Genomic DNA, 51,673 nt, shown 5'->3' with positions numbered 1-51,673 from the left:
GCTAAAACAAATGTTGAATAAGTTTGTTTAAGGATTGTGCTATTAATATGTTTCATCAAACTTGGATATCTACTGTTAATAACAGTTCAAGATATAACCTTTGAAGAGACGATAAAAGTTTGTTAGAACCAGGAAAGTATCCTAAATCAATTAGCGAATTAAAGCTTCGGAATGTTTTAGTGAAGTTTAGAGGGGGACTTTTACGGCTGAGAAATAATGAAGGTAGGTGGCAAAAAATCGATATATGCACGAGAAACTGTCCTTTATGTGATCGAGGTAAGGAGGACGAATGTAATTCTCTACTTGTGCTACTACTTTTGATGCTATAAGAAGTAAATATCTACCAAAGACATGTATTACAAATGTAAATATCTATATATTAAAAAAGGAAAATTGACACAAACGATACAGAACAAATAAAATCACCATGCCTGTTTATTGATCATGCGTATGAAAGAAGAAGTATTTATTAAACAATGTTTATAATTATATATGTTGCCTCTACCATACTTGTAAACTGTTATTGGGATATGGGCCTATGGCCTTCATACTGAATATAGTACTGATTGATTGACTGACTGCTCTCTTTAAATTAAATACTCCAATATTCCCCGCTACGTACATATTTATCACATGTGTTAAAGCAATATACAGGCGTTGTTTTATTGTCATTCTGCACATTCATTACCACAGTCTGCACATTAATTACCACACTATTTCAACGGGGCTTTACGTTACCAAAGTATCAGCGCTGCTTGTTTTCACTTTACAGTAGCAATGACTGGCATAGATTCAAAATGATGTCTAAGATCACTGATTCTGTTGTCAACAGCAGGAGCAAATCCAAGGCATACTTTCAACATTTTGGCTTCCTGGTCATGAAAAATTATCAGGAAGACAAAGTTTCTGTACAGTGTGGGAGTTTAAGTAAAAGCAGTGGATCGCAGGGCTCCCCCGAGTCATCTGAATCACAAAGTGTGAGGTATATGGTCGTTGGACGGAAAGGCAACCGTGTCATGAAGAAAGGAAGTCAAAGAGTCGTCCATGTGGTGACGGTTCATTTCTGTGGAAGCCTTGGATTTCTTGGACCTCTCTGTATTCTGGAAGAGCAAATATATTGAAACTGTATTGAAATTTATGAAACCATCAATGCACATTCGTGTGGTACCATTTCTTTTATAATTGAAAATTGTATGGAAACGCCTCGTTGATTCTAGTGGCTAGTTATGGTGAGGATTAATTCAAGGCATACAATAATATATAAATCTCTAACATATAGATTAGTATAAATGAATTTTCTCACATTAATCGATAATTAATTTCAAAACACTTTAAGTGATATTATTGAACAATGTAATCAATAAACAAACACGTCATACGTTCCCACGTTAAGATGATAACGTTTCTATGTTTTTGAGCGCCATACCCGTGTTGATACCAAAGTGGTAAACGACTGAGACCTGCATCATTTCGGGCTTTCCTCCCACATTAAGCCAATACGCTGTGATATAACTGTAATTCTGTTGAAAATGGCGTTAAAACTCACGAAGGTTCCCACATGAGAAAAAGACACTGCAGTAAAACATATCAGGTGCTGCTTGAGATAGTTCCGCATAGATGTACAGTGAAAAATGTTTACCTTGTGAAAACGTAAACGTTGTCTCCATGACTCTGGTAGAAATGGACACAACCGGTCAAATATTGGACAAATCAGTTCTGGTTTTAAATCTTCTGGCTTTGTACATCCTATAATAAGAAAAACACGTTGCTGGGGTGTTATGTTATTTAATTACATATTAAATTGTCTCGCATTGCAATAACAATAATTATCAAATATCGTTATATACAAATAGAGTATACATAAGTTTAATCATCACACACACACACACACACACACACACACACACACACACACAGACACACTTGTGAATTAGCTATAGTGAAGAAGTCAAAAATAGAACAAGGTGTATCAACATGGCGTCGACAAAGCTTGGCTATAAAGTCGTTACTGTTGACGTCGATACTAGTGAAACGTAAAAAACACGTAAGCAACATAAGCTGGTCGCGAGATGCAACTTAATCAATCAGGTGGTCAGGCTTGGTGACCTGGTTGATTACACACACACTAATGTTAAAGTTATACAACACGCTTACAAACAATATAATTATCTCTTATGTACGGGAAATCATTGTTGCATGTGTATTTTTTATATATATTTATCAACCTTCATATCTTTACATTTTCATATTCAGATATGACAAAATGTGTTTACCTGTAAGAACGCTGACAAGGAGACCAACAACAATTTCTATCAAGAGGGCTGTGGGAAGATACCACATGTAGGACATTTTGAAGATTGATATCACAGCACTTTCAGTGCTGAAAATGAATATATTATAGTCTCTGAGTGCATCATATTATGACAATTTATTAACCGGGATCGAAAATATCTGAATGTGAGACAGGGCGACGCGTTAGCGGTAAGAGATTGACTCTATTATACATGTATGTAACGACAACACGTACATTGGGAAATTTTATTGAGATGTATACATGTAAACTCATATAACATATATAGGTTATAGTTGAGTTCATGGACCTTATATGTACTGCACCTGGATCAGCCTGTTATTATTATTATTATTATTATTATTATTATTATATACAGAATAAAATAAAAAATGCAGCAAAGAGGGTTTGGGTGATCCTGGCACAGTCAGGCTCGTTAGGCTCATCATCAGCTCAGGGCCCTTGTTCCCTCTACACGCAGCCCAGACAGTAAATGAGACTTCTCCCAGGAAGCGCTGCCTAGTCAAACCCACCCAGAACTTTTCGGAGAATGTGAAGACTCCCCAACACTGCAGCCTTCTGTATTACCCAGATTGTCAGAAGGGCTGTATTCCTGTTAGCAAATCCGGGTACTCTCCCAATGTCAGTCAACAGATTTGGAGGTACCAAACCTAAGGCACCGAGAACAATGGGGAGTCGGACAACTTGGTACTTGGGATGCAAGCGTGACATTTCGAAAGAGAGGTCTGCGTATTTGTTTTTCCTCAATCCTGTCAATCACATTAGTGTCAAAAGGGACAGAAAATTCAATAATATAAATGATTTCATTGGATTTCAAAAAGGACAAAATCAGGCCTGGATACGTCTGAGGCTGTATACGGGCCTATTCCAAAGAATGTTGTATTTATCATTTTCCATGACGCCCTCAACATATTCCGGGTCGTTCCATGGATGGACCTCTGTGTCAAAACCACAAGCATGGCAAAGACGGTAATAAAATGTCGCTTAAGATATTGTGTTTGTGCCAAAGCTGGGCACCCACTGACGATGTTTTGGACAGTCTCATTAAATTCATTGCATAATCTACATTTCATGTTTACATTTGGATGCAAAATCACACATAGACGGTTTTAACTGGGAAGTGATTGGTCCTGAACAGCAAACAGAAAACCTTCTGTTTCACTTTTCAGGCCAGCCGACCTCGATGCAGTGGTCGCTCAGAAAGCCTCTCCTTGAAAAACTGAGTCTGGGCCGATTTGATATGGCTTTTTGCCTTGTTGACACTCATTTATGTACCGTCCAGCAGTGCAGAACCATCAACATTATCAACACTGACATTGAGATTATGTCCTACATCCTTGGCTCGTTTTCGAAACCTTCAAAGTGCACAAAACAATTCTATCATGAAGAGCCTCCACATTTATCAATCCACGCGATTGAGGGAAGAGCGAGGGTGGTGGGATCTATTGTCAGCCATGATTCTTCGTGTGAGGGTGTCAGTACCCTGAATTTCTCGACTCGGATCGAGAAATATATGTCAATGTTAATCAACTTCCAACTTGAAGATTATTGATATATTGGCAGCGATTATCTCAGCCCTTGATTTCACAGAGTTATGTTAAACAACATTCCATTACTCACTAACTCAGGGGTAACCTACCTTGTATCGTTCATGACATCACGTGTTGCGTTCATTGGGAGTTGTGAAGTTGAGTCAATCGTTGCTGGAGAAGTGTCAAATATTGTTGACTGGGTGACGTTCCAGTTGCATCCGCTGGTGATGAAAGGCGAAGGAGGTACATATGAGGCTCGTGTCAAAAAAGCCCCCATGCCTATCCAACACATCACTCCCAGCGACGTAAGAGATCCCACCAATGCACCCTGAACAAAAAAAAGTATTGTAAAGGAATTTTATTTACAGAACGTATAATATGAATTACTGTCTGAAAGTTGATAGTAACAAAACCACTTACCCATTTATTTGCCCTTGGAAAGAACATCCCAAGTATAAAGAGACCAAACAGGGGTCCACTGGTGATACTCGCAACGGTGTATGTAGCCTTTTATTTATAAAAAAAAAAAATCATGAATATAAGATACAAGTTATTTTTTTTTTTGTATATAATTATAAGAATTATGGAAGGAGCAATGTCATAGAGAAGTATGTACAATCCAGTACGTGAGACATTATACAGTTGAACTTAATTTCATTTGTTCATTTCATATTTGTCCCTCTGTTACAACTATATAAAGCAATGTAAAGAATACCATGATACAGTACCTGTAATATTCCTCCTAATTGTGACACCAAAAATGCAAAAGCAATTGTTGCAATGCCAGAGAGCACCACTGCAAAATTGAGAAAGGGGATATTACATATCAACTAAAGACACAATCTGAATCAAACATCATTTATTATCAAAGATCTAAGAGTCAAATGATGACAATAAAGGTGACCAAGTTGGTTTCGTCATCCCTTTTTGTAGTAATACATTTCACAATTGTTTTCAAGCAGTTTTTAAATAATATCAATTTTCGATGGGTTGTACCGTGACGTCCCACGTTACACTGACACACTGTGATGTAACTGAAATGCTGTTCAAAGAGGCATTAACCCCAACTCAACCACTTACAGAAAAATATCAAAACGACCACATTTCCAACAGATTATGACTATGGCTTTAAATGTTCGGCCGGCAAAAAAATCTAAGGCTTACCAATGACTTTCGATAACACAGTCAACATTTTGTCGCTAATGTTTTTACAACAAAATGGTTGAATGAGATCTCGAGGTACCACAGCGCCAATGGCCGTCAGTGCAGAAGACAGGGTGCTATGAGACAATAATGAATAATAGGAATTAGTACTGACTTGGCAGTAGAAATCAATTCATTGGTCACGAGGCTAACAATGTTTAATTAGACACCAAATTGTATGTTTATCGAGAATTGAAAACTGAAGTCATCATACTTGGCCCCCGTGGTAACATGATGATTTTAAAATGAATTGTCATCTTGAGTACATGTAGTAATTGTGCCTTGTTAGCATCTGAAATATTAATCGAACCTATCTTATATCAAGATGATGATGATGATGATGATTATCACTATTATTATTTCACACATGATGACCATTTATTAACAACTCTCTCCTGTTTACTTAGATTCTGAAGTGACATTGCAGTTAGAGTTTACTTCCACTCCATCATTCGTTCAATGTGATGTTTCTTTTACAGATGCTTGTAGTTTCAGAAAACAAGTGCCGACTTAGTCGCATTGAAAGAATAAAAGAAGCTGAACTCCGTCTCCATTATATGTGAAAATAACACACAATGTAATTACAGATGCAAACGACCCCCTTCACAAACCACATTGTACTGACCTCAGACTGCCGCTAAATAAACACGAGATGAAGATTCCAGGAAGGCCAGGAAGATGTCCAAGGATGTCCATTATATACAAAGGAAGAATCTGCAGGATTGTCGATAGTTAGCCATTGAAATATGAGCACAGAACGTTTCAAACAGGCATTCATACAACCAACTCATGATATCTCATCGATCAAGGGAAATATACACTCAGTTTGTTATCACTCTTTTCAGCAGTACCACCCCCTACCCCACCCGTTATATTCGATGTTGAATATATACTCGTATGAAATTGTTAATGACATTTAAGATGTAATTACAAGCTCGTGAATGGTTTGGATAACCAAATGTTGTGTTATCTGTTTGCCTTTCATGAAAAAATACTAATTAAACGATGATTTGTCAATATTATCAACTAAACTGTCGCATACTCGTTAATACCTGATCACTTCGTGAAATGAGACTGTTGAACTTCAATGGATGACAGTCCTTGTAAAATGCAAACATGGTGACACCAAGAAGACAGCATACTGACATGATGGCGGCCAAGAAAGGAGCACTCATCAGCATTGCCCTAGGGGAAACATCGAAAATATTGAATTTCTACTATCTGAACTTCATTTGTTTTGCTTACCAATATATGCTACAATGTAATTGAAATTATATAGTATTGTATTGATAAAATTATTTTGTTTAAATAGCATTAGATTGTTCTATCGATTTTCTATCGATACTCCAAGTAGTTATGTGTATGTAAAAGTGTGAATTTGATTATGTTTTACATGCACGCGTATTGTAGTATGTAGTAAATAATAACTAAATTGCATTGCTATTGTGTTTGAAACGATCATGGAAAAACTAAAGATTACCATCTATTCTTTTTATACATTGATAATTGTACTGCAAACATTAACATTTTCTGTTAACTTCAATATGCGTCATAGTGCATTAGCAATAAAATTACAATGCAAGAATGACCATCTAAACTCACAGTTTAGCTCTTGTAACACTAGAGCATGATGACGCTCTTTGGATCTGAGCCTGGCCCGTTGACAAGTTCAGCCATAAGATGCTACCACCTAATACCAAGCCCCAGAAAGAGTGTCGGGTGGATGGATCGGGGTGGAAACTATCAAAAAAAAGTCAAACATGATAACCATTAAACAATATCTATTAAAGGAAATACATTTTGGTATAGTCTATATCATCGCATATCCTATATGTTATAGTTTAGCATAGCCCTTTCAAAAGACAAGAAAAGGACCGACACATTCTTACATCTCATTACAGATGACCCTCCATTATCACTGGCCCTTTTTGATCGTATTGTTTGCTCTTTGTGCTGAAAACTTAGTATTCCATCAACACAAACAAACACGAGCATTAGAAGGAGGTTGTGTATTGTTTACCAAATGTGTTTGTATTTGCTGCAAATTACATTGCCTTTCAAACCTAGCTGTTTTTGCCTATTTATATGAATTTTTGTCATTTAATTACGAATAACTCAATGTTGTTCAATGTCATAGTGACTAATAACCGAGCTTCTTATTTGTAGACCCGTGAAGATTCCGGGGTAGAATAGGTCTTCAGCAACCCATGCTTGCCGTAAAAGGCGACTATGCTTGTCGTAAAAGGCGACTAACGGGATCGGGTGGTCAGGCTCGCTGACTTGGTTGATGCATGTCATCTATCCCAATTGCGTGGATCGATGCTCATGATATTAATCACTGGATTGTCTGGTCCAGACTCGATTATTTACAGACCGCCGTCATATAGCTGGAATATTGCTGAGTGCGGCGTTAAACAACAAACCAACCAACCAATCAATCTTATTTGTAAGTAATCGAGTCTCTGCTAAACAAACTGACGGTTTATATTATAACACCTGGTATCATCACTGTTCATATACTTTTTAGCGCTATTTTGCTTTTTACGCCTATCTTACTACAAAATAATGGAGACTGATTACTCCCTGGCGTTGATGTTTAATATTTATAAATGACGTGCCATGTCGAGACTGACCACCAAATCCAATGAGTTGCTTCTTACGACAATCATGCGTTAATGGTGACCTGTCCTAACCCGGAATACCCGTGCTCGTGGGTTTCACCGAAGTGGTAAACGTCTGAAACCTGCATCACTTCGGGCTGTCCTCCCACATTAAGCTGACACGCCTTGATATAACTGGAATACTGTTAAAAGCGGCGTTAAACCCAACTCACTCACTCACTCACTCCTAACCCGGGTCGCCACAGAAACATTTTTGTTATGCTAGTTGGTAATGACAACGTTTCTAGTTAATTTTTTTAGTAAACTTACTCTGTGAAATAGATGCGTGAGCGCTCCTCGGCGACCATCCATGCAGCTTCAAGACCCCCAACGACTCTCAACCCTTGAACAAGAGCAGCAGTCAAGCCTCCCATTATGACAAGTGCCTGGAAGGTGTCAGTCCACAGTACAGCTTTCATGCCGCCCTGGAGACAAAATCAACCAAAAATCGCATGAATAACTGAATGATATTACTGTTTTATATACCTTGAATTGATCTCCGATCTTACTGATTCGGATGTTCATGGAAGTGATTTGGCGCGTTTATGTTTATTTTGATTTAACCATGTTGTTTTGTCTTGTTTGCATGTTTAGATTTGAAAAATGCAAAATACTCACAATTGCTGTGTAAAATGTCACGACTATTCCCACTGATATCACGGATCCCCATAAACTGAAATCTGTTGCTGCAAATAGATTGCAAAGAACTTTGGTTATGTTTATGAGAATAACAAACTACAATGATGTTTGGTTCGATTCAGAATAGTATCTATGCAGAATCGCAAGAAAAAATAAACAAACCCAAATATAGTCGTCAGCTCCAGAAAATAATCATTCTCGATTATCTGCCGAAACAGATTCCATTGGGCGAAAAAGGCAAAATAGTGGAGATAATTATATGAATGGATCACTGAAATTCAGGGATGACAAAAGTAGGTGTTTGTTTGTTTGTTTCCTAACGCCGCACAACAGTACCCCTGCCTTGTGAAGGCAGCCTTTAAATAATCGAGTGTTGATCAAATACAGTGACACAATAGCGCGTTTATGTTGAAACTAAAAACGACGCGGTAATTTTGAATTGCGTCTTCTGCTGTGTGCAAGTAAGAGAAAAACTCAAGGAACATGATTCTCGTAGGGAGGGGGAGAGGGATATTGTCTCGGCCCAAACGTTTCATTTGCAGTTGACTCAGCATGACTGCTAACTGATTCACGATTAAACATGAAGAGTCTAGGGAGGATGGTTAATATTCGCTGATAAAAATCGCTGAACCCATTATTGCCTGAAAAAAAACGAGACTTGCTACAGACTACATCGACTGTACTGACAAAATCACTTACCCTGCAGTATCTCTGACGTCACAAGAGCGACAGAACGAGGCCGCGTTTATGCATATAAGCTTTTGGAGAGATCAGTGAAAATAAATAGGGGTTTTATATACTATTTAAAAAAATTATAATCACAAAGCGTATTTGAGACAAGAGGAGTTCATACAATGTGGATTCTTCAAGTCAAACATCAGCAAAATGTAATCGGAGGTTTACTAAGAAAACAATATGTGAAACGCGAGTCCTCATTGATATAATCTATATAAAACTTGGGATAAGACATTCAGGAAAGAACCAGGCTTCGCCGTGCCCCACGCCCCCCCCCCCCCCCCCCCCCCCCTGTTTCTTTATTGTTTTATCAAGTGAACAATTGATATGCCCTTGCATGTGTTTGGGTGCAAAAGGCAATCGTCAGAAAAAAATCATATGAATGGACCACTGAAAATCAGTGATGACACCATGTGTTCGCGAAAAGGGAAGCATGTCGTGCTCAACCTTTCATATTTACTTACAAACCGTGGTAATTGTTATTTTTTTAACTATTTCCATGTTTAACTGAGTTGCTAATCAAGATTAGTCTTGCTAGTTGTTTTCACATCTTATTTAATGCAAATGGTTGATTTTGTTCTGTTCATTTACAGCCGTGATATAGATATAACATTACACACTGCGGCACATAACATCCTTATAACATAACATTCGTTCTATTACCACTGTGTATCACTGTTGAATCCGCATCACAAGTGCCGCCTCCGTGGTCTTGTGGTAGAGCGTCCGCCCGGAGAGCGGAAGGTCCGGGGTTCGATCCCCGGCCGCGTCATACCAAAAGACGTTAAAAGATCGTACTTGTTGTTACCCTGTCTGACGCTCGGCATTAAGGGGCTAAAACAAGGACTGGTCGGCTCGGAGTCAGTATACTGTGTCTGAGTGGGGTATTCATGTTAAACTGCGGCATGGTATCTCAGTGAACTAGCACTATAAATCGGCATCAGTCCGGACTAGTACAAGCAGCCACACAAACACAAACACGTGCATGCACGTCGCTATGTAAGTGCAATAATCTTGGACGCGACGTTAAACCCAATTTCACCTCACCTCACCGCATCACAAGTTGAATAAACGTTTTAAAATGCAAAGTGAGCCCAAATCACGAGTGTCATAAACCCTTTGAAGTCAATCCACTGCAGCTTCAAATATATATATATAAGCTTAAAACGTTGTTCCTCATTATAAAGAAGTTGACATCTATTACTTCTCTCTCTTATGTGTATCACTTCTTAATGCCATTCGAAGACTTTATATATTACGTATACGATATTAAGGCATAACAAATAACGTCTATCTAGATGACGACAAACATGTCACGTGAACATTGTCACTTTTGAAATTGTTAACCCTTTGGTACAAAAGATCCCCATAATTCAAACTTTTTTAATACACTGCCTCACCAGTTGTCATGTTTAAACGTTTGTTCCCTGAAATACAATACTTTATAAAATGTTGTACAACATCGCCTTTTTTAAATGCAAGACCATGTATGTTGAAAACTGAAAATTAGAATAAGATTAGACAACTTCCATTTTCCCCTTTGTCTAAATCTAGAAAAGAAACACGTGACAGGATTGGGAAAACCGTCAGGCTGATGTAACCTGAATAATAAGGATCTTATGTAAAGTCATAATAGTGGACTACAGTCCCATATACAAATAATTAAAACATGAACAGGGTCTTCTTTTACATATATCCCAGGGTCGAGAAATTCCCTTTGAAGTGAAGTTTTTATTGAGACATTTTTTATTAGGGCCATAATTCTGAAACTTCATTTTAATCTAGATTTTAAGAGGAAATGCAAAATGACTTAACTAATATGGTCGTAATCTTTTGGAAATGGTTATGTAGCTTTTATGTAGATCGTATAATTGTCATTCTCACCTCTGACGGTATTAGCGTTTTTATTGAAGTTATATGACTAAATGTACTTTACATTCAGGCATATCATTGTCACATCAATCGTGTAATCCCCCAGTGATTCCGAGTTTAAATCGGTCCCCGGCAATCTATGCTTGTAACAAACAACTTTTAATGGCTCTCGTGGACTCGCTCGGAGACTTGCTTGAGCGTGTGTTATGGTACCTCGCCGGCGTGGGATGTCGCGAATAATCAATCACTGAACGGTCTTTTCAAGTGCGGCGTTAAACAACATGCAAACAAATAAATTCAGTGGTGCATAAATAGCTGCTGAGTTTAATAGAAAACAACTTAATAGATCGGGTGGACTCGCTCGGAGACTTGCTTCAGCGTGTGTTATGGTACCTCACCGGCGTGGGATGTCGCGAATAATCAATCACTGAACGGTCTTTTCCAGTGCGGCGTTAAACAACATGCAAACAAATCAATTCAGTGGTGCATAAATAGCTGCTGAGTTTAATAGAACGACCTTAGAAGACGGTTTAAACTAACCGTATTTATCTACATACCCCAACACCATTCAGAGAAATTTGATAAAGGTGTATAAGTCTAGTATGTTTGTCTTTACCTGCGTTTAAGGCCAGTGATGGAACGTACAAGACGAATGCCATGTAGGTCAACTAGAAGTAAAAACGGGAAATGAATATACAATGTTGCAGTTTATAACAAATCATCAAGATATCACAACTAATTATTGATTAGATTTATTGTGATTATTTGGATACTTTATGGAGTTCATTACAACGTATACATTATATAAATAGGGAGGGGGTGTTGTATTGGATAAATAGCAAGTTCATACTATGGTTTGCGTATGATAATTTCTTAAGTAAAAGAGAAAACCGGTCCAATTAAACAATTCTCGGCATTGTAAATAAACAATCTCTTACCGCTTTGATGAGGAACAGAATAGACGCCAAGACTCGAAGGCATCGGCCGAATCGCATGCCCAGATACTCAAAACAAAACATATCATAGATATTATGTTGATTTTAATTTACACAATGCAATTGTTTCTCATCAGTTTCACAATACTCTCACAGCATTTGTCCAAAGCATAAGTGTGGGGTAAATACCCTTTTTCGAACGTTTCAATTCAATATTTGCGTCTATGATACGATTTGCTGATGCTTTTATCTCATACTTTCAAAGATAAAGGCCGTGGTACAAAATGAACGTCAATGGTCAATATAAAACGCCAAAGTCTGAGAATAATTAGTCTCGATTTTCTGCCGAAACAGATTCCATTGGCTGTAAAAGGCAACACAGTGGTGAAAATGAAATGAATGAGTCATTGAAAATCAGTGGTGACACCAGGTGTTTACGAAAAGCATGTTCTGGTGTACCGGTAACACCCGCCACAATTTGCATAATATAATAAGTGCAGCGGCCTGCAAACAACAAGGTCTTGACCAGCCAATCGTGGATGGACTTGACAATACATTGTTTAGAATAACACACATGTTTGATACATCGGTCGATAAGAAATTGTTATTTATTTGTTCGAGTTCGTTTTAAAGTGTTTTGACTATAAGCAGGCCTAATATATGACAGGGGTTCTATACAATACATATTCACTTCATGACCTGACGCGTGAAGATCCTGGTTAGAATATGTCTTCAGCAACCAATGCTTCTCGTGAAAGACGACTATGTTTGTCGTAAGAGGCGACAAAGTTGATCGGGTGGTTTGGCTCGCTGACTTGGTTTATACATGTCATTGTATCCCAATTGCGTGGATAGATACTCATGATGTCGATCACTGGATTGTCTGATCCAGGCTTGATTATTTAATGACCGCCGCCACATAGCTTGAGTATTGCTGAGTGAGGCGTTGAACAACAAACAAACAAATACTTCATGACAAACATACTTTACATGGTAACTTTATACAGGACAGTCGCTTACCTCATAGATGCTGGTGACGTTTAGATTATAGAAAAACGGGACGAAGACGGTGGCGGCGATCACAAGGCCAATGGATGCTGATAGACACATCCACCAAATCATTGTGTTGTAGCTGTATACTTCAGCGGGCATCCCTAGCAACGTAGTTGCTGAGAACGACGTCACAAGGATCGACAACGACACGGGGACGATACTCATTTGACGCCCCCCGAGTAAATAGTTTTTAGTGCTTGTGCTCTGGTTATCCTTGATGGCATAATATATACCAATGGCTATAGATACTGCCAGAGTTGCCCCAAAACAACCATAGTCAACAATACTGAAAGTCTTCTTAACACCGGTGTAAATGCTGTAGTCTCCCATAGTGAAGGGATCTTACTGGTGAATGAAATTAATCTAGCTACACTGCGAATAACGTCTATAGCCCTTGTCACGTGGCTGTCTGCCCGGGTCTGTTTACCTGCAGCATTACCATATTACCTTAGCATCAATTATTTTCCTTTGAACGAGCTAATGGTGAATTTGCAACTAATATTATTTCAGTGAATGACTCGATGGTGACATAATATTTAGTATACTGTCTTTTGTTTATTGTAAGAGCATCGTTTATGCTACTTACCTGTACACTCCATGTTCAGTAATATTGGTGATCAGCCTTACTGTTTTATAATGACTTTTAAATCCAACTTATAAATGCCTTTAAAACAACAAGATTGACATTTATTACTAGTTTATCTGCCATATATCATTTAAATATGTTTAAGGCTGCATAAAAAAAATCGTTTCTCGGGCTGATTTTTCTCAATGGTGATATTTTATTTCCCAACAAACACAACTGGCGCCACATTTCACGCGGTTCTTTAACACAATGTCAGTTGTCAAGCATAGGCGGAGTATATTTAAAATGACGTATTATATAAAAGCGAAATAAGAAATTTCCATAATCAAATGAAATTTAAAAAATAAGTCCATTGTACAATTCCGGCAATATCATAAGCATGCCTCACTATCACATTGTAATGAAACAAGGTGTTCGCGAAAAGGTGAGAGTATCGTACCGAAACGGTGCTCCCATCACAAACACATGTAACGACAAGTCAATTGTTCACTTGAAAAAACGCGGGAAACTATGAAATTGCAACGGAAATATTTTTTGTCCCTGATGCGTCTTATGTGGGAATACCCTCCACATATTTTTATTTGCAATAAGGATTAAAAGGGACGCGCCGATGCCCGGGAAACATTTCCACTTATTAGTCAACGTAAAATGAAAAAATAAAAACTTTAGCATAATAGGGAGAGCAACGTTAAACAACAGACAAACAAATCAATAGTAAAGCAGGACTTTGGATCTACTTCATATGCGAACACATGGTTTCATCACAGATTTTCTTCACTGATACATTCATATAATTTTTATATATGGGATCGAACCCCCGACCTTCCGCTCTCCGGGCAGACGTTGTTCCACTAGACCACGGAGGCGGTCTATTTAGAAAGTTTGCTAGCACGGGAGAAGTCTCTTTAGAAAAGATTGAAAGGCAAACAGATGCGAAGAACAGAATGCGAGATATCATAATTATTACCATTCATATTTTATTCATAACGTATCGTATACACCGTGGTTTGTGTCAACAAAAGATTTTCTTTAACTGTTTTGTAATTCCTTTTATGAACCACACTTATGCATTGAGGTGTCTCCATGTGAAGTCTCTGTGTGATGCTAAAAACTTAAACTTCTCATGGTTTTTTTGTTCTAAATGTGTGTGTTTTCAGTTTACATTATAATATAAAATAATGAGTATTAAGAAGGGAGTTGAGGTGAAATGGGGTTTAATGTCGCCTCAGGAATTTTATTACGCACGTGTGTGTGTGTTTACTTGTACTAGTCCAGACTTATAGTCCAGATGTATAGAGCTAGCCCACTGATATACATTCCCCATCTTAACATGGATCCCCCGTTCAGACAGATGACAATTACTCCGAGTCGCTCAGTCTTTGTTTTATCCTTAATGCCTGGCACAACAATAAGCACCATTGTTTAAATTCTTCTGGAATGAATCGAGCTTTAGTTCTCCGGGCAGACACTCTGACCACCTAACCACGGAGGCGGTTGAAATAGCAAGAGAAATGCTGACATTGACGATATATCTGATCACGATACATAATATTTATATATTCCAATTCCAATTACAATGCGACAAAGGACGATATCCGGTGGTAGTTTAAACACGTCGAAATGTTGTTATCTATTCCTACTTCCAACGATACTGTGTCATTGTTTTTTCACGTGTGTTCAAATAATCTCTTGCAGATTTCGCCATTTATACGAGTACTCCTCTGTACCCATATCTGTATCTCTCACACATAAATATAAGCGACAAAACCCTTTCCATATTCATAAGAAATCTGTGCTGTCTGGTAATACCATTAGAATAATTTTTGAACAACAATCAAACCATGAAGATCCGGGTTAGAATAGGTCTTCAGCAAAACATGCTTGCCGTAAGAGGTGACTATGCTTGTCAGAAGAGGTGACTAACGGGATCGGGTGGTCAGGCTTGGTTGATGCATGTAATCGTATCCCAAATTGCTTGGATCGATGCTCATGGTGGCGATCACTGGATTGTCTGGTCCAGACTCGATTATTGACAGACCGCCGTCATATAGCTGGAATATTGCTGTGTGTGGCGTTAAATAACACACAAAACAAGTGTAGGCGCAAAACCCTTTCCATATCCACAAGAAATCTGTCGGTTGCATATAACCAGCTATATCATGAGCAGGTGTTTATGAATCACTATCAAATAGGAAATAGGAATAATTAATACCAGGTGATCTCGAAACGCTGTAAACCTGAATAACAATCATTCATGTGCCCAATTACATTTGAGTCACGTGACAAACCAGTAATAAATGGAATGTAAGCCAACAAATGAACGTTATTTAAACTTCATTTATTGCATACAATATGAGCACATTTATCGGGACAGTATGGGTTAAAACTGTCAAGGGAGATAACAAGTTGATATGTATGCGGAAATAATTATTCTACTGTTATAGGTGAATAAGTTACCCAGATACTGACATTGCCCCAACGTGATAGAAATGCGGGGGCACGGGTGGCACAGTCGTCTAAAGCGCCGCGATTCGCTGTGCAGAGTTGGGTCCCTTGGGCACGCCAGAAACCTATGACTGTGGGTTCGAATCCCGATTATGTTTCCAGGTTTGTCCTCCCACATTAAGCTGACACGCCGCGATGTAACTGTAATACTGTTAAAAGCGGCGTTAAACCCAACTCACTCACTCACTGATAGAAATGCATTACATTACAATATTTACGTAAGAACATATGTAAATATAAGTGACAAAACCCTTTCCACAATCATTATAATTGAAGCGACAACACCACAGCCACAGGAAATCTCCGCCCAAAGCACAGTCGATTGTAGGATTCCGACTATATCACAATCAAATAGTGATGATACGAGGTGTTCGCGAAAAAGTGATCGTATCATTCCTTACTGGTGGTACACGTCTCAAACACATGCAAAGGCTAGTCAATTGTTCATCTAAACGACGGGTACATATGGTCAACATAAGGAGTTTCATCAGACATAATGTTTGTCTATGATGTGTCAGAATTTGAAAAGTCCTCCACCTGTGTACCAAAAACATTTCAAAAGTTTTAATGAAGCCTTGAATGTTGTAACCTTGATCAAATAACTCTTTGAGAACTTGCTCGATGTACCTCAAAAGTTGTGAAATGTAGACATCAAAGGCTAGATCTTCTGGAATATTGCTCGACAAAAAGGGAAAGTTGAAGATATTCATCATGATATACATCCTTGTTGAGATTTTTTGGACAGAGTGATTTTGAATGCATGGATCTAAATCTGAAAGATATGAGGCAGTGTCACTTGTCTCATTATTTCTAGTTAAGGTGGGTTAATCAATGAAAGGAAATTGGCTATTTGATCGTTTTGAGTTAGCTTGTCAGAAGCTCTTATTCGTATGCATAAAGAAACAAATCAGTAAGAACGGAGCATCATTGTGAGTGAGTGAGTTAAAATTTAACGTCGCATCAGCATTATTTCAGCCATATACGAGCCATATAACAAGCTGATATATATACAATTGAGTCATGAATACAAAGTTATATTTAAAACAAATTTGTCAAACATTGTTGGGCATAACAACGACGAATTATTGTGTTATTATAAAAAAAGCATCGGGTTGTCGATAGTGCGTGCACTTTAAAGCTATGTACATTATTAACTTTCAAAATATCTTATTTGTGAAAAGAAGGTACAAGTCCGTTACATAATAGCAGCGTCTCGGGTCAGAATATAGAATTATTAAGGACAAAAATTGGTCTAATAGGTCTAATAAATGCCAACATGTCAAACATATCCGGGAGCGTTTTCCCTATCACGTTATGACAATTCAACAATATATACCCTTGTGATGGCGTGGCCAACTGTCATCCATGAAACGTTTGTTGTTCCTACTGACAAGGCCTCAAATTAGATATGTAAGCACCACTACATTAATTGTTTGATGAAAGAGCCTAGTACAAGTGAGAAAGATGACATATAAGGCCAGTATGTTTACTGAGGTCAAAATCTGACAAAACCATGCCTTGACTCTTAATCTTAAAATCTTAAGACTTGCCCATCCATCCCTCGTATATTCTGGATTCCAAACCTCAAAAGCAATCCGTACAAAGAGATAGAAACAGTTTGGGGTCAAGTACATGTAACACTAAATCCCTGTCTCGAAGACTAACCATTATCACTTATACAATCAAGGCAGGCGTCAGGTAACAAGCACTTGCTCTTTTTATGCACATTGTGTGAGTAGCGGGCGCTGATGATAGGGCAGGACATTTCGCGAACACCTGGTGTCCCCACTGATCGATTCATCTAATTTACACCGCCATTTTCCCCGTCACGCCCATTCAAGACTTGTTACTGTCGGGCGCTAACGTTTTCTTTTTTCTTTATATCTTTATATTCAGAGAAGGTTAGGTATTTCGTCAAGTGGAACGAACACCATGCGGTTTCTTAAAGACTTAGGATTTGCTTGACGTTTTGTAACTATGTACACCAATATCCCATAGGACAAACATGAAGAACGATTTCATGAGTTGATCCTCTGGCCATTTAACATGGTGATCATAGAAAGAGTTACATCTCTATCTTGAAACTTATGCACAATTTGTCAAACATGAAAGCAAATGTTTCGGAATGAAAATGAAAGCGGTAGTTGACTGAGCAAAATAATATGAGAAATGCTGGTGTTCCGCATTGATAACACCTATCTAGAATGTGAGGTAACAGATTTCGGCAAGACGTTGGCATCCAATGGGCACCATGTGCGCTTCTCTCTTTGCTAATCTGTTTCTTTATGCATATAAATCGAAGTGGCAAAATCAAAACAATGGAATTTGGTCAAAGAAGTTCAACGTGGGCTTCAGGTTTATCGTTGATCTGGTATCCTTCAATCATGCTCAAATAGCCAGTTTCTTCCACTGGTTTACCCATCTACCCGTAGGCTACAAATAATACAGACCAGTGAGACCGTCTCATCTGTTTCATATTTAGATCGATGCATAATTATACCTCACCTCCCGTACGAAACACCAAAGCATTATATAATAAATATCTGCTACTTAATCCCCCAAAGTGTTATAAAATCATGAAAATCAAGCACACAATACACTCGCACACGTAGACATTTTCTTACACAGGCTATAGTACAGCACCATGCTATCCGTGACAAATAGCACACGTAATACACACATGTTGATTAGTTTACAGAAATGCTTACATCTTTATAATTTAACCATTCTTGAAAAAATTATTAGGATTTGGTTTTGTTACTTTTTCTTATAAAAGGACCAAATGTCATCATAAATAGGACCAATTCTGGCGTTCTCTGGTAAAACGTGAGCCTCATTTCTAGGACACAATAACGTTTACTCTTTCAACACATACAGAAACCTAAAAATGTCTAATACGTTGAATGTTTTTACGGTGTATAATGTCGAATATCCGACACGCGTATATGAAATTGAGTGAGTGAGTGAGTGTGAGTGAGTGAGTGAGTGTGAGTGAGTGAGTTTGGTTTTACGCCGCTTTTAGCAATATTCCAGCAATATCACGGCGGGGGACACCAGAAATGGGCTTCACACATTGTACCCATGTCGGGATTCGAACCCGGGTCTTCGGCGTGACGAGCTAACGCTTTAACCACGAGGCTACCCGACCGCCCCTATATGAAATTGAGAATGAATGAGGCAAATTATATGGTATGTACAGTTTCTTCTCACGGGAGGGTAAAATATTAAAGCAAATTGGCCCCAATAAATAAAGGTTTATGTACATTGACGATATTTCCAGAAGGTAAAGTCAGTTAGTATTCGTATTTGCATTGTATTATTGGACAAACAATAAACTCAGTTACTTACTTAAATTCGTGTTAGATTGTTGAAATTTAAGTAAGCATATATTGTGTTATGCAAACACATACAAAAGACATCCAAGTATTTTTAACATTTTTACCCTACCAGCAAGTGTGAAGAGGATTGATAAAATTTTCAAACTGGTTCTAACACATGATATTGAACTAGTCATGTATCAAATCTCCCTTGTCCTAGCCCAAGTGGTTATTCTTCCGCATCAAGAATAGACAGTACGTGCGGTTCGACAGTGAAATAATACTTGAGGGGGTAGTTTTCTTCAAGCTGTGTCTTTTGGCTTTTTTATGATGATAAATACCATCCGTTTAAAAGCGCAATATTAAGATTACTAGACATCGATATGTATCAAATAATTTAAAATACTTTCACACTGAACATACATCCACCAGTATGTAAGTATATAATAATTCGTACACGGTCTATTAAAGACATGTCACAGTTACGTTAGAAGAACAACTATGTGTGATAAATATGTTTTCTCCGTACCTGATTGATGAATGCGCCGCTTTTACACATGGCACTTCCTTTATTACTGTTTTTATTACTTTCAGAATTTTTAAAGGTAAGAACAATTAAATGAATTGTGTGTCTAGAGGAAACGGAAAAGTGACAACTATCCCTGAGAATAAACGAGAATGCCACATGACATAAAATAATATGGTAGCCATGGTGCGTTTCAGACACATTTCTTCTATGAATAATTTACTTTTTAATATGTAACAGTTTATATACATACTGACCGGTTCCGTAGAGTGAGAGTAGTAATAGCAAGTATACGATCACGTCATTTGTAATGAACCGCTTATAGAGAGAAAACTTTATTCAAACATGATTACACTTAATACTACATTCACTTGACTATTTTTCGTGTGTGTGTGTTGGGTTAACACTACATGCATATGGTAAAGGTACCTGTCCCTGCTATCCATGCTTCCTAGGTCTGTTATTACGATCTGTATGTATATACATGATCAGAATCTATCACTTGTACATATGTTTAGATTCAATAGATCTAACCAAATGTCAATTTCAAACTTGACAAGATATTTTGTATTTGTGAAAAACGAAACTTTTTGTCCTTGATTAAGGTTCATAAATCAAAACACAATATGTTGTAGACTTAAAGTAGACAGTTTGCATCTTAATGAATACTAATATGGCTTTTGTAGACATTTAAACACGAAAAATGCAAACTACATGTCACGACTGTTACATGTTGTAAGGATTTATTAAAAGGTGTCGAAGGTGTTTAAAAACAAATATATACGGACCAGAGGTGAACATGTCTGTTGAACATCCTGCATCACAGATTTGTTGGGATTCACTGGTGTCAGAGGCGTTTCCAAACTTTCCAGAGGTGAACATATCTCATGAACATCCTGCTCCATGGGTTTGTTGGGATTCACATGTGTCATGGGTGTGTCCAAACTGTTCAGGGGTGAACATGTCTCTTGAACATCCTGCATCATGGATTGAGCGGTCAACACTTGTTTCCTAGGTGTTTCCAAACTGTCGCTTACTCTCTTCTGTCGTGACCGGGCTGTGGTATTTCTGGATACATTAGAGCTGTCATTGTGTTTTTCCTTTCCATTCCCCTGACGCTGTGATCTCCTTTTCTTTGTGTCCACTTTCTTCTGGTTATCCTCTTTCCTCTCTCAGTTTCTGATGCTATGCTAACTCCATTTTTCGTATTTCTAAATTTCACTTTCAACAAATAGTCTCCGTCTTTCAAGGTCTTTTTTGGTTCCGAGGCATTCCTGCCAAAAGAATGATTGAAAACCCTAGTGACTACTGTTACATAACGATGTATAACTTTCTGGAGAAATTATGTTGACGATCAAATCAAGGCCCTTAAAGCCCTAATATTCATATATATGACAAATTGAATAACTTGGGTTTCAAGACACCTGTTCACTAATCTAACAATATTCTTTGTCACTATTAAAAACAAAATTCTATTTAAAACAAGTTTGTCAAAACCCTTATAGTCAGTGAGTGAGTTATAATTTTACAACGCATCGACAATATTGCAGCCATATCGCGATGAGAACAAGTTTATTATAAAATTCCCGTCGACAAAGGACAGTAAAACATTAAGGTAAATATCCCATTGTAGATATAAAACAAACCTGAACAATATTAAAACAAAGAATCTTTCATTCAATTAGTTAATAGAAAGTAAAACCAGGCTATAGACCACTACCAACCAAAGCTAGAGACCACCGAACTTGGGACAATGGGGACTTGCAGTGCTTTTGATTCCTGCATGATTCCCAGCAGGGTGTATGCCATAGCTTTGGTCACGAGTGGTTGTGTGCAGTGTTAACTACTATTTGAAAAATCAAAGCACAATCAAGGAATTAAAACACTAGTTGATATTAAACACTTGAAATCTAGATGGACTCACGTGCCACTGTCAGGGGGACAATAATTTTACACGACTTTAACCCCCTGAGTGGCACTGCCTTGATTGATCTCAATTGGTAATAATATCCCACTCTTCTAGACCAATTCAAAATGTATCAAATAATACTATTTCTTTTAAAAAACCGAGAATTATATGAGCATAGGTATTATAAAAAAGATTCCTTAAAATATGTTGAATGATAATAGTTATCCCTTGTGAGAGAAAAATCAACACAGTCAAGCAAAACATGCTTGACTGTGATTCTCTCATCACAAGGGACACAAAACGGAGGATCCTCACCTTTAAAAAATAGCTACTCATGGATATATTGACTGTGGCCAATACCACATCGTCGCAAAACAACTTCGTCATGTATCGAATGACAATCCATGTAGGTATAACCTAGGGTGGGTTTTATTTGCTTTATATCTTTCATGTAGCCTCTAATTATTGGCTTGTAATAACTGTATGGAAAAAGAACTGGTGTTACTGATTTGTTGAGGGCTGCCTTAGCAGCAGTATCAGCCATAGTGTTACCAGGGATTCCAACATGGCTGGGCAACCAGCAAAAGACGATGTCGTATTGGGCGGTGGCGAGAACATTATTCAATTCTAAACGATCGGAAAAACAATTATCTATTGCCTGAAGGCATGATAAGGAATCAGAAACGATGATGAACTGTTGAGATGATTGGTTTTGAAGGTAGTCCAGTGCTATAAGAATAGCATTGGCCTCAGCTGTAAAGATAGAACTATAACCTGGGATTCTCGAAGACAAAATTTTAGATTCAATGACAGTGGCACTTGAAACTTTGTCAACATCCTTGGAAGCATCGGTAAAAATAGAGCGATGAGAATCATATTTTAAACCTTAATTGGGCATATTCTTGTTGATAGACCAATTGGTTTGTGTCAGCTTTTTTAGGGTAGTTAGTGTTAGGTCTACCTCCGGTTTGACTGGCTGCGACGGAGGTGTAGACAGTAACCGAGATGGTGAGACAGTAGAAAGATCAATATTGACTGGGATAATATGTGGCTTAATTCTGAACCCTAGAGGTGGATTAAGTTTTGCTTTTGATTGAACTACTTTTTCATACATGTGAGTAAACACACAATCATATGCTGGATTCGATGGCTTTGAGTGTAATTTAGTCACATATTGCAATGACAGTTTAATTTGCCGTTGTTTGTGACATGGCTCATAAGCCTTTACATATAAGCTATAAACTCGTGATGTTCTAAAGGCACTAACAGGGCTGTGAATCACGCACAGCCTCACCAAGATAGACGACCCTTCAGTTGCTTTGTCACCAAGGTGTAATATGAATGATGAGTGCCTAATATCAAATTTATATGTACTTTTAAGGTATGTTTCCTGTAGACATAAAGCAGACGGTTTAAAATCCTGTATCAAAAACTGAAAGTCATTAAAATTATGTCAAAGTCCCCTGCAATTCCATTGGGTTAGGTCATTTGGCTCAATAGGGCCTCTGACGTGATCGTGAGGAGGAACTATTTCTACCTCTGTCTTCTGAAGACAGGGTCACCTCCATATCCAGAGGTCCAAACGAGTTAGTAAGAGGTGCCTCATGAGGAGAGGGGCTTCTTTGATTTATTTTTTTGGTTTTGTCTTTTCCTTTCTTTACTAGAGTGCTGAATAAGTGTTTGTTCTGTAGTTGGTTCAGACGGACGTGCAGAACGACTCGCAGGCTACTTTGCAGGCTCGCTCGTAGGCTGAATAATAGTGTCAGATGATGATGTGGATGTACCTTTCTTGTGACTTATGGTTGCCATCTTAAGGGGTTGATCAGAGTGGACCCAAGTAAGGTCTGTCTGACATGTGATAGAATTGGATTGAGTGTAAGGTTTGTAGGAGGCTGGGGAACAACCAGTATTCGTGCATCATGATAAATTTATGTTGTTTGTGTGTTTAATGTTAAGGAGTTTAGATTCTAAGATCCAAACAGGGCAAGATTTTGAAGAAGTCATGTGATTGCCATCACAATTTTGACTTTTATGGTCCTCGTAGCAGTCCGAGCTGTTATGGCACCCACTACATCATTGACAAACTGAGGACCTATTGCAAGATTTTAATCCATGGCCAAACGTTTGGCATTTGAAGCATCGAAGTGGAGTGGGGACATACACCTCCACTCCAATATTCATGTAGCCAGCTTTGATAGATGTAGGAAATGTACTTCGTGAAAAGTCAAACAGATAGGTGTTTGTTTGAACAACATCTCCATGTTGCTTCCTGGTAAACCTTTTTACGACAGTAACACCTTGCTCTCCAAATTCTGCAACAATCTCTTGCTCTGACATGTCAGAAAGACAACGGGCCCAGTCACGCACAATGCCTCGGCAAGAGTTTAGTGTTCTGTGCTCAGACACAGCAACCTCAATATCGGCAAATAATTTGACAGATAGTAGATTGAGAGATTGCTGGCTCTTTGCACATTCAACCAGAAGGGAACCACTACGTTGACGAGTCACATTCTTCACCTCTCCACTAATTCCTGAAATGACTTTTAATATAGCAAATGGATTGAGTTTGATTGGCTGTTTATCAAGGGTCTCTATTACTAGGAATCAAGCCCAGGTATCAATCTGTCGAGGTACATCATCAGATTCTGTATCAACTTCTAATTTTCTCTTTGGACGATTGGAACAAGACAATTGTAGTGACATGGTGAAAGGAAAACAGCTCAGCACCACTGCTCCCCACCCACCATCTAGTGTCAACAAGGACAGTGTTATATTGCATTGGATCTCCAGAATGCAAACATCAGGCATACAGGGGTGTTATACTCCAGCTAATATGACATGAATAGCTACATTTGTCTACAAAATTTATTTCAGTCTGTTTCCGCCCCTAACAATATACTGGAGTCGTATAGAATACAGCGGTCAATCTTTACAGATTGGCAGCAGAGTCAACGCCTTCTGGCATAAGACTCCAGGTAACTTGTTACATAAATAATTTCTGAGTTCAAACATGTTATATAATGGTAAAGATCAAACAATACATTTTTATAAATCACGAGTGTGCATACACAATTTTATGCACAGGGCTTGGCATGACCAGCCGAATGATAGGATCGGATCCATTCCACCAACCGTCTAGGTGAAGAAAGGGTCGAAGTGGGGTGTGGTCGAAGTGGCAAAAGGAACACCGGTTCCTAGCCGGTACCCAAAACCACCAGACTCAAGTCCTCCACCGACACAGGGGCGCAACACACGGCAAACGAGTTGCCCAATTCGACCAGCAATCGGGTGCTGATGACACATTCTCGTCTTCCCCGGGCCACTACTGTTACATTTTAGATCCAGACTGTTACAGAAACATTAAACTCAGAATCTAGGTAAACATACATCCACCAACCTTTCGGTTCAATGCAAATTTTGTAAAACTTAAAGAGATTGTTTCAAGAACCTATTACAATTCAATAACACCGCGTCACAAGATGTTCTTTCAAATTGTTAAAATCCAATCCACTACTGCAACAACTAAAAGTCTCCAGCAAAAATCTGTAATTCAGTGAAATCTTTAGCAGTTTTTGTGAAATAGTTTTTAATGAGAAATGTGAAAGTGAAATAAATTATAAGGAATTAAACACTTAATCTCTAAAACCTTTTCTCACAACATTAAATCAGTTTTCACTACTGCTACATTTTGTGTTACCACTGTTACAAAAAGCAAAAACATTTATGTCATGTAGTTTAAACAATTATGTCAAACAAAACCTTGTTTTTTCAACACAGCTATGAAAATTTATACATTTAATACTCCCTTCTCTGGATAGTGTTGGTCTTGATTTTGTTTTGATAAACAGCAAAATGCAAGGGTCATAAATTGTCGAGATGTATATTTTTAAAATGACATGTTTTAACATGTACAAACATTCGAATATATAACAAAACTAGGTTATGTACTTTTGGATTAAGGGGTTTATTTTCGAAGCATTATTTCTGAAAATGACTAGAGGCTTACTTGCATGATGTAGATTCTCTTATTTTGTCAGTATATTTAATCGATTTCATGGATAATGTTGTTGCAACAGATGATATGCATGCAATGGAGGATGAGAAAAATCGACAGCGTTGAAGACTGAAGCAAGATTTTTAGACACAGCGCTTGACATGCGACATGAACTTGAACTTCACTAACTACATTCCCATATAGTCTCATGAATATCATTCTTCATTATCAAGAGCTCGATTTGTAAGGGAACACAGAAGAACGGCTAATTTTGAATACTTTGCATAGTTTAATAGATTGAATTGACATCCGTAATCATTGTAAATTGGTATTTTCATTAAAACACTGAAGGGGGTAAATTGTCCATAAAATTGAGTAAGTTGGGTGGATTTAAAGAGGAGTAACGCGTGATAGTGAGATCCATGCCGCTGTAAATGTCATAACGCACTGACGTGCCGAATGTTTTGTATAACAACTACTTATAAGTAGACGTTATGCAAATTCTTCATGATGATACAGGACGTTTTAGCAAACTAGAAATACAGGAGACCAGTGAGACCGCCCCATCTGTTTCATATTTAGATCTATGCATAAAAATTTAGAGTGACGGAACACTCTCCACAAGACTGTATGACAAGAGGGGTGACTTCAACTTTCCAATAGTCAACTTTCCCTTCATTTCAAGCAATATGCCAGCAGCTCCAGCCTTTGGTGGTTACATTTCACAACTTTTGAGATACAATCGAGCATGCTCTTTCTACCAAGATTTCAAAGAGCGCCATACAACTCTTGCTCAGAAGTTGTTGATCAAAGTCACAGCATTCAAGGCCACAGAAAAGCTTTAACAAAGTTTTATGGTAGACACGAGGAGGATATTTCCACATTTGACGCATCGGTGACAAAAATGATGTCCGATGCAATCCCCTATTTTGACTTGTACCAGGAGAACAGTTGACTTGCCTTTGCATGTGTTTGCGACGGGTACCACCGGTAGGGCAGGATACGCTCGCCTTTCCGCGAACACCTGGTATCATAAGTATTTGAGTGATTGATAAACACATGCTCATCATAATGTCGGAATCGTACAATCGAATCGAGATTTCTATTGGATATGGAAATGGTTTTGTCGCTTTATTTATTAGTATTATGTACAGATTAAAATACAAATATGCAGCAAAGAGGGTTTGGATGATCCTAGCAGTCAGGTTGGTTAGGCTCCTCATCAGCTCAGGGCCCTTGCCCCCTCTACACGCAGCCCAGAAAGCGAATGGGACTTCTCCCAGGAAGCGCTGCCTACTCAAACCCACCCAGAACATTTCAGAGAATGAGAAGACTCTCCAACACTGCAGCCTTCTGCATTACCCAGATTGTCAGAACGGCTGTATTCCTGGTAGCAAACCCGGGTACTCTCACAATGTCAGTCAACAGATTGGGAGAGTACCAAACCTAAGGCACCGAGAACAATGGGGAGTCGCACAACTTGGTACTTGGGATGCAAGCGTGACATTTCGAAAACGAGGTCTGCATATTTGCCAAGATTTTCCTGAATCTTGTCAATCACATAAGTGTCAAAAGGGACAGAACATTAAATGATATAAATGATTTCATTGGATTTATCAAAAAGAACAAGATCAGGTTTGTTGGCCTGGATACGTCTGAGGCTGTTTACGGGCCTATTTCAAAGAATTTTATGTTTATCATTTTCCATGACGCCCTCTACATATTCCGGGTCGTACCATGGATGGACTTCTGTGTCAAACCTACAAGCATTGCGAAGACGGTAATAAAAGGATCGGGTTTATTATTATTATTATTATTATTATTATTATTATGATGATGATGATGATGATGATGATGATGTAACAGAGACGGTACAACGAAACGGCAAAATTCATCCATATCTGTAAAACACCATTAATATTTCAATGGATTTATCATGAAGAAGTATCCTTTTCTTAAATGACATCAAAGAGATGATGGAAACATAACAGGATTCCATATAGAATATATCAAAGACACTGTGTGGTGGAAACCAAATGGAATTTTTTTAAGAAATTGTGCAGCGGATACCCTTTGAATTCGGAATGTCTTGGTCCTTTCTAGGTGTATTGGGAAATTAAGTTTCAGGTACAAAAAACTGTGCCCTGGAGGAGCCATACCAAAAGAAACTATCAAATTGGGGTGTGTCATCCATTGACACATGTTCCTGGCCGGGTCATATCAACGTTAAAAGATGGTACTGGCAGTTACCTTTCCTGGCGCTCGCCATTGAGTAATTAAGTCGGGTCGGAATCAGTATTATGTGTCTGAGTAGGGTATCGATGTTAAAACAGCGGCATACAAGCAGGCACACACACGTGCATGCACGTCTCTACATTAGTACAATAATCACAAACGCAATGTTCAACCCCATTTCACACCTACCTACCCTTAACATTAGTATCTTGAAACTGGTGGCTTCAGCCGAGGTTTCCACACACTATTTGGTATAAATAAAATTACAAATATGCGTGGTTTCATTCACTGCAGCTAATACTCAATAAAATCCCAGGTCTCTAAATAAGAAATGCTTGTAATGACGAGAAGCATCAACGATTATTGGTAGCACTATTTTAACACTAGTCCTTTAATTGCTCAGGAAAAATAACGTCAAGTTGGAATGCAGCAATGTTATCTTACACAGGACTCATATATTCCCGAACCGCCTAGTTACTGTCGTGCAATAGGGAAGAAGACAATTAAATCAAATTGTGTATATGTTAATGACTACAATTTTCATATCCGTTACCTGAAAGCCGCGTTTTTTAAACTTTCACAGTCTACAATCAGATTTGGTCTAACATTCGTTTTACAATTACTCATGGCTTGTACATGATTAAGCATGACAATTATGATCGCTCGTAAGTCGAGTCCAATACTCCCGTTTTCTACGTCATATGTTGCTGTGACAATGTATATACTAAATCTGTTACATATTAATTCCTTAAGACGTGAACTGTGTCCCAGAAGCAATCTTTTGATTGATGACCTAGTGGGTTGGTGTCGGGTGAGAACAGAGCATAAATCTGAAATCTGCTACACAATCCGCTGACTGTTGGAGCACGTGACTGCCACTGTGCATTTATTTATGATACAGAGTCAGAGTCGGCGGACCATCACACCACTAACGACAATGGATGGGGAATACAGCATATACACGGGCGTTAAGAACACCTTTGGAAACGTTGACTATGTACTTTTCGGTTCGTTGTTAGCTGTTTCGACAGGTATTGGTGTATTTTACGCTTTTAAGGACAAACATAACGTAAACAGCAAGGACTATCTATTAGGTGGGCGCCAAATGAATATTGTGCCCGTGTCGTTGTCAATTCTTGTTACATCTTTCTCGGCAACAACGTTGTTGGGGATGCCTGCTGAAGTATATAATTATAACACTATGATTTGGTGGCTGTGTATCTCCGCCATGATCGGCCTCGTCATTTCATCCGTAGTCTTTGTTCCCTTCTTTTACAACCTCAACATCACAAGCATCTATGAGGTAAGACAAGCGTTCATGTATTATCAATTTTGTTATGCATAGCGATGATACTTTTGAAATTACGAGTACATTATGTCATTCTAACGGAGATAGTTTGGTAGCATGCAGTGGGGAATTGACCACGAAACTCTCAGAAAAAATAGAAAGACACTTGATCCAATTTTGTTTATCGGAGTTGAACAAAATATCTTGTATCAGGCTATCGCAGATAAAAAATGTGTCGCATAATCATTATTTGCTTATTACTTGTGCCAGTCCGTAAAGATCCGGGGTAGAATTGGTCTTCGGCAACCCATGCTTGCCGTAAAAGGTGAATTGATGAAAGTATTTGATGACGTTATATTTCTGTGCCAATCGAGGGGAGCGTCGTAGGGTTTCTCTTCTCAAATGATTAATTAGGTAGGAGAAACTGTAACAGTGTTCTGTACAAGGCCATGTCAAGGCAAAAGGCTCTGACTGCTTCACAATATATCAGGTCAGGTCAGTCGTATGTATTTATGTGAGAGAAATGCCAAACATAACATAGACATTTATCACTTTTCCATGTTTATGTCATTCTTTCAAGAAACACGGAAAGAATCACAATCAACACTTATTAGGAAACATATCACCAAGGAATCCGTATTCACAAAGTATTGTAACCGTAAGATCCGGGTTGGATTTATAGGTCTTCAGCAGCCCATGCTTGTCGTAAAAGGCGACTGTATTTGTCGTAAGAGGCGACTGACGGGATCGAGTGGTCAGGCTCGCTGACTTGGTTGATGCATGTCATCGTATCCCAATTGCGTGGATCGATGCTCATGATGTCAAACACTGGATTGTCTGGTGCAGACTTGATTATTGTTGCTGCGTTTAACAACATACAAACAAACCTGTTGCGCCACTATAGTCTCTCCCTATGACGTAATGAATTGTAACCTCGTTGTATGACGTCATGGCATTGACTTTGTCAAAGCAATACCCGTGCTTTGGGGTTTCACCAAAGTGATAAACGTCTAAGACCTGCATCACTTCGGACTTTCGTGGTATAACTGGAATACTGTTCAATGCGGTGTTTTACCTCGCTAACTCACACTGGCACTGACGCTATCAGTGTAACGTGTTTCAATTGAAGAATCGTCTAAGATACATCAAGATCTAGACATTAGGAAACTTAACATGCTGTGAAGCACCGTAATTGGATTAATACATGTTCCCCCTGAAAGCAAACAAATTGTATTTTTGTTACATAATATGGTCAAAACGTCAACTTTCAAATCTTTAAGAATATTTTTTTCCGAAACTTTATGAAGCTACTTTGGTCTATTACGTGACTTACATGACATAAATGTTTTCAAACGATTAAATTGTTTAAGCACGTCCAGAAACTTAACAACTGTGGTAGGACACATATATTCCTTAAAAATAACTTAAGAATTCTGATCATTTTCCGAGGAGAACTTTTAAGAATATCACAGTTATCGAGCTGAAATTTCGTGTTTATGATAATGATTATACGTCTCCAGAAGGTATTGTTTACCATATGACATCCATCTCATGCAACCAGATAACATGGATGTATTATTAACATGGAGTGCATATGTTCAGGGTGACCTACAGTGCTGTAAACCATTTATAATTCTTTTCACCAAGAAATGTTTTTTTCAGTATCTAGAGATGAGGTTTGGAACGGAAGTGCGGGTTCTTGGATCGATTCTTTTTGTCATCAAAGTGGTAGGTTGTTCTTTGATTAACCTACTCCTGCAGAGCTATTGCAGACAAATGACTTTCGGGATCTCAATGAGTAATAGTATAGAATTGTGGTAGAATGTAACTTTCTGAAACATATGTTTTTTTAATGGTAGACATGTGGAGGACATTTCCCAGTTTGATGCATCAGCGACAAAATGACGCCCCTAATTGTCTTGTAACTTGATTTCCCCTGTTGTGGGTGAACAATTAGCTTGCTATTGCATGTGTTTGTGACGGGTTCCACCAGTGAGGCAGTAAACCTTCACCTAATCGTGAACACCAGGTGTCATCACCATTTGATAGTGATTCATAAACACATGTTTTATGGTATAATCGGAATCGTACAATGAACTCTGCTTTTAATAGATTTTTAAAATAACTTCTCGTTATTATTAATAATATATTAATACAAAATAGTTAGATCATTTTAAAGTTGTTGTTTTGCCCTTCGTATGGTAAATATTGATACAGACTGCAGTTGAATGAAATTGTCGATGTTTTCCAAGTATTCATGCTGTCATCAACATATTCCTTACATAGGCTCGGACAACAGCGTAATGTGCTACTTGATTTACAGAACATTTATGGGACGACATAAAGTAAACCGCACATAAACGCCTGTAACCGTGTCTGTGTCTCTTTCTTTCAGCTGCTGTACATTTCATTTGTCTTGTACGTCCCATCTCTTGCTCTCAGCGCAGGTAATGATGTTACGCATATGTCACACGCAGAAGTTATATTTCAACTTTACTGCATTCGAGTGTATTAACCTTGAAACTTTCAGTATAAATATATCAATAAATGTCCAATATTTGATGACGTTATAATTCTGTGCCAATCGTGGGGAACTTCGTAGGGATTCTCTTCTCAAATGATTTATTAGGTATGGGAAACTGTAACAGTGTTTTGTACAAGGCCATTTCAAGGCAAAGGTCTCGGACCTCTTCACAACACTCTAGTCAGGTCAGGTCAGTCGTATGTATTTATGTGAGAGAAATGCCAAACATTACATAGACATTTGCCACCTTTCCATGTTTATGTCATTTTTTTTAAAAAACACGGAAAGAATCACAATCAACACTTATAAGGAAACATAAAGGGCAAAAAAACCATATTCACATATTATAGTGTAACCGTTAAGATCCGGGTTAGATTTTTGGTCTTCAGCAGCCCATGCTTGCCGTAAAAGACGACTATGCTTGTCGTAAGAGGCGACTAACGGGATCGAGTGGTCAGGCTCGCTGACTGGACTAATGCATGTCATCGTATCCCTATTGCGTGGATCGATGCTCATGATGTCAATCACTAAATTATATGGTCCAGACTCGATTTTACAGACCCCGTCATATAGCTGGAATATTGCTGAGTATGGCGTTAAACAACAAACAAACAAACAAACAAACAAACACAAACTATGCTGGAGAACTGTCAGTATATTATTCTGACAAACGCAATTGTTCAATTGTTAAATGATAATACCAAAATTTTATTTAATAGAGAAGAGAAGCATTTGAACGTTCAGTATATAGATTCATTGAAAGAATTTTAAAACTCGTTAAAACTAAACTGCCGGGAAAAAGAAAGTATATACTTAACACTGGACATGCATTTTTAACGTTATCAAGATGTAACTAGGCTGAAAACAGTCGCCGAAGGTCCAAAACACAACTATGACACTCGTATCTAATGCATCACCTTCGAAAAACCATTTCTTGTTTGTTTCATTTTTAGCCACCATCATACAAGGGTGTATACTTTGTTTTGCAAGGCAGTTTATGTCTCTTCGGATTATTGCTTCATTCGTTGATGTAGGCATAGTTGGGTGCATGCATGGATGGATACATGTATTATTGCATGTCTTTTGAATGAAGGATGGATGCACAGCTGTATGGAACAATGCATGCATGAACCTTGTATCGGTGGATGAACATATCCTTGGGTGGATGGATGATTACATGGATGGACGGGTAACTGCGTAGGTGGAAAAAGACATGGATGGCTGAATAGATATGTGGATAACAGTTGAATGAACATATGAACATACACATTGATGGCTGAATAGATGAATATGTGGATGACAGTTAAATGAACATATGGACAGACACATGGATGGATGAATATATGGATGACAGTTAAATGACCATATGGACAGACACATGGATGGATGAATATATGGATGACAGTTAAATGAACATATGGACAGACACATGGATGGATGAATATATGGATGACAGTTAAATGAACATATGGACAGACACATGTATGGATGAATATATGGATGACAGTTAAATGAACATATGGACAGACACATGGATGGATGAATATATGAATATATGGATGACAGTTAAATGAACATATGGACAGACACATGGATGGATGAATAGATGAATATATGGATGACAGTTAAATGAACATATGGACAGACACATGGATGGATGAATATATGGATGACAGTTAAATGAACATATGGACAGACACATGGATGGATGAATAGATGAATATGTGGATGACAGTTAAATGAACATATGGACAGACACATGGATGGATGAATATATGGATGACAGTTAAATGAACATATGGACAGACACATGGATGGATGAATATATGAATATGTGGATGACAGTTAAATGAACATATGGACAGACACATGGATGGATGAATAGATGAATATATGGATGACAGTTAAATGAACATATGGACAGACACATGGATGGATGAATATATGGATGACAGTTGAATGAACATATGGACAGACACATGGATGGATGAATATATGGATGACAGTTAAATGAACATATGGACAGACACATGGATGGATGAATATATGAATATATGGATGACAGTTAAATGAACATATGGACAGACACATGGATGGATGAATAGATGAATATATGGATGACAGTTAAATGAACATATGGACAGACACATGGATGGATGAATATATGGATGACAGTTAAATGAACATATGGACAGACACATGGATGGATGAATAGATGAATATGTGGATGACAGTTAAATGAACATATGGACAGACACATTGATGGATGAATATATGGATGACAGTTAAATGAACATATGGAAAGACACATGGATGGATGAATAGATGAATATGTGGATGACAGTTAAATGAACATATGGACAGACACATGGATGGATGAATATATAGATAACAGTTATATGAACATATGGACAGACACATGGATGGATGAATATATGGATGACAGTTGAATGAACATATGGACAGACACATGGATGGATGAATATATGAATATATAGATGACAGTTAAATGAACATATGGACAGACACATGGATGGATGAATATATGAATATGTGGATGACAGTTAAATGAACATATGGACAGACACATGGATGGATGAATATATAGATAACAGTTATATGAACATATGGACAGACACATGGATGGATGAATATATGGATGACAGTTAAATGAACATATGGACAGACACATGGATGGATGAATATATGAATATATAGATGACAGTTAAATGAACATATGGACAGACACATGGATGGATGAATATATGAATATATGGATGACAGTTAATGAACATATGGACAGACACATGGATGGTTGAATATATAGATAAAAGTTACATGAACATATGGACAGACACTTGGATGGATGAATATATGGATGACAGTTAAATGAACATATGGACAGACACATGGATGGATGAATATATGAATATATGGATGACCGTTGAATGAACACATGGATGGATGGATGCAATGATATTGAATGCTTTGGTTGAATGCATGTTCTGATGGAAGAGCCATTATGGATGGATCCATAATAGTTTAGGCGCAGTGCATTGATGTGCAACACTTGAGATTCTTGTTTTCTTTTTTTAAAAGCAACTGAATTCAACTTGTGGGGCTCTGTGGTTGCGGTAGGGACGGTCGTAACTGTCTATACAACAATAGTAAGTGATATCCAAGTATTCATTCTCAATCAGAAATAACACGTAATGACAATTAAATTATTGAGTGAGTGAGTTAGGTTGAACGCCGGTTAGAACAGTATTTCGGTTATATCACGACGTGTCAGCTTGATGTTGGAGGAAAGACCGACAATTAAATTATTATTACATATCCACGGATCTCCTGGTATCATTACTATTTCAAGTGATGAGGGTCGGTCGGGTAGCCTTGTGGTAAAAGCGTTCGCTTGTCACGCTGAAGACCCGGGTTCGATTCCCGACATGGGTACAATGTGTGAAGCCCATTTCTGGTGTCCCCCGCCGAGATATTGCTAGAATTTTGCAAAAAGCGGCGTAAAACCAGACTCACTCACTCACTCATAGTGATTAATAAACACATGTTTATGGTATAAAGTCGGAATCGTACCATGAACTCTGCTTTTAGCAGATATTCCTCATGATTATTGAAACAGTTTTGTCGTTTTCATTCTACTGACCCTGGATATATATGTGGACGTCCTCAGCCAGACACGGCCATTATCGACTTGTTTTCTTCTAGGGTGGCATGAAGGCAGTCTTGTGGACTGACACGTTCCAGTCTGTGATTATCGTAGGAGGTTTGACAGCTGCGTTAGTCCAAGGATCAAATGCTGTGGGAGGCATTCTCGAGGCATGGGGGGTGGCTGAGGAGCACTCTAGGATATATCTTACCGAGTATATAATCATCATTATGTTGTATGGTATAAGTTTGATATACTTCTTGAATTCATTATCCCATTTACATATTTGTGTTTTCATTTTACGTTAAATTCCATCTGTCTCACTGGAATATGTATGTAAAGACGGAGCAATATCTATTGCCGTAGGGAACGCAGAAACGCAGTCAACGAGGTCATTTAGCCTACCCACCATATCCAACGTAGCCACCTCTTACAAACAATAGACCTGGCTCCCAAGGGATACTTTTTAGTTCTATTTCTATTTTGATGTTTCACTGGCAACAATGCATGAAACATTGCTACTTTAGCCATGGTTACGCAGCGTAACGAGAGAAGGTGTGTTATTTGATCCATATGTTATTTATATGATGACAGTGACATGGTATATGTCGAATCTAGTTCAGTATAAATTAAAGTCTTATGAAGGCTGTGAGAGATGGAGATTTAGTTTATGTCTTTGCTGTAAATCACATCCGCGAGTGAAACATTGGCAGGAGCATCCTTTGTAATGTTTGGCCAAATCTTCTACAGCTTCAACATCGACCCTTCTACACGCCATTCATTCTGGTCTTTAGTCTTGGGTGGAGGTTTTCTCTGGATTAGCCTGTTCGCAGACCAAGTTCAAATTCAACGTGTCATGTCATGTTCCTCAGTAAAGGCTGCCAAACTGTAAGTGTACTTGTTTCTTATTCAGTGTCTATTAACCAACTAGTCCTTGTTTTTGCATCAGTATAAATGTGAACATAAATTCGTAAGTAATCTTTTTCAAACAATTCATAACGTAAATGGTTGTCCATATTGTTTTACATACAAAGAAACACGTGGCAGACCGTTTCTATCTCGCAGTCCATAATATCATAACCTATTACAAATTGCTTACTTTACAAAACTGTATTAATATACCTCTCAGATCCATGTTGCTTTGTGCACCATTCCTGTTCATGATCATGTCCATCTGTTGCTTAAAACATAGAATGCCACCCATGTCGATCCGTGTTTTTCAGGCAGTCCATAATTTCATTACTTCTACAAAATGTGATTAATATACGGTGATCTTGCTTCGTTCCAGATCCATGTTGATTTGTGCACCATTCCTGTTCATGATCATGTCCATCTGTTGCTTGCTCGGTGTGATCATGTTTGCCTTCTACAAGGATTGTCATCCCGTTGGCTTCAATAACCTGATATCAAGGACAGATCAGGCAAGCATATATTTTGTTATTGGGGCGGTTAGGTAGCATTATGATAAAGGTGTTGGCTCGTCGCGCAGAAACCCCGGGTTCGAATCCCTACATGGATGCAATGTGTGACCAAAACCTTGGAGTCACCTGCCGTGATATGTCTGGAATATTGCTATGAGCGGCCCACAAATAAACTCAGCAACTCGCCAAACTACGCTGTTGTCAATAATAATATTTGAAGATGCCTTGTTTGGCATATGCTGCTATTGAGCTCGGCGGGAGAAGCTGTTTTTGCGGAAAATGAAAAAAAAAGCTATTTTTCTACGATAATTGGTGAAAGAGTTGTATTTACCTATAATTCTTATCCAATATAACTACTGTTAAAGCATTGAGTTTTTTAAAAGGAGTTCCTTGAAACAAAATTTCCATGAAAAAGGTATGTAAGGATAATTAATATATTATGTTAAGTTTGAAGATACAGTGTACAGATTTCTCATATTTTTAATATGCAGATTGTTGCTCATGTGTCATTGATTTCAGTGTCCATATAGCAAGATATCAAGGGGCATTAATTAATTCGGACCCATGTCTCAACCAGACACATTTCGACCCCGCACAAGCAAAAACAAAGATAATAAGGGCACTATCATATGTGTGTGACTTCAATTGCCTTCTGGTGCTACTTCAGATTCTGCCTCTGTACATCATGGACATCCTGGGCCATCTTCCTGGGGTCCCTGGTATCTTCATTTCCTGCATCTTCAGCGGCAGTTTGAGGTACATGTTTGTGAACATCATCTCTTTAAATCTTGACATAACACATCGTATTCTCGGACAGAGTGACAAGCAACATGTACATATTAATTTACGAAAGTGGTTAAAAGTTGAAATTAACATTGACAATATGCATAGAGTATGTAAAAAAGTTAACGTTGAAACCAAGATCCATGAAAGCGTAGACGAATTGGAATTGCATTTTTCGAGGAGAACAAGTTGTCCATTTTATATTATGTTTTGTACAACATATGTACACAAATAAAGGCGCCAAAAATATTTCACACCGGCAGACAGATCTAGAAAAATGTTTTGTAAAACACGTGTAACGCGTCTGTTGACATATCTCATAAATGAAAACGACAAAACCAATTCAGTTCAGTACAATTAATTTCTTTAAAAAACAACGGTGGTACAAGAGTATATATGTCCGGGTGTTTCTATTTGCAAACGAATCGGATATTTGTACAAATTATGTTAAATCAAAGAGAGGACATTTCAACCGCTCTCGAGTGTTGTTTGATCGTAGTTGCAGCATTTAGGGACAAGGTGAGGCTTTCCGGAGAGTTTGTGGTGAGCTTGTTGGGTGCATTTTTCGGATTTGCATCCGCATCGGTGGTCGAGGTGGTGTCCGGCGCGGTTCCCTGTTTTAGCTTGTACAAAATGTATTTGTTTGGTTGGAGCTTTACTTTGCAGCTGTATGTGTTTGTGGCGGGTGCCGCCAGAGAGGTGTCTTGTGAACACCTCATCGCTGACGTCATCGATCTTTGATGTTACTAAATAAATGTACGCGCTTAATACGCATTTGTGATATGGTCGGAGTCGTAAAATTAACTTTGCTTTTGGTATAGATTTCTTATACTTGCTGAAATAGTTTGTTCGCTTGTATTTTCAGACATATAGATGACCTCATTCCTTTCATTTCTCCACCTCATCTATCCACCGGAGTTGGAAATCGAAACGGTCATACCTAAGAAATACCAAATGTCTTATCCAGATCCGATATTGAAAATGATGTCGGCCTCTGTACTAGGTCGTACGACAAGAGGGATTATTTCGATTTTTCAATCGTAAATGTCCTCTTCATGCCGTGCAATATACCATCAGCTTCAGCATATTGTGTCTATGTTTTGACAGACATTTTGATGAATGCATTGGCCTGACAGGTCTCTTGTCTCTGCTATGATCATGGGATTTTCACACTTTCATACGGGCACTTTCTTTTTAAATGAAAATGTGAGTACCGAGTGCAACCGGTGGAGCAGGATATGCTGACACCGTTCACTTACACCTAGTGTTACCACAGAGTTTCAGTGACCCATTCATAGCATTTGCATTGAATATGAATATGACGTTGTATGTTACACATGTTATCAGATCTTATATTATGTTTCATAACGTCATACCTTCTGACAAATTTGTGTGATGTTTTACAACGTCACGACTGCTGATGTATAATGTTTAATAAAATTTATGTACGTTAACAGCTCACTTTCCTCTGCTCTGAACGCCCTGGGAGCTGTCATACCACGTGACTTAATACAACCATGCTGCTGTGGTCGTATCAACGACAGATACCTCACAATCATGTCCAAACTAGTGGGTAGGTTACGTCATCGTGATTATCCACACATATCATAAATCGATCTGACGTATATAACAGAAAACGTCAAATAATCCTTTCGATACCATCATACAAACGTCGAATTATCTCCGTTATGTTTTATGTTTAACTTCTTTTTGTGTGTTGTTTAACGCCGCACCCAGCAATATCTCATCTTAATGACTGAAACCTTCTAGTAACAAGATGTTTTCTGCCTCCATTCCAGTGCTTGGATGTGGGTTTGGATCAATTGGTTTGACATTTGTTGTGTCACGGCTCGGCTCGGTGTTACAGGTTTGTGTTTTTGCCAAATAAATTCATACATGCATTTAAATCCAATTTCTTTATATAACCTGTACCAACAATATGCATATGCATGTATATGATTACACTTTGAATCGCCGATATGACGCTTGCACGGCATGATCATACTTAATCCACATTTAATTGAATCCTCATTTCAGGCTACCTACACCATAGGGAGCATAACTAATGGTCCGCTGTTTGGTCTCTTTATTCTTGGAATGTTTTTTCCGTCAGCCAATAAAATGGTGAGCAATCGAGTCAGTTATTCTTGAAGTTCAAGTCAGTGAGAAAATCTGATCTTCCTTTTTATTCTATAATAAATTTATTTTCCTTTATCCTGTTCATTTAATTGACAGTTATATAACCTGAAAACCCACGTATGCATTTAATTACAATTAAAAATCATTTGAGAAAAAAATCATTTTAGAACCAGTATGCTTTAACGTAAAAGCGGATTAGGAGCTGCCATAATGCATAAAGAATTTCATTTGTTTCATTTTCAACCATTTCCTTTTATTGGGGACATTCCAGGGGGCTTTTGTAGGGTCTATGACGTCACTGATTATGATGACTTGGATAGGGATGGGGGCATTTATCACAAGGGCGGCATACACCCCGGTGTCCCGAGTGTACACAGACGGCTGTAATTGGAACATCACGACGGATGTACCGTATGTGATCACTACAACTCCTATGTCTACAACAATGAATATATCAAGCGTCCCGGAACCCAGTACTGCAGATTATAGGTTGGTATAGATCAATATCTATCTCTCCCACCCTAGGGTGATTAATTTGTGTTTATCAGACCAGTTGTATTTGTTTCAATACAAGATGAGAAGTGCGCTTTGCGTAATAATTAATAATGATGGCGTCACATCCTCCGCGAGTTTTTCTCAGGACACTTTAATGTCTTGCTGCTTATGTTGCTCACTACTTCATTTGCCCATTTATACATATGTGTCCTTGTGAATATAAGGAGTGCTAATTCAAATCAATAGACAACTTTAAAACTGTTATCTAAGTGAACTAATCATCTGTTTTCAGCAGTGGCCTGCTTCGATTATATTCAATGTCTTACATGTGGTACATGCCCCTTGCTGTAATAATCGAAGTTGTCGTTGGTTTAATCGTCAGCTATCTAACGCGTAAGTATTGACAAGTCAATGTATAGATGATAAATACGAGAATATGAAGAATTTAAGAAAAATATATCGTCCTGACTACATTAGAATCTTCCTGATTTGGGGCGTGTTTTGTGATTGGTTAAGGTTTGAGACCCGCATTTATTGTTTTAATACGTACATATTGAGAGTAAAGATATATTATTATTTAAACTATATACATGTATTCCTTTTCTTTTCCAGGGCCTCTTTTCACAGAGCAGTCAAATCCAATGTTGATTTGCCCGCTCCTTGACTACCTTTGTCCATGCCTACCTCAGAAATTCAGAGCCTATTGGCGCTCTAAACCAGTATGTGTTGTTTGCTATCTCAATTAACAAAAAGTCATCCTTAGATATAAGTTTGTTTGTCCATAACCGACCTTCAGTTTAAGATAAGGGTAGGTTGGAGTGTGTAAATTAACGAAGAATACATGACAGGCAACAGGTCTAAATTTCATATGCCTGGGGTTTTTTAAACTTGGTCAGGAGATAAACATTATTTTAAGTTGACGAATTACATTAATATAATGTTAAATTCAAAAAGTCCAAATATAGTTTTATTTTATTTAAGTCTTTGTCAGTACAATTTCTTAAATGTACTTGTTAGTAAGTTAGAAATATACGTTCACACCGAGAACGGTCTATCTTTCAGACTGATGCCTCTTCACTGACAAGTTCTGATCATACTTGCTGCACAGGCTGGAATGAGTATCGCAAATGTGACTGTGGCTGTGTCGTTGATCATGGGATCTTAGACACCTTCTTAGAAATGAATGAACTTACTCCTAGACCCTTCCATGTTGTATAGTACCTACATGTAGTGTGTTAATTACTGTTACATATAAGTTAGCTAGATACCACGTATGCGTCATGATGCATGAATGTGAAGTAAAATGCATTTCCTTCAATTGCTGGACCTATGAAAAGAATTATTTATAACCCAAAAAAACGAAAATACATTATGTCACAACGTGCTGGTTTCATGAAACTAAACAGTTTGTGTATGATTCGTTATTGGAGAATAGTTAACTCACAAGCATCTGTATAACTTTCATTGAGTAGTTCCAAAAGAAGGCAAAGTACTTTACAATATACATGCGTAGTTTATCCGACGACGTCTCTCATTTGATTACTGTTTTCCTTTCTGAACCGCAAACACTGGAAATAAGGAAGATAATGTTTTATTATCTGATAGTTAAAACATCTCACATTTGAAAATGTTATTCCAATAAGAGGTATACCATCAGACTAATTAACGCCTAAAAGTCACAATGCTTTGAAGGAGGAATTCAATTGATAAAATTAACAATTAATACTTATATGAGATACAACTTTATGGTTTTGTCCTTATAACAATTTTCACAGCAAATTATCATTATCTCTTGTCTCAAAAGGTGAATTTCTACATACCCTGCACGCACAAGTTAATCAGTATAAATACCAACTTTGAGTGTCCGTATCTTGTCCATTTAGTTTCAAAACAAATTCTTCATGCACTCGGTCATTGTTTATTGAAAGAGGAACGTCTCACAATGTTACAAAAATAATGGTCTCATGGCGGAAGAGCTTAATGCACTTCTTTTTTAATCATCGTTAATCTCAGTTGTTTGTGTCATCTTATGTACTTATTTACTGGAGTAGTTTTCTACACTGATATATTATTAACACCTGTCAGCACACTCTTGATTTCTAAAATGATTTATTTGAAAAATAATATTTTGTCAATTCATATTATCTAAATCCTGAGTTAATATTCCTGTGTGGATGCCACTGCACATATTTTAAGTGTACAGTTAAATATAATCTATGTGTATAATATTGACACATTTACATCATCGATATATACTTTATCATCGTACACATCATTTATTAATTAAAGTGTTTCAATTATATGGTTTTGATTCTACTGTTATTATTCCTGTTCTGGGGTGTATCATAGTCATGTTTTTTTATACCCTTTTCCTATACAAAGGTCACCCATTCCAAGTTAAAAGATGTTACCAAGTTAAAATATGTTGAACTTCCTTCATTCTGGATATTCAAAGGAATGGGGAACAAAATGATTCATTCGGTTCATTTTTTTAAAATGAAAAGAATTGGTTCCGAAATATGAAGTATTAATTATTTAAAATCTGGAATTCGAAGCCACCTTCCTTTAAAGTTGATGATGTGCTTGGTCATTTCAGTGTATACATGTATGGTTGATATGCATAGTTCGCCTTCTCTCCTATATATGTTCCTTCGTTAATACATATTGTTCTTTGTTTGTTTGTTTCTTTCTTTTGTTCTTTGGTCACAGTTTCTTGATATTGTCCTTCCAGGGCGAGGTCAGATGGGTTTAAGCAATACTTCTCACAGTTCGACTGGAATATGAGCATTCGAACATTGATATCAAAGAATATCAGAAATGTCAATATTTTAGGCCACTTTTATCCAATTTCTAGCAATATTCCTGAGGGCAACACTGACAAGGTTTTCCATAAATTATAACAAAGTGGGATGACAGGATCTTTCATCTGTGACTGTTTTATGTCCAACCATTTGTTTCTGTAGTCCATTAAATGAATATATCAAAGAGCACCTGACGGAAACATATTCTTAATACGTATTTTACTTCTATTTTATTCAATTTTGAGCTTTGGGGCTTTTCAGAAATAGACAGTTCTAGATGCGGCACCTTCATTCATACAAACCACATATAACAGACATTGTTCTTAATGTTTATTTCAATTCTAATTTATTCAATTTAGGGCGTTGTGGGTTTTCAAATGTAGATAGTACGTCCTACATTTCGCACCTTGTTTGATTTAAAGCACACACGACAGACATTGTTCTTAATGATTATTGCTGTGTTTTTTTAATATAGATAAGACGGTGCTTCACATCTTATCATATAAATATATATGAATGATTTAACTAAATGTACTGATCTATAAAACTATTACGTAATTTGTTTTTCTCATATGTAAAATCAGTGTGTGAGATGGGATGGCATGATTTTTACGCAATCTGAAACGATATGTTACGCTATAGACTCTAAAGTGCATGCGTCTCACTGTGTGGCGTTTGCGTGTACGAATCAAACAGGAAATAGCATTACGTCTGCTAGGTTAATAGAGAGAACGAATCATGGCCATACATTCCACAGGCCATGACGTCAAAAACAGCAGGTTAAGGCAACCTGTTGTGGGCAATAAAAAAATCTATTTAGAGGAATGTGACATGAATTAGATACACACGAGAGGAGAGAGCGACGTCCTGAGAGCGGTAGGTCGGTCACCTGTCACAACACAGCATGGAGAGGCATTTGTGCGCACCGTGGCTCATCAGTCATGTGAGGCTCCGCATTTCGCTGTACTGAGTTGCGTGCCTTAGGAGTGTCAGAAATCTTTGATCGTGAGTTAGAATCCCAGACTCTCACTGATTTTGTTGCTAGGTTTGTCAGCACCACGCCCGTGCTCATGGGTTTCAAGAAAGCGGTAAACGTCGAAGCTCTGCACCACTTCGGGCCTATTCCAAGGTTAAGCTGACACGCTGTCAATCTCATTAAAATCAGATCTTAGTTCTCGCTATCGCTTAACAAAGCTCTGAGGACATCCCATTACGGGTCACGTCAGAACGACCTTTCATACCACCAATCAAAGCGTGGTTACCAGATCATAAAAGTGCCAGTCGGAATGTGTTTTCTAATCATGCAAGCTCGAAAACGTTAACACGGGGTATTTGGAACGACAGTTGCGGTCCGTACGACTGATTCCGTCAAAATTACCGTTTATCTCTCCGTGGGCAGTATTACCATATAATCGCAACGATATATAAGCCATTCCGGAATGTTCGTTTGTTCAGTTTTCAAAATTTTAATCGAGAACTTTGTCAACATATTTCTCAAGAAATGGAAGTCGCCAGGTTGAAACGAGTGCCGTAAAGCTCGAGAAAGCTTCTTTCTTTTTGGCTGATGTTTCAGTTGGAGGTCAAGGTTCGCGAAAGGTCGTTCTGGCTTGACACGTAATGGGATGTCCTCAGATCTTTGTTTAGCGGCAGCGAGAACTAAGGTCTCATTTTGGTGAGATTGACACGCCGTCATATACCTGAATTAGTATTCAAAGAGTTTGTAACTCACATACTCTACATGACAAACAAATCCGGCGACGGCCCAACCCTCATGTCCCCCAAGAGATGGTAGACGTTGATCATAATGTTAATCACTGGTTTGTCTGGTCATGACGCGATTATTTACAGACCGCTGCCATATGGCTGGGGTAACAATAAAACAAAAACAATAGCTAAGACGGGAGGAATGGTAACGCCATTAGACTTACCAAGTGCCTGATTCGTTGTGTATTCAATCCGTCCCAACGTATCTCTACTACTAATAGCGGTTCTAGCTGGGCTGCTCTCATGCGCGTTACATTTTTATTATTATGTACAGACTAAAATATAAAATGCAGTAAAGAGGGTTTGGGTGATCCTGGCACAGTATTATCATTATCATTACGTACAGATTACAATATTATAACAAATGCAGCAAAGAGGGTTTGGGTGATCCTGGCACAGTCAGGCTGGTTAGGCACATCATCAGCAAAGGGCCCTTGCCCCCTCTACACGCAGCCCAGACACAGAATGGGACTATTTGCCAGGAAGCGCTGCCTAGTCAAACCCACCCAGAAAATTTCGGAGAATGTGACGACTCCCCAACACTGCAGCCTTCTGCATTACCCAGATTGTCGGAAGGGCTGTATTCCTGGTGGCAAACCCGGGTACTCTCCCAAAGTCAGTCAACAGATTGGGAGGTACCAAACCTAAGGCACCGAGAACAATGGGGAGTCGGACAACTTGGTACTTGGGATGCAAGCGTGACATTTCGAAAGAGAGGTCTGCATATTTGCCATGCTTTTCCTGAATTTTGTCAATCACATTAGTGTCAAAAGGAACAGAAAATTCAATAATATAATTGATTGCATTAGATTTATCAAAAAGGACAAGATCAGGTTTGTTGGCCTGGATACGTCTGAGGCTGTAAACGGGCCTATTCCAAAGAATTTGTATTTGTCATTTTCCATGACGCCCCCATATATTCTGGGTCGTACCATGGATGGACCTCTGCGTCAAAACGACAAGAATTGCAAAGACGGTAATAAAATGATAGAGTCACTCAATCATGTCGCTTAAAATACTGTTTTTGTGACAAAGCTGGGCATACACTGACAATGTGTTGGGCAGTCTCATTGAATTCATTACATAATCTACATTTTATATTTACATTTTGATGCAAAATCACACATTGACGGTTTCGAGTGGGAAGTGACTGGTCCTGAGCAGCAAACAGAACGGTTTCTGTTTCACATTTCAGGCCAGCCGACTTCATCCCAGTGAAGGACTCTGCAGGGTTGCTGATCTTCTCAACACATTGCACATAAGGTCGATGCAGCCTCTCAGACAGCCTCTCCTTGAAAAACTGGGAAAGTCTGGGCCTTTCAGTTTACTCTGTGAAAACTTTGGCTGGTGGGGGTAACCAAGTGGTTAAAGTGTTCGCCCGTCACGCCGAAGACCCGTGTTCGATTCTCCACATGGGTACAATGTGTGAAGCCCATTGCTGGTTGTCCCCGTCGTGGTATTGCTGAAACAATGATGAAAGCGGGGTAAACTCTTCATCACTTAGGGCTGTCCCCCAACATTAGGCTGATATTCCGTGATATAACTGGAAAAGTGTTTAACGCGGCGTTAAACCCAACTCTCTCACACTCTTTTTAATCTGTAATCGTTATAGTCTTCTCTAAATAAGAGGAGAAAGTATGTACACGTGGGTGTTAAAGGGGAGGTAGTCACCATACCGTGCTGGTGGATTTCGTAAAGGTCTAAGCCCTGCATCACTTCAGGCTTTCCTCTCACATCAAGCTGATACACAGTGATATCACTGAAATACAGTTCACAACGGGGTTAACCAATTTGACTCACTCACTAATTATATACAGACAATATTCACACCATATGTACTTATTACAACGCCCAGACTAAGACTGGGAATCAGGGGAACATATATAGTAATCTAAACACACACCAAGACTTGACCAGCACTGACCTCCACATTGCTGCGCATGTACTGGCCAAGGACACGCGTTACAGTTATGACAGCAGCAGGTAAACGGAAGAGATATAAAGGACATTGCATGCCTCGAGTGAAACGTGTTGGGGTCGGGGCTGGGAGATGTGAGATATTTTTACGAGTGATGCATGCCTCTTTTTTCCCCGTCACGAGATCAGAGAAGAATGATGATTCAGGAGACACTTGGAATATCCTATTTATTACGTACTTTTTGTTGAGTTGTCTACCGGAAAATTAAATTATTTAATTACAAATGTAAAACCTTTCAACATAAATTCTTCCTACCTAACACTCAGGGACGTTTCACCACCCCTTGTAATCGCGACTTCAAATGTAGTTCGTGTTTCCAAAATCTTTAAAAATATAAACAAAATGACAAACAATATAGAGGTCAATACATTTCTTTATCATACATTTGGATATGATTATATACAAAATTAACATCAACAAAAATATTCTTGAAATCTACGATACCATTGTTGTTTGAAGCGTTTGAATACACGCTGGTCAAGAAACAAATTTGGCGCTTTGCCAAACGACCATTCTCGATTGACGAGTTCAATGATACATTGACGATTTACAAGAAATCATTTTCACGAAAATAACAAACGCTAAGCACCGATATTAACAACATAAATGATCATCTGTCATTATTTGACTTGTCAATGTGGAACTAGCGTAAATAGGTGTATGGTATCTCTTAAAAGACACTGAAATATCAAGTGTTATTTTCATTGCAATGAATATCACTTTTCGCAACTTCAGAAAACTCGTGATACAGCTAAAATACTTTTCATTGTCGCTTTAAAATAAATACATTATTGAATCAGCCATACATTTACAAGCGGAATGTTTTTTACATTTCACTTTAAATGTGTGTGAATGATCGACGTTTATGGAAATGTAAGACTTGAACGTCACAGGCCCCCCAAAAGTATTATTAATAGTATTGTAATTCCCTCCAAGTGAACGGTAGGGTATGTACAGGCACAACCTTTCACTTACTGTTTACTGTCAGGACACGGTACGTTTGCGGAATGACTGTGGTACGGGTTTTTTATTTTATGGTAGTTTGAGGAATGACAGTGGTGTGTTTATAGAGTTTAACGCTGTACTTTTGCGTAATTAGCAATGTAGCAATACTACCACACTATAGAGGATATTTATAGAGGCATTCTTAAAAGTAGCATCGAAATATTATGTATATAGAAGAAGAGAAAAAACTTTGAGATGGTGACGCAGCAATGGTGCGCTTCCATTATCAAAGAAAACGCGAGCAAAAACACTGGAGGCGCAGTCGTCATATATGCAGAACCATGAAGGCTCAAATCCCCGGTTACCATTCTGGTGAGGTCACCAGACTGACATAGCCTTCCGTTTTCAAAACACTAGCATGGTTTAGACTAAAATGTTAAATTCATACTCAGCCTCTTGGTGCCAAAGTTATTTATTTCTTTAATGTTTTGATTGTTAGTTCTCATGAACTTTTGTGTCAACATAGTTTATGTCTGTTGGATTGCAAAACTCATGGGTTATATTTCTAGCTCTGGTTTCCACGGTATTGAATGTGTAGTTCACCAGTAACTGGTTGTGCGTGTTGACCACCATTTAACCACTGATTAAATTGCATGAATGACATCAATGTGAAGAATGTGTTAAAATACCTTCGCCTAGGAATTCTTTAGGGATGCCTTTGAATTAATTACATGTAGGTGTGTTGCCGGGGTTGATTCCTTTAGATACATGCTAGAATGATCATTATCAAATGGAACGTCGCCTTTTCGTGAACGAATGTGGATATGTGTTAATGCCTTTCTCTGTTGAGCCTTATCAATCATTTTAGGTGTTAATTAAAGACATGATAGAAAAAGGTGTGCTAACCAATCAGCTTGCTTTGTCATTTCAAAAAACATTGATTATAAATGCTATTTATATAGACATGACGAATGTATATATCCATTTGCCTTTCCAGTCACCCGACTTCCTTAGATAGACAGGTTGTGAAGACGTTTTTGTTTGTGAATTTTCCATCATTTCAACACAGCTTACAGATAGGTTAGTACTGTTTTATTCCAAATTCGCATCATTCAGTCATCACTATCCTACTGTCATTGATATTGATGACAAGATTATAGCAATGCTGTGACATTTGGAGATTGGGAAACAGCTGCGCAGATTTTAAAATGTTCATCTCCTGCAGAACTGAAACGTTTAGGGAATGAGGTGGAACAGGGTAAGCTGTGATGTGGTACGAAAAGTATCTTTTGGTAAATATCGCCATTCTGCTTTCCTAAAAGACATTCTGTTGCACACTTATCCCAGAATTCTTGTGGAGGCTAGTCATTATAACAAACGTTGGGGTGTTGGACTATTTCTTTATGACCTGAGTATTTGCATCGAAATGGAGAGGAGAAATTTAATAGGGGAATATTGATGGATGTCAGAGACATTCTCATGACTGAACAGTTTTGTTTTATCTAAAATGGTAGAACAGATGAAAGAGACACTTTCTACACATGGAAATATGTAATGAGAGCAGCTGATCGTCTAAACGAAACAGACGTTGTACCACAGGGTGTAGAGATCAGGTTTCAAGATGAGAGAGCTGGTGATTGGTTAAAAAATACGCCCCAGGAAGGTTTTAGTGGATGAAGTTCAAACTGCCCACCTGATCCACTATATTGAATCCTTGCTGACATTATGTTACAGTTTGGCAAACAGTAAAATCATGAAATGTCTTAGTGTTGAATATTTCTTTTGTTATATGTTTTATGAAGAAGGCGAACAAGTTCAAGTTCTGAACAAGACAACGTCAATTAGTACATTAACATAAACATGTCTGAGGTCAAAGTGCATTTAACTTCTTCGAGATGACCCCTCTTTAACACACGTGTCTGCATGAACCGCATTAATAGATGTACAGATTATCGGGATGTACACTTTGTGATAGCTCAGTGGATCGAGTTAAAGATACGTGTTGTAAAAATGTTGCAGTAAGAACATGTGTTTACAGAAATAAATTACATTTTGTATCACTTTCTGATTGTTCACCCTTAACTGAAACACTGACGTTCTCACTCACGTTGTCAGTTTCAATGTGTGGCGGGTTTTTTAATACCAACATAAAAACAGAACAATTGAAAGTGAATCCAAAGAAGCATTTCGTTAACAATCGCGTTTTTAAAAATATCACTTCACCGTTTGTGTAGATGTGTGCATGATGTTTTAATACAAATAACTCCTTGTCGAACAATTTTGTGTTCATGTATCGCCATTTCAAATAAGGTGACGGGTGAGCATAACAACGGTTTAAAAGAGTAGTTTAACCCACGTGAACCTGGATCGCTCTAGGTACGAACAAATTTAAGAATGTTTTATAACCAAAAGGCAAAACAGCCATAAGAAAGTGAAAGAATGTCTGCTTGGAACCGTGAGTGAGTGAGTTAAAATTAAATGTCGCATCGGCATTTTTTCAGCCAAACAGCGATGCCTATTCCTCACATAAAGCAGTGCGGTACAAGTTCCCGAGGCTACGCGTTCGCTTGACTGAATGAAATGCTAGATGTGGGACATTGACCAAGCTGACGTAAGTCGCTACGCGAATGCGAACTATTAAGTACGTTATGTACTGGAGGTCATTGATATCTTCTCGCGGTGTTTATGAATAGCGCTGCTGAAAAACAAAAGGTCGATGACCGTGACAGCAGAGGTAAAACATTCTTTCGTGAGAGTCGTATCTCTAAAAACATTAAGGTTGATAAGGGCAAGGAGTTTGTAGCCACGTTTATATAGTATGTCACAAAACAAATCATGAAATTAAATCTCAAAAAACTAAATCATATCTCAAAATGAAGACACAAAAGCTAGTTATACAGATAGCGTTATAAGGGGGTTGCGAACGCTCATGTCTCGACAGCTGACACACAACAGTGCAGACAAATACGTCGATGCTCTATATGATTTGATGTAAATTAAACTATAATTACAAATTACACAGAAGTCTCGCCGAATGGACTCCTGCTGACGTCACGAAAAAGAATAAACTGAAAGTGTGGTCGCATTTGTATATGAAACCCGCACTGCCTCGTGTGCAAAGAAAATCGATTCCCTAAATTTAATTATACAGTTGGAGATGTAGTGAGAATCAATTATTTGATGAAAACTGGTAAAGAACACAACATGCGTAGGACATACGTTGTTCACGATTGCTGCTCGTACACGACGACAGGGAACACCTAGTTACTCCCTAAAAGATTTCCACGATGAGCCTCTAAAGGGTCAGTTTAATGACCAAGAGCTTCAGAAAGTAAACAAAGACTTAGACGTTGTTTGGAACATTGAAAACGTATTGTAGAAAAGCGTGAAAAGGGAAAGATAATGCATCTAGTAAAATGGTCCTGATGGCCAGTTATTTTTAACTCTTGGGTAGAGAAGGAAGACATTCAAAACAAGTGACTATGGCGTTCAGATAACTTCACCAATACACCTTACCGTTTTCGTGTCACAATTAATCAACAATAAAATTGGATGGAGTGAGGTTGATAACTTTAGCCGAGTTTAGATCGAGCTAAAAGATGTCAATAATGATAAGATAGAGGTAATGTGCAATAGTTACTAGTTACTACAATTACTATGTAATGTGTGATAGTTGGTTCGTGGGTGAAGATTATGTTCCCTTACTAAGACGTGCAGATTTGAGAGATGGTAATAACTATCACTTTAACCAAATGTAGTATATGCCTGTGATTCTGAAAAATACAGCCTATATCGAAATCTATATCAGGTGTGCCACAGTGACTCCTCATTCATTTCTCAAGGAGAACACAAAAGTGTC

At 38.1% G+C, this 51,673-nt stretch overlaps 2 protein-coding genes across 2 annotated transcripts; one reads left to right on the top strand and one right to left on the bottom strand.

Annotated features, from left to right (window-relative positions):
- Positions 1 to 435: 435 nt before the first annotated feature.
- On the bottom strand, positions 436 to 13,437 carry LOC124132790 (sodium-dependent multivitamin transporter-like). Its single transcript, XM_046496914.2, has 15 exons — positions 12,908 to 13,437; positions 11,891 to 11,956; positions 11,569 to 11,620; positions 8,325 to 8,392; positions 7,977 to 8,131; positions 6,649 to 6,786; positions 6,099 to 6,231; positions 5,672 to 5,760; positions 5,008 to 5,123; positions 4,572 to 4,639; positions 4,264 to 4,350; positions 3,951 to 4,171; positions 2,274 to 2,380; positions 1,640 to 1,746; positions 436 to 1,100 (listed from the first exon to the last, which is right to left on the bottom strand). The coding sequence occupies exons 1-15, from the start codon at positions 13,268 to 13,270 to the stop codon at positions 969 to 971; spliced, it is 1,902 nt and encodes a 633-aa protein (XP_046352870.1). The 5' UTR covers positions 13,271 to 13,437; the 3' UTR covers positions 436 to 968.
- Positions 13,438 to 28,876: 15,439 nt separating this feature from the next.
- On the top strand, positions 28,877 to 42,951 carry LOC124132841 (sodium-dependent multivitamin transporter-like). The gene is made up of 15 exons (XM_046496982.2): positions 28,877 to 29,315; positions 30,963 to 31,028; positions 31,696 to 31,747; positions 34,924 to 34,991; positions 35,548 to 35,702; positions 36,239 to 36,376; positions 36,777 to 36,909; positions 37,577 to 37,665; positions 39,150 to 39,265; positions 39,492 to 39,559; positions 39,730 to 39,816; positions 40,103 to 40,320; positions 40,619 to 40,719; positions 40,939 to 41,045; positions 41,389 to 42,951. Exons 1-15 carry the CDS (start codon positions 28,905 to 28,907, stop codon positions 41,542 to 41,544), a joined length of 1,965 nt encoding a protein of 654 aa, XP_046352938.2. The 5' UTR covers positions 28,877 to 28,904; the 3' UTR covers positions 41,545 to 42,951.
- Positions 42,952 to 51,673: the final 8,722 nt, after the last annotated feature.

The sequence above is a fragment of the Haliotis rufescens genome, unplaced genomic scaffold (genome assembly GCF_023055435.1).
Source record: "Haliotis rufescens isolate VD_foot unplaced genomic scaffold, xgHalRufe1.0.p SCAF_11, whole genome shotgun sequence".
Taxonomy (NCBI): Eukaryota; Metazoa; Mollusca; class Gastropoda; order Lepetellida; family Haliotidae; genus Haliotis; species Haliotis rufescens.
The sequence above is the reverse complement of the archived record's forward strand: the minus strand, read 5'-3'. Positions and strand labels throughout refer to the sequence as shown.

What these genes read in the sequence shown, in the direction of transcription:
- LOC124132790 (XM_046496914.2), bottom strand. Translation starts at nt 13,270, where the DNA reads ATGGGAGACTACAGCATTTACACCGGTGTTAAGAAGACTTTCAGTATT. An exon ending in TCACGCATCTATTTCACAGA is followed by an intron (nt 6,787 to 7,976) that starts GTAAGTTTACTA and finishes TTTTTTTGATAG; the next exon opens with TTTCCACCCCGATCCATCCA. An exon ending in TGTGTTATCGAAAGTCATTG is followed by an intron (nt 4,640 to 5,007) that starts GTAAGCCTTAGA and finishes TCAATTTTGCAG; the next exon opens with TGGTGCTCTCTGGCATTGCA.
- LOC124132841 (XM_046496982.2), top strand. Translation starts at nt 28,905, where the DNA reads ATGATACAGAGTCAGAGTCGGCGGACCATCACACCACTAACGACAATG. An exon ending in TTCCGTCAGCCAATAAAATG is followed by an intron (nt 39,817 to 40,102) that starts GTGAGCAATCGA and finishes GGGACATTCCAG; the next exon opens with GGGGCTTTTGTAGGGTCTAT. An exon ending in CCTATTGGCGCTCTAAACCA is followed by an intron (nt 41,046 to 41,388) that starts GTATGTGTTGTT and finishes TCTATCTTTCAG; the next exon opens with ACTGATGCCTCTTCACTGAC.